Genomic DNA, 72,089 nt, shown 5'->3' on the forward strand with positions numbered 1-72,089 from the left:
GGAGGTGATAGTTTCTTACACAAGATACAAACTTTAACATGTGCGGAACACTTGCAAACATAATCATCGTTACTTATGTAAATATAAATTATTTGTTGTTAAAATATTTTAAAAAATTAAGGAAATGTTGTACTAAGTATAAGATATAATTAGAACTATATAAGAAAAATATCACATATATCAATTTAATTGATCGTGTATAATTCTTTTTTAAAATTTAGTTACTCAATATTACTTGCAAATTTTAGTAGCATCTATATCATATAATTTTTTGTACTAATTAACACAAGACTCACGTGCAACGCACATGTCTAGAGACTAATACAATAATATAGGTAACAACGGTCCAAACAAAGTATAGAAAAATGAAAAATTTCGTAAAACATTTCGAGAAACATCTTTATTTATCTCATTCTACCTACAGAATTATCGAGAAACATCTTTATTTATTTCATCCCGCCTACAGAATTATCCCTTTTTAGTTTACTTGTCCCAACAACGATACTAACAATACAATACTAACACAACCATCCAAACAACTACGGGTAATAACCATCCAAACAAGGTGTAAGACAGTGAAAAAACTCATAAAATATTTCGAGAAACATCCTTATTTATCTCGTTCCGCATACAAAATTATCTCTTGCCCCTATTTTTCCCCAAAATTTTCTTTCCTCCTCCAACCACCCCCTCTTCCAACCCCCCCTACCCCACCCCAAATGTGGGGACAGTACACTCAAAGCCAACCCTAACCCAGAAAACTCTCTCCTCATCTCTCTTCCAAATCTTTCAACTTTAACTCTTTTCAAAATTAATTTTTGTTGTACTTTAACTCTTTCTTGTTTCTTTTTCTTGAAAAACAGAGGAAAATTTGGGTTTTTTTTTAAAGGAAAAATGGAGGTGAAAAGTTTCAGCTCTGATGTAGCAGCTTTTGGGAAAATAGTGGTGAACTCTGTTCTTGAAGCTGTTGTTGCTGAGACCCTTTTGGTTACTCAGAGATCTGTTGCTTCTCTGCTCATGGTGGTATAAATAAAGCACTTTGCCCCTTTTGTTTTCATGTAAAGTTTTGATATTTATGTTGTGGGGTTTAGTTTTCTTGCTCTTTTTTTGCTTCTGTTGTGTGTGGTTTTGTATTTGAGTCCAACCCCACTGACCAAACTATGTTCTTGTTATTTGGGGTTAGTTTTTTTGGTTCTTTATTGCGTAATTGAGGTTATATAGTTGATAATTTAGCTGTTTCATTTGAATTTCTAGTTTTATGTGTTTGTTATTGTGTTCTTGAAGCTGTGTATATGGACTGTGTTCTTTTTTTAAGTAACTGTTTACTGGAGAATTCAGTTTGTTCTTCATTGTTAGTGTTTGATGTGCTACTGTGTTGTGTTATTCTTCATGGTTTTCAGCATGGATTCTTTGTTATGTATTTGCTTTACATGTCTTTTTCTGTTGATATATGTTTTACATGAGCGGAGGATCTATTACAAATATTGTCTCTACCTTCACGAGGTAGTAATGATTAGGTTATTACATTGTGGCTTTTCAGACCTTTACCTTTCGATTGTCTAGAGTTAGTTAATTAGTTTTAGAAAACTTTTACTTATACACTTAGTGTTGAGGGTCTATTGGAAGCCGTCTCTCTACTGTCAAGTTGCACGGTAAGGTCTTTGTACAGTTTACCCTTCCCAGACCTTACAATGTGGGATTACACTAGGTATGTTGTTGTTGTACTTAATCGTCAGATCTTGTAATCTGTTTGACTCAGTGTTGTGAAAGGCGGTCGCCAATGGCGAGAGGCGAGGCAACCCTTCATCGCCTATTAAGCTTTGTGGCACTGGCATCTTCAAAAGGCGCCAAAGGCGTGGTCTTCTGTATTTTCTTAAGAAAAGAAGGCGACCAATTTAGGATTTCTAAAGTTAAAAAGATAATTTTAGGGTTTTGTGACTCCAACCAAGTCCACTTGACTAGACTTCTTTGGTGACTCCATAGTCCAACCAGTACATATTTCTTCTTCAGATTTTTTCTTCCTTTGTTTCTTTTTCCTTCTTCAAACTTTTGAGTTATTTTTATCTCTGTTTTGACTTTTGTTATGCTTTTTTTCTCTCATTCAAGTTCTAGATTTTTAGCATCTACAATCTATTTTCAGTTGAATTGAAATATTGTTAATATGTTATTGCTATTGAGATTTTGATTATTTATATGTGTAGTTAAATATTTGAACTTTTTTGTTTACTTGGTGCTGGCCACACTTCAGAAAGGCGAGCCCTTGCAGCTCATCTCGCCTTGTGGCAAGGGCAGACCTTTTGTCGCCTTTTGCGTTCAAAACATTGGTCTGACACTGACTATCAAAAGACCAACTTGTAAAACCATAATTTATTTGAATACATGAATGTTGAAAGTTGAAACTGTTTCATTAACAAAGCTGTTACTTGTATTTCATCCAGTAGACTAATAAATGTTTCAAACATAAAGTAACCTATTTCTAAACCAGCATTGAATGTCAATGCCAAATTCAAGTAATTGTAACTTCTCTCCCCTCTTGTTATTGAATATTCTGTATTTAAGCTCCACTGGGAAATGTTCCTTCACTAGTTCTATTAGTGAAAATGGAGTCGAGATACGCCATGTCCCTCCACTTGTTATTCTCCTTCATGGTGACATGTATGGTCATGTCAGTACAAGGAGAGCTTACGAAAGTTCCATTAAGGCCTTATCTTAGAGGTAATCCAGGGCTATTACCACAAGCAATTGCACCTCGTCATGATAGTTCAGTGGTCCAAAGAGTAGAGCATTGTGAAGGACAGGTAAGTAAAAAGGGCTAATCCCATGTTGAATTCTGTGAACCTTGCTTATTGTGAGGCTGTTAATGTTAAGAAAATTTCTAACTTGCTGGCCTACAATGTTTGGAGATGGATATTTGAACGTGGGTTGTGTTTGATTTGTAATTGACTACTGCAAATGTTCAGTAGCGTCTCTTCCTGTCCCCCATCTGCCTAAACCTTAGTGGGAGTTACCTAGTGGGGAGGATGCAGGTAAATACGTCGAGGTGCAAGTAAGCTGCCCCAAACACTACAGTTATTTAAAAAAAAGAGATAGTCTAGTAGTGTCTCAAAGCTGATTTACATTGTTCACATCCTAACCACACAAAGGCCTCTTGAGATGAAATCATCTCCTTGTCAACGTAGTACATAGGTGTTTTGTGTTTCCTTTTCCCTATAATTCAGACACGTCTGTGTGGCATTCTCTAATAGATGTTCTCTGTTCTACATCCCTATAATTCATACACCACTGTTTGTTATGCTCAGATTTAAGGATTATAATTGTAGAAGTTGGTTGAAACAATGGTTTTAACCTACCTTATCAAAAAGAAAGTTGAAGAAACGAGAGTTCTCTAAAGCATACTATCATGAGTCATGAATTTTTGGAAGATTATGGAAGAAGTAGCATAGAGAATGTTTGTGCAAGTATTGTTGCTCGTATATTTGAAAATATGGACAGATCAGACTAATATTTTGAACATCGATATGTGCTGTCAAATATGGTTTAGTTCAATTTTCTGCTATATGTGACATATTTTACTGATTTTGTTGTTCTACTGGTCATAATTATTCTGGCTTTGTACTGTTTCTTTGAACAGAGCTTCATGTTTGATTGTGACGAGTCTTCTTTCCATGACATTTGTCACCGCTGTTAATGCTAATGCTAAAGAATTTTTATTTATGTAGGCATTTCGTATGTTTAGTGCCCTTCTTGAGACATATTTGTATCTCTGTATTTGTATTCACAAGCCTTGAAGATTTAATGTACTTCTGGCTTTTACCTTGAATTCCGGTCGTTCTGCCTCGTTTAACATAACTGCATTTGTTTCATTCAAGACTATGGAACTTCCTGTTCACTGCTACATGTCATTAAGCTTACGGTGCACTGCTTGGGGACTTGATGTTCCTCAAATTTTTGCCTAAATTTACGGGAGTTCTTTGGATTTCAGGTGGGATGTTTGCTGAAGGATGGTGCTCCATTGTCAGAGTTGGCAACCGTTGCTCCATCGTCAGAGTTTGTAAGCATTGCTCCATTGTCGGAGTTGATAAGCCCTGATAGAAGGTATTATTCGTCTCATGTGCATTCCTGGTATCACTGAACTCAAAGTTCCATGTTACAAGCTTCAACAAGTCTAATGATGTCAATTTTAGGTTTCCCTTTGAGGCGCTTAGTCAAAAGAACCAAGCTTGTACCGAGAACAAAGATGGCAGCGATACAGAGGATGATAATGACGACGATGATGGAGATGCTGAGGATCAGGATGACGATGATGATGCAAACGACGAAGACTTCTCAGGTGAAGAAGGGGGAGATGACGAAGAAGAAGAAGGAGATCCTGAGGAGGATCCTGCGGCTAATGGCAACGAAGGAAGTGATGACGAAGATGATGATGACGACGACGATGGTGATGAGGGGGCTGATGACGACGACGATGATGATTGTGATGAGGAAGAGGAAGAAGACGAGGAGGAAGACGAGGATCAACCACCTGCTAAAAAGAGAAAGTGAAGTGTTTGTTAGATGTTTATATTCTGCTTCTCTATCATGGTTGAGGAGAGTATGTAGTGGAAAGAGAAGGGGAGGTTTAGCTTTTCTGTCTCTTGACAGTGTAGGAAATTAAACATCCTTGTTCACAACAAATTAAGTGTTTTTTTATCATGTGGATTGTTACTTATGCTACATGTTACATTTAATTGGACTTTTATTCTGCATACTTGGTTGAATATCTGTCGATCTATCGAAAACCACCTCTCTTCCCTACATCTTACCTGCCCTAGACAGCACTTATGGGATTTATCGAAAGCAAACTTTCTATCTCACAAAGATAGGGATGAGATTTGCATGCATCCTACCTATTCTAGATCTCACTTGCGAGATTATATTAAGTATGTTGTTGGCGCCTTTTTTAGATCTCACTTGTGGAGTTACACCGAGTATGTTGTTATGTTGTTGTTGGTAAGGTATCTATCAATCTATGGGAAACAACCTCTCTACCTTATAAAGGTAGAGATGAGGTTTGAATATATGTTATCCTCTTTAGAATCTCATATGCGGAATACTTTTTTTAGATCTCACTTGTGAAATTACACTGGATATATTACTGTTGTTGGTAAAGTATCTATCGATCTATAGGAAACGTCCACTCTATCTCACTAAGATAGAGGTAAATTCTGTATATACCCTATCTAATCTCGGATTTTACTTGTGGTAGAATCAAGGAAGAGAAGTTTGATAGTAAACTTATAAATCTCTGAAAATTTGGAGGTGGAGTGGAAGGTACATGGTCCAAATGGAAACTCAATAATGAAAATAAATTATTTTTAAAATTGAAGTTAAAATTTTAAAAACAAAATAAATTTAAATAAATAAAATTTTAAAGGTTGAATCGATAAATATTAAAATATTGAGTAGTATTTAAATCAAAGTTTAACATGAACTTAGCTTAATCTAGCTCCACATTTTTTTATCCTCATGTATTATAAACTATAAGGCATTGATTTTAAACAAAAGGAAACTTTCTCTACAAGCTCAATTTTTGCAGCAAAACACAGAAAAAAACAGCTTTAAAATGGTCATTTCAAGTTCCAATATTCTACACTAGATTCAACATAATCGAGAGTCCATCAGAAACACTCTTTATACCGTAAAGGTAAAGGTAAGACCAGCATACATCCTACCCTCTTCAGACTCCACTCGTGGAATTACACTGCGTACAGATACAAAATGCCAAAAAGCAAAAAGAAGATCATAACATTTTCTGCAAATGTAGTGTTTTCTAATGAAGAACTATTGACAGAGATCCTCCTTCATCTCCCAGTAAAATCACTCGTTCGTTGCAAATGTGTATCGCGTAAATGGCTTTCTAGCCCTCAGTTTACGCGCCTCAGAGTCCCCTGTTCTCGCCCTGCTAGTGGCATTTTTCTGTACCATTCTTCATTCTTAACCAACCCTTACAAAAAGATTGTGTCATTTAGCCTGGAAAAAGTTCCCTTTTCTACAACATGATCATCACAATCCTAAAATCATGATATTGCAATCCTGCAATGGACTTCTGCTCTGTCATACAGTTCATAACCCGTTCACATTTGATGAAAACTACTACATATTCAACCCGACTACTCATCAATTCGTCACACTTCCCAGGCCATTATCAGGGGATGTTATCGGAATGAGTTTAGCCTTTGATCCATGGAAATCGCCACATTACAAAGTTATCTACCTCCAAATTTCTAAACTTGAACCTACAAATCACCAGATAGAGATTTACTCATCTGAACATAAGAAATGGAGAGTTTCTGGACAAACTTTTCCTAGACATTACGATATACGTTTCAAAAAAGGACTACTTTACTGTAATGGAGCTATTTATGTGTTCATGTATCAAACCTTTCAACATAGAACAAGAAAAATTTGAAGAAGTTGACATACCTGAAGTCCAGGATCACGAAGATGATGATTACAGGATCGTCTACTTTGGGGAGTCTTATGGCCATTTGCACCTTATACAAGTGAATCGCCAGAACTTAGCTTTGTACAACGTCTACGAGATGAAACATGATGGTGCAGGTTGGTTCTTGAAGTACGAGATGAATGTTGAAGATGTTGTGTTGGCATTCCCTCATATAATTCGAGATTTCCTCGAGACAACAGATTTTCATTACTATGGCATGGCTGTGCTAGATGTTGTAAGGGGAGATAAAGAAGATGATTCATTCTTGATTTTGCATATTCCTGGAATGGTTATACTACGTTACAACTTAGTGGATAAGTCATTCTACAAGCTCTGGGTTTTGACAATGGTGTTCATGATGCATTTGCTTGGTGTCTGCATTTTGATAGATCTAACACTTACCAGTACATTGAATCTACCTATTGTTGGTAAGTACACAAGCACCTCGCAACGTTATCGTTGCTTGCTTCTTCAACTTGGGGGAATACTAACAGCTTGTTTGGATACAATGTCTGGTTTGATTGTTACTTGATTTTATTGTATGTTACATCAATACCTTATTTTAAATCTTGTCAAAAATTCTCTAGTGTTATGATCGAAGTAACCAGAACTGACAAAGCTAACATTAAAAGATGAGAAATCAGACAACATACCCAATATAATCCCACAAGTGGGGTCTGGGGAGGGTAAAGTGTATGAAGACCTTGCCTCTACTGCATAGAGATAGAGAGGTTGCTTCTGATCGACCCTCGGCTTCAAATAAAGCATTTCCAAGCAGTTTGACAAAGAGACTGGTGAGAAACGTAAAGTTCAACATTGAGCTTAATACTCCATTTCCACAAATAGAAGATGTTGATGTTCTAAATAGAACTCCAAAAATACATAAGAAACTAATATTCGAGAGGTTTGATGAAACTCTTATCAGCAGGAGCTTATGTGATTAAGAAACCACAAAATATTATTTCATGCTTGTCAAGTCTCGTCCCAAACATACGCGAGATGGTAAGACTCAACTGCAAAATATTGAGGCAATGAACTTCGAGATATGGTACCATCTAGAAGGTAAACCTGCAGTGTAATAGAAATATAGCTGTTTAGTCACCTAAATTGACATCACCACAAGAAATCAAGTAATATGAATTGATGCCTGACATAATGTCGGGGTGTTCAGATTTCACTTTGTTCACGAAACATGGGAAAACACCAAAGAAAATGCAGGAAATCCAGTATGATTGGAGAAACTAAGCATGCTGAACGTTAAAATATCAGAACACTTGGTACAGCTGCGATTCCCAGAGGTTTTTGTAAAAACCATTGGCAATTGAGAAGTGCATCGCAATCATTTTACCATATTGCACAAACAAAACCTCCAAGAACTCAATCACTAGTAATCACAAGCACTCTATAATGTTCGCTCATTTATCAAAATTTGCCCTTGAACTAATCCAACTTGAGGCATTTTCGAGCCAAAGACATAACGGAGCGTAAAATTAACCTATTAAGAATAGTTCAGGAATGTTTTTGGCTCCTTTCCCTCTTTTCATTTCAATTCTGATATTGCCACTACAGTTACCCTTTTAATTAAGAGGGTATTAAACCAAATTATAGAATGAACTAGGGCTTAATCAACTCCGCAGTTTTTTAATCGTCATGTATTAAACTATTGCATTGACTTTTGAGTTGCATATCAAATTGCATTCGAGGAATCAAATAAAAATCCAACAACCAAAAAAGAGGGAACTTTCTTTACAAGATCTATATCATTTGCACAAAAAATAGAGCTTTAAAATGGCCATTTCAATTCCAAAATACTTAAAACAGACACATAATGCCAAAGAGCAAAAAGAAGATCACGACCTTTTCTGCAAATGCAGTGTTTTATATTGAAGAACGCCTGTAAAATCACTTAGCCAATGCAAATGTGCATTTAAAAAAAACGGTGTTCATTAATCTCTAATTCTCACTTCACGCGTGTCAGAATTCCCTATTTTATCCCCGCAAGTAGCATCCTTTTGTAACATTATTCATACTTAACCAACCCTTTTAGACTTTTTCAGCGCATTACACAACTGTAATGAAGCTTTCTATGTAAATACATTGCAGCAGTTTACTTCCTAACACTAATCATATACACACTTCAAAAATTTCATTCCATTCGCCAATTTATCAAGCATAACATCAGATCATGTGTATCCAAGATTACTTCACACAAATGCACAGATACACCATTCAAATACATGTAAATCACAACAGACACATAGAAAAGATGCAGCAAAATAGGATAATTAATCAAGTACTACAAGATTCACTTACTAAGGCAACTTTCCGGCCCGGAAAGTAGCAAACTTTGACACTTCTGAATAGCTGTAATCAATGTCATTGTCCTTCAAGAATGCCTCAATCATTGCTTTAACTTTCTCTGGCTCCAAGCTTTCACATTCAATCTCATAACAAGTCCCAAAGTCATACATAGTCTCATCTACCTCCAATTCCACACCACACCACTCAAACACATTCCTCACATTCTTAAACCCACCCAATCCAATAAACCCTTCTTCCCCAACATGAAATTCCTCTCTTGCCCTTTTCAAAACCCTAGAATCTACCTCCATCAGTTTTCTAGGGTTAGAAACACATTCATATCCAATTTTCGGATCTAATTCCTCTTCATCCTCTTCCACTCGACTAACACCGTCGATAATTACAGCTTTAGCCTTGAGACACACCATGCATTTCACGTTCTCCGAGTTCTCATAGAATCGAAGCCGGAGAACAGCCCGGCGCGAGCTCAACTCGCCGGCAGCGCCATCGAAGAAAGTGTTACGCTGGTGGTGTGTTTTTTTGTGGTGCGATGAGAAAAGTGATAGCACCTTCTGATGTGCTGATGAATCAGGCAACCTGAGCTTCACTTCAACCTCCATTAATTGAGGCCGATGCGGTTGTTTTTGGAGGAAGGATCGACTGTTGATCGGTCGAAGTGTTGGAGGAGAGAGGAAACACCGGCTGTAGCAGCTCCGCCACCGGCGGCGGTACTGGTGGAGGAAGAGGCGGCGATGAGGGCGGCGCGTTTGCGAGCTTCTTCGAGTTCTTCTTTGTCTTCGATTTTTACTTCGATTTTGCTGGGCTTTCTTCTCAGCATTTCTCTTTCGTAAATCTCAAGCAAAAGTTCACTCTTTTTTAATTATATAAAGAAAAGTGGAATTTTAATTTTCATAATGAGACCTTAGGTTATCTTATAATTGTGGAAATACTCCAAATTTTTCGTTCGGAGTGACTTTCGTGATGGAAAAGATTAGAGAATGAGGTTGAATTAGTTCAGACAAGTGAAGAAAAGATTCATTCATTGACTAAAATGGATGTTACGAGTCATAGGAGTATATCGAAGAACATATGTGAAGAGGTGATTAGATAGGATATAGTTCCTGTGTAGTTTACTAAAGACATCTTCTGAACACTACAAGATATGGAGATTGAATATAATATTTGCTTTGGACTGTAACTTAAATTTTATTGTTATCGTATTGTTTAAATTTATCATTAGGTAAATGAAAAAAATTATTTTATGTAACAATTGATTTGGTGTGATTACGTCATTATCTTAATATTTTCTTCTAGTTTTGTTTTTTATTTATTATTTAATAATTATATTTCAGGTTTTACAATACATTTTCATAGTAGCTCTATTGCATATGCTGCTTTTCTTTTAGATTTATGATTCAAATTATGCATGTAACGATGAAAAACGATTCAATATACTGAAACATTATATTCATCAAAACGATACAACACAACACAATACAATACAATATACTATGAAACGATACGTAAGAGTGAGGGATAGGGTAGAAGTTTCGTAAGCGTTTAATCTTGATTTTCACTAGAGTGATAAAATTGGCTTATGAAAACACGACTTACTAAATTTGCTTAAGTTAAGCCAGGTTATTCGTTTATTTATTTGTTCAATCAATTTTACTTGTTTGATTCATTCTGTTTAATTAAAAACTAAGTAAATATTTACTTCTTCCGTTTCGAAAAGACTGTTCCTATTTCCTTTTTAGTTTGTTTAAAAAAGAATGACTTATTTTCTTTTTTGGCAACACTTTAACTTTAACATTCCACCTGACATGTTTAAGACCACAAGATTAAAGGCATTTTGGTACATTTAACATAACTTTAATTTATAACCACAAGATTAAATTTTTTTTTCTTAGACACCTTTTCTAAGTCAAACTAAGTCGATCCTTTTTAAACAGAGGTAGTAATTCAAATTGACAAATGACAAATCTTTCAGATTATTATCAAAAAAATTTTTATTTAATTTTATATAATAGGAGTATATAGCCATAATAATTTCAAAAATGAACAAATAGAGAAATTTAAAGTTTAGTAAGAATTATATTGGACAATTTGTGTTATAACCCGGTTTTAGCCAATCAATTACAACCAATTACTGATTTATTAATTTCAAGAATCATTTCTTGATAATTTTTATTGCTTTGGATAATATTGTACTACCTCCATTTACTTATATTTATTCATAACATTATACTCCTTCCGTCTCATTTTATGTGGTATCATTTTTATTTTGATTAGTCCCAAAAAGAAAGTCAGATTTTTTTATATGATAAGTATTTAAAAGTATAATTTATTTTTTACCCTTGTTGTTCCCACTTAATTTTTTGGAAATATTACTCAAATACATTTATGAGGCGAGAAAAAAATGAGTCTACTTTTGAAGGGCAATTTGGTAAAAATTTCAAAGTCTTCATTCATTTCTTAAACTTTGTACTCAGTCAAATATTACTACGTAAAATGAAACGGAGGAAATAATAATTTTTATTTTTATTCCTCTATTGCAACATATTAAGAGAAAAATAATATTTTTTTTCTATTTTATTCTCACTATTAACTAATAATTTTCCAAGTTATATATCTCTTTTTTAAAAAAATTCTAATAGTCATGAAGATTAAAGTAAAATATTCACTTTATTTATTATTTTTAAAGTAAATGAAAAATTCATTGTAAATAAGTAAAAAATGATTATTTTTTTCCAGAATTTATTTTGTGTTTAATAAAATATAAAAACAATTTATTTATCATATTCTCGAAATTGTAACTTAAATTGTAGACCCACAATTAATACTAGTACTGAAACAGTTTTCATTAACAAGGCTGTTAATTTTTTTTTATTTCATTTATTAGTATATCTATTAAATACTTTACATACATGAACATTATACAGGTCACAAGTCCAAAATTCCAAGCAAATATAACTATAAAAATTCTAAAATTCCAAGCAAAAGTTTAATTTTTCATTGCTCTTGTTGTGTAGCAAAATGGTGAAAAAATTCTTCATTTCCCCCCTCATTTTCTTCATAATAACATGTGGAGCTATTTTAGTACAATCCGAAATTACTAGAATTCCGAAAAGACCTTATCTCAGAGGTAATCCTGGACTATTACCACTAGGTGTTGCATTTCATAAAGCTATTAGTCCGAGAGTTTCTGACAGTAATGTTGTTAGTCCTTCCGTTAGCAAGAATTCTGATACTAATTCAATAGTATCGAAGAGACCTTACCTTAGAGGTAATCCTAGACTGTTACCACGAGGTGTTGCATTTAATACACCTAGTAGCCCACGAGTTTCTGAAAATCACGTTGTTAGTCCTCCAGTTAGCAAGAATTTTAATACTAATACAATTGTACCGAAGAGACCTTACCTTAGAGGTAAACCTGGACTATTACCACGAGGTGTTACATTTCATAAAGCTATTAGCCCAAGAGTATCTGAAAATCATGTTGCTAGTCCTCCCGTTAGCAAGAATTCTAATACTAATTCGATTGTACCAAAGAGACCTTACCTTAGAGGTAAGCCTGGACTACTACCACGAGGTGTTATATTTCATAGAGCTATTAGCCCGAGAATTGCTGAAAACCGTATTGTTAGTTCTTCCGTTAGCAAGAATTCTAATACTAATTCAATAGTACCAAAGAGACCTTACCTTAGAGGTAAGCCTGGACTATTACCACGAGATGTTACATTTCATAGAGCTACTAGCCCAAGAGTTTCTGAAAATCATATAGTTAGTCCTATCACTACTAAAATTTATAATATTAATTCGATGGTACCAAAAAAAACTTATCTTAAAAGTAATTATGAAGTATTACCATAAAATGTTACATTTCATAAACCTATTAGCTCAAGACTTTCAGAAAATAACACTAATTTTATAGAACAATATGTATTGTGATAGAAAAATTTTAATTCAATAAAACATTACACTTGAATCTTAGTTCATCGTTTTCAAAGAAAAATTTATGTTCTCTTCTCTAAAATTTTTAGCAGGATGTTTTTAGTATTGTATTTAATTTTCATACTTGTTTATGATATGCATTATTTTAATCTCTGATTATAAACAGTCACTTTACATTCACAATGTATATATACATGGGCGGAGCTACTCTTGTCCGAGGGGTGTCAAGCGACACACACCCTTTCATTAGTAAAATTTATTTTGTTAATTTTTATGTGTATTTATTATTTTGTATTTTGACACCCCTCAATGTAAATTCTGACTTCGCCACTATTTATATATATATATATATATATATATATATAATAAGGCTTTTTATACACTATCGACCTCTACAAGCCTACTTGTAAAATTAAGTTATTGGTATGTTGATGTAGTTATTGTTAATAAAACAAAGCAAAAAAAATGTACATATTTTTTCATTTTGTTCTCTTTCAAACAACAAGAAGTAATCGCTATCATTTTAATTTTGAAGGCCAATTTTTCTTTTAAAAAAATTCAAAAAGCTTATAATAAATGAATAAATACCTAATATTGAAAAGCAATAGTATTGGTTGAGCTACTTCTAGATTTTAATTATCTTCTTTTTAAAAAATATTCTTTGTGTTTTAATTTGATTGTCCAAATTTTAACTTGACACATGAATTAATGAGCTATCAAAAAAATTAAAAAATTTAAAATAGACTAAAAAATAAAATAAATTAATTAAAATAGAAAAAGAATGTAATAATGGTCATAAATTTTTAATGTCAATATAACGAAAAATTTATATATTTTATATGTTGATCAAAGCTCAATAATTCGAATAATTTAAATCATAAAAAAGAAAATGCCACGTGAAAAAAGTAACTTATATTTAATGATAGTAAATTCATAGGAGTAAAATTCAATGTAATGTTAGTGTGAATGAGTTTATGGTCAAAGCTTACATAAATTTAAATCTTTTTTTTTAAAATAAGAAAAATTGCATAAATTATGATAGAAAAAAAAGCAATTTATATTGAATGATAATTCATGTAATTGAATGTAACGAAAGTGTTAATGAGTTCATTTTGACTATTTTTATTCCAAAATTTGACTAAAATTTGAAAACTATTATCATCAATTAAATGTATTAGTCACAATAATAATCATGTGTCTTGTAAAACTAATCACAACATAAATAATGTGACATGTAAAAACAATTTGACAGTCAATTTATGCTCACCCTTTTAGTACCTAAATTTCATAAATATAATTTATTAGATATTACACCTAAGTTTTATAAACTCCTATTTAAGGAGAATGTTAATCACAACTTCATAATCTACCCCTCTCTTTTCACTAAATTCAATTCACTAGACGATTTCCCTTACACACACAATAAAAAAAGATGGTTTCAATATTATCTTCATTTCCATGCCTAATTTTAACTCTGATATTATCTTTCTCGATATTAATCCAACCGGGGCTTCTATGGCATGCTCCATCTGGTGATTTGTCTGAATTTTACGCGATGCCACAATGTTGGATGGCCATGGAAGAAACAATGGTGTGTGGTTATAAGGTCTCCGCGATTCTTGGAGGTAACTTAGGGGATGGTTCTATAGACCTTGTTGCCCTTGGTAACAAGTGTTGCAAGGCTATCAATGATGTTTCAAGTAAATGTACCTTTGAGGGTGTTAATCCATTAAACGCGTTTATTCCTCAATTTGTTAAGGATATGTGCGTTGGAGATGATAAAGAGGGAATTTTTAAACCTAACTATCCCTTTTCATATGATCTATTTCGCGGATCCTTGAAAAACTCTTTGCTCAAGAACAACCATGTGTTACCTCGCAAGCTTCATCGTACCTTGTCTATCCGTCCCTAAATATTTATACTTGGTTTTACAATCAATTGTCTTAATAGTCTCTTGTGTTGTGGCTTCTTGGAGTTTATTTTTCTTTCATTTTCAATTGTGGGATTGAAATTGACTTATGGTATTGCAAAGAGTCATGGTTTATCCAGTCGATCTCAAAAAAATAATAATTATAATTTAGACTTAGATGATATTTGTTTATCTTCATAATATTTTTTCGCTTGGTTGTTGTGGGGTTTATATGAGGATATGTTGTTCCTTAGAATTGTTGAAGAAATACAGTATTCAAAGTTTCAAACCATGTCTGAATCAACAATGTGTATTGATAACCTTCTAGTATACTTTTTCGATCGAGCTTATTGTACGGTGGTAATCTAGTACGATTTGTCTTTTTTTAATGATTTATAGGCTATTATATTGAAGCGAGATTCATCATGTGTGTATGTAAAGAATAGCAGTCATGGATCTCTTATTCTAAAAATAAAAAAGATACAAAGTGTAAATGTAAAAACAACGTATATAATAAACTCTCTTTAATTACTATTAAATTAAATACACTGAACATATAGCAAGTTAATTTGAATGTACGTATATAAAAAATGTTTAATTACATTTAATATCATTATACAATTACATTAACTATATTATGAAATATTTTATCGATAAAAATCTCTTACGTCCACATATATAAATACCAAACATCCACATCCAAATATATACATTCCCTCGAAGCCCTATTTTAAGAATACTACTAACAAAAGTCAGTCCTCATACTTCTCTATATTACAATAATTAATTTTTAATTTTTAATTCATCCAAAAATTATATTCCTCCGCCATTAATTTGAGCCTTCAAAAACTTGTCATATTAGTTTGATGAATTTCAAATGATAATTTAAAATAATTGTAAAAGGCTGCTATATTTAACATGATTGTAAAGTGAATTGTTTTAATATATAATATTATTATCGATCTAAAACATTCTTACAATATATTTTATTAAGTGTGAATCCTCATAGAACTAACTAGATAAATTTTGTCCAACTTCTATGTCCCATCATATCAAAGTCACCACTATGATCAAGAGTGTGTCGAGGGATTGTGAATATACTGTCAATTTATGATTGTGCGCTATTCAATCCATATAATAGCGTTTGGGCATTATGATGATATCATGATCAAACACGTTGGATTCGATATCATCCTCAAAATTATTGAAAGATTGTGAATATAATCTCAATTCATGAACCACGTAAAATCAAGACAAGATCTGGATTCCTTATGCAACTTATTATTAGTTCTTTAATATAAAAATAGTACTTATTATTATTTTGAATTATTAAAATAACTTTTTTAAATATCGACATAAATTAAAAAAAATTACCAATATTATTATTATTATTATTATTATTATTATCTTTTAATTGAGGCATTTGGAGCGTTAGTACAACATCAACCCACAATGCTTTTCCTGAACGTATCTATTTTAATTAATAATGGGAACGATTAAAAATTGTTGAATGGATTATTTACTTTATATGAATACTAGCATATATGTGTGATATATATGAAATATTAAAAGGAAATGAAAAATTATATTGCCTAGATGTAAATGCATCATTTAGTGCAAAACAATAAATTTCAATTACGTATTCAAATTCCTATTTATTGGAATTAAACATTTGGATGCATAATAAAGTATTCATATTAATTAAACACTTCAATTCAAATTTTGGGGGAAAAAAATTGATATGTATTCTCAAGTGTTCATTACGTAAATAATCATTTAAAATATACCACGACATTCTTTAATCAATTACTCTCATTAGCCTTAATTAACGGTAAAAACATCATGTCTCTTTCGTTGAGGTTGATGTATATAATTAAAGGGGGTAAAATTTATCTGTAACGTGTGTTTACACCACGTGGCTTGGTGTAAACATCCGATGCGGACAAATTTTTTCCTTATTAAAGGAGATGAACGAGTGTGATTAGTTTTATATGAAGGAAGATGTTTCTAGAATAATGAATGAGTTTTTTTACTTATTTTCTTGTGTTAAGTATATGTATGTAAAAAATATTATATATTTTGAAATCATTTATATATAATCTAAATATATATTATGAGCGGTGAAAATTAGGTGGTTGGGATGGACGCTACCGGGATGGATGTAAAGATAGGGTGGGTTGGAGCCTCGGAGGGTAGGGAGGACACAATTAACTGTGAATGTCATTTGTAAATTTATTTTTTCTACTTTCATTACCATTTTTGATTATTCAAATAAATATATTTCACATTGATTGAAGTAACGGTAAAATGAACAAATTAAATATATGTATGGGTTGTTTCACTTGATTTTATTTATGAAAACAGTTGAAAATATTTGATGCAATTAGAACACTTAATTAAATATGTCATTAACTAGCTTAAATTAAACTGCAATCTTAAAAGCTAGGCAAATTAATGGAAAGCTAATTGTAACGTTATTTTCACCTAATAAAAAGAGAAATTAACCCAAGATAGCTAGAGGCAAAATAATCCCAAAAAAATGTCTCTAGTTTCTTTAATAAACATGAAAATAATATTCGTTTTGTGCTTATTAATCGCGATTGAACCTAGACTCTGGCATGTTGTTGGCATTCAAGGTTTCGGGCCGGGTTTCTTGGGTGGTTTGGGTGTCCAAGGTAACGGGCGGGCCTTCTCATTTGGTTCGGACGGCCAAGGTTCCGGGCGGGCCTTCTCGTTTGGTTCGGGTACCCCAGGTTCTGGGCCGGGCTTCTCATCTGGGCTGAATAATGGTGGGCCATTTTTTTGGAGTTTTAATGGGCCTGAGGCTGATAAGTGTTTAGCAACTTTTAAAAATACTCCAAATTGTGTCCAAGAAATATTTGGGTCATTGTTCAAAATACCATTTAACTTTATTGGGGCTCCATTTCACTCTATTGGGCCTCAATGTTGCAAAGTTGTTAGAGATATTGAAGATAATTGTTGGCCCAAGATTTTTCCGATAAGCCCGCTCTTTCCTCTCACTCTAAAAAATCTTTGTAACTCACAGGGTCAGGGTCAGGGTCAGGGACAGGCTCCGAGTGAACAACAACCACCATCTCCTCCGTCTCCACCTCAACCAGATGTGTATCCAACTCCATCAACTTCAACTTCATCGCCTCCTCCACCGCAACCATACTCATATTCATTTTCATTTGCAAATAAAGGAGATTAAGAATGGGCTTGTTGGAGAATAGGCCCAAATTTGAGGTTTGGGCCTATCGAACACGAGTCCTTGAAATAAGCTATTGGGCCTTTGATCCATGAAGAATTGAAGATTTCGACAAGGAAATGGTTTTCACCATTTTTTTTATGTAATTAACAAGAAAATAAAATCCTATTGTCGTTAAACAATTCTTCGAGATAATCGATTTTTGTTCCAATTTAGGGATTTTTTTTCATAGGACATCCAAAAAATAAAAAGAAAAAACAAACAATATTCTCTTTTTTCTCCTAAATATTTGATAATTTCCGTCACAATTAAGTGAATTTTGACTAACATTTCAACAATTTGCGTGTTAAACAAGTGTGCGAGCTCAAATGACATATTTATTAAGCCTTGGCATATGCAACAAAAAAAAAAGATATAGCATACATACATCAATATGATAAGATTACACTCTATATGAAATTCAATAACTTTAAAATCTCAAATTCGCTTACGATATAGAACCTTGGAATTACAGTACAGTTATATCCGTGTGACCTACGTATAGGCCAGAATTCGAATCGTAGAAGCAATCACTCATACTTGCATTATAGTAAACTGTTCGCATGTAATCCACACTGTGCAAACCTATTCTTCAAAACCCTACTTACATTATATGTTTTCTGCATTAAACTGTAACTATTTACCATACGAGTATCAGAAATCAAAGTCCTTTTATCTTGGAGATTTTTTTTATTTTTCATTTTTTTTTAAAAGGATGAATATGTAAGCAAAAGTTAAACAACAAGAAGGACAAAGTAGGTGCAACAAATAAAATAAAATACTATATAATAACAAATGCAAATTGACAATAAAGTCAATAAGCAACGTATCAAATAATATGCCTAATACACCAAAAAAAATAATTCATAATTGAAACACCCAATTTGTCTTTCCTAATGTTTTCTCTCTTGAAGCATTTAGAAAAGAGAGAAAAAAAACCATATTATGGAGACTTTCCACTTGCTCCTTAATTTATCACCATATTTAGCTTATATATATCGATAGTATAAAGAAATATATCATTACGTTATTTTTTTCTAATACAAATATAGTATATAGAAATCTTTTTGAATAACTTGACAAATTTCTTTTTTTTTAAATTATCGGTATATATAAGTTAAACACGTTGTGATACAATTAGTAAACTTCTTTCTTCCAATTATAACAGACAAAAATTTGCATGCACACGCAAACATATATGGAGATAAACAAATAAGAATAAAGTTAATGATATAAGTACAATATTGACCAAAAAAGATGAAGTCATGGCATCCCCTCAATATTTCCATCTAATCCATTTGAGTTAATTATTTTAAAAGTTGTTATTTCGAAATTAAAATCGTATTTTTTATTGAAGAAAATTAAAATAAAAAAATAATTTTCAAAAATTATAATAAATTTATAACTATCAATTGAGTGATCATATCGATCTTTGCGAAATCAACCCTTTCTTTCCTATGAAGAAAATCATTATTTTTTAATTAAAGTTTCCCACTAAAAAGTGTTTAGTAGTTGTTAATTGTCGGTGATATTTTGATTGAATAAGTGAGAGAAAAAGAGATAAGACATAAGTGCGTCGTAGACTAAATTAAGAATCTATTACCCTATCAGCTCTTTTTCTTTTATAATTTTATATACATTTTGGTTTACATGACACACTCTGTGACTCCACATAGTTAAGACATGTAAAAGATATTTAAATGTCACATAAGTCAAAAGGGTATATAAATTACCAAAAAAATGAGTTCAAATGAATAATAAAACATCATTATTGGTTATATTTTTAAATCAAAGAAAGGATAAGAGGATAACAAGATTATATTTTAAGTTACTTCAGAAAAAAAATTAATGAGACATGTGACATTGGTCAAAAACACAGGCAATTTTCAATGATATTAATTTGACCTAATAAAGTATAGTATATATATAAAAATAAATATATTGTGGTCCTCAAGGAGTAAAGAACAATGGATTTGGTTTTTAGTAGTTATTTTTTGGTGAGAATTCAACTACTTTATTATAAATATCAAGATAGGGTTGTTAAGTTTGCTAAAGAAAAAAAAAAGCAGAAAAAATTAAATTAGAATATTGTCCCTTGAGAGAAAGATATTAATCATAGTTTTATATTCTTATATCATACTCAAATCATATATTGAGTAAACTTAAGTGTGAAACATCATCACCTTAGCCAACTTTTCTCCGATTATTATTCGCTTCGTTTACTTTTATTTGTCACAGTTTACTTTTTCAAATTTAAATTATGGGAATTTTGATCATATTTTAAAATGTATTTTGTCAGATTAATATGAAAAGGATCGTGGATTATAATATTTTTCATATAATTTTCAAATTTTTAAAATTTTATAAATTCAATTGAGTTTGAAAATCAGTCAAGTTAACTCATATAAAACGAAACATGACTAGCAAAAATCAACAAACGAATGAGTAATAATTTTTTTTACTACTCCTATTTCTCAAAGGAAAGTTTTGAAACAACAATTAATTATCGTAATGTAACTTATAAGTGGTTCAAATCATAAAAATAATTATTAGAGTATTTACGTTAAGATAGACTATCTACATTAGACTCCTTAAAATACAATCCTTCTTTAAATACTGCGTAAACACGAAATACTTGTAAACTAAGCTATTTTACTTCTCCTATTTAACTTTTTCTTTAATTTAAGCACAACAAAATTAGATAATTAAAAGGCAAAAAAAAAAGCACATAAATGAGATTTGCATACAAAACTAATTCAAACTGACTTTTAAGTTGCATGCATTAACAATGTAAAAAAAAATAAAAAAAAAATCCCATCAGGTCACTTAAAAGTAATTTTTTTTATCTCAAATGTCTCAATTTATCTAACAATTTTTTATTTATAAATTTATCCACAAAAGAATAATATATTTAAAATAATTTAGATTTATATATATCCTTTTTATCTTATCCTCGATAAAATCATTACTAGGCACATCAATTTTTAGGCTTATTTTAGACCATAAATATCATTTTTTCCAATAAGTTTGTGTATGAACAAACTACGTCACATAAATTATAACAAAGAGTTGATCATATAATTTTATTTTAAATTACAAATTTCAAAAAAAAAAAGTTTTTTCTTATTTTCCTTTCTAATTTCATATTCAATCAAATGTTGTCATGCATATGTATATATAGAGTAAAATTTGAAACTAATCAAATGCAAAGAAACAAATTTGACTTTCCAATTAAGTAAATAAAAATAACCAAACATGGGAATCAGTGAGAAACAGCAATTAAATAGGATCAGAAGTTCACAAAATTTCAAAAAAATATATATTAGGTTAATTTCCCAGCTACTACTATTTGAATTTTTTCAAAAAAATAATCTTGTTAGGTAAAGGAATCATAAATGCATAGACCTAACTAAGAAGTGGTCTTAACAAAAACAAAAAAAAATTATATCAAAATAACATAATACATAAATATATCTTTTATTTTAGTATTTTTTGATATTTTTATATTTTCAACTTTGCATATGCGTCAAAAGAACACTTAAATTTGTATAAAGTTGAATAAATAGACGCACAATTAGTCTTCTGTGACATAATATATTATACATAGAATGATATGTAGTCGTAAACGTCAAGTAAGACGCACTAAAACAAAAAAAAGATTTAGCGGCAATAAATAGTGCTAAAACTTTTACTGACATTAGTTAATTGTCATCAGATTTAATGTCACAATAGACTTTAGCTAGGGACATTTATGAATATTGCTAATTGTCATTAAAAATACTTAATTTAGCAATAATTAAGTTATTACCGTTAATTAATTTCCACTAAAAATCATTTTTAATGTAGTAACATGTGTCTATACTTATTTAACGTAAATCAATATGAATTTATATGTATACCCAAAATCAAAGAACATAAATATCAACTAAAGACAAATTAAAAATAACATTTATGTATTTATGCCTCTTAGGGGTGGGCATTCGGTAATTCAGTTCGGTTTCGATTTTTTTTTCGGTCTTCGGTTCTTGTACAACGTGTACCCAACACCGAACCAAAATAATTCGATTCGGTTTATTTTTTTTATTTCGGTTCTGTTTATATTATTTCGGTTCGATTTTGTTATTTTGATTTTTTAATGGGCCTGCTTAGTTAGGCTTTTTAAAATTTAAAAATTAAAAAAAAATTGTTTGATTTTTCAGCTTAATGGGCTAAAAATAGTTATGTGTCTTTTACTTTTTAATTTTTCATTTTAAATTATAATATTTATTATTTAACATTAATAATTAATATAATATAAATATATATTATAATATAATATATTTCGTTAAACCAAAATATCGAATAACACAAAATTACATACCGAAAACCGAATAAAAATACCAAATAATAGAAAAATATATATCAAATACCAAAAAACCAAAACTAAAATATCAAATAAATTCAATTCAATACGATATTTTGATTTTTCAGTGTTTATGCCTAATCCTAATGCCTCTCAAAACTAACACTGCTTTAAAAATTCAAGATAAATAATGATAATATGACAGAGAAATTGAATTAGATAAAATATTAATTATAAGTTATTTAAATGGTTAAATAAATGTCACATTAACTTTAAGATATGTAGTTTGTTATACCTATTATTACCTGTCTGAATATGACCTTTTTGACCTTCACCAGAAAAATATCACCAACTTTTTTTTTTCTTTTACTAAATAATCACATAATTTCTGCATTTTGCAAGATTTTTATAATCTAAGATTTTTTTCTCTTTGGTCTAGCCAGGCTTTATTCAGTTCAAAATCAAATGATCACCAAAACCCTCCACCATTTCCCTTCTTCCCTAGTAGAATTTGAATCTTGCTTGCTTCGTTATTACGTCAAAAATGATTTTTAACGATGATTAATTAATGACAATAATTTAATTATCATCAAATATGTGTATTTAGATTCAGTTGACAATCTTTGTAAATATTTCTAAAGTCTATTATAATATTGGATACAATATTAATTAACTAATCTCGATAAAGACTTTAACATTTTTTATTAATGTATGTAACCTATTGCCGCTAAAAGTTATTTTTCTTATATACATGAAGAGTTTTTATCGGAGGATTCAACATCTACTGTAGTGTGTTTGAGAGAGTTTTTTGACAAACTTTTTTTTGAGTGATATTCATCTTGTTCTTTAATCATTTGATATTTTTATTGATAATTATAGATCTGATTAATTCAGATTCACATTGTATAGACAGTTACACATCTAAAACATAATCTACATGTTCAATGAAATTTAGTAGCTTTTACTTAAATTTTACAAAAGTACTAAAAAATTTACTGAATTCTTATAAATATTTCATAATTGCGAGTTCAATAATTATTATTTATCAAAATTATTATAATAATCTAATAAATTTTTAAATTTCAAATTTGCTTGGTTAATATAAGTTCATCATGAATCTATCACAAGTACTACAAAGTTACTAATCATAGTCATACAATTTTTTAAACATCACATATGTCCAACTCTAAATCTAGTCATATACCAATTTCTCAAACATCTCATGATGTGTGCCTAGAAAAAAGGTTGAATAAATTCATTCATAACTCATTTATCATTTAAATCGAGTTATTCGATATTCATGTTAATATATAAATACAAATAAAATAATCAAGTTATTTTAAAAAAACACACAATTAGAATGTAATCTTCACTATCTTCTAATTCTATAGAATCAATACTTTACCACTTTCATAATCATTCTCATTTTATAAAAAAAATATATATATATATGCTACACAACCCTTCCACCTTTCATACAATAACAATAATTACACTTTAATTCTAAACATATTGAAATTGACTATATATTTGTACTCACTTTATTTTTAAAATAAATGGTGTTTCAGATAATTAAAAATTAATGATTTTTTTTTTAATTTTAGCCTTATTTAAATAAAGAGAATTTTACAGTTACTAAAGAGCTATATTTTTATAAGAATATTTATTAAGAATAATTTAGTAAAAATACAACTTATTTTGTAGAAATAAGAAGTTTGCTTATTAATAAATTTAAGCTAAAAACATCACTTATTTTAAAATGGCCAGACTCATAAAGAGATTCTTAAACTTGTAAGGGATTTTTTCGTCAGATATCTTAACTACGTCATTTTCCAATCGAATCATTGAACTACCCATAATTTGTTCCTTTTAAACACAGTTGACTGATTTTGATAGACTTTTCTATTGTAAACACCTTCAATTGTGTTCGTATTCTAGTGATTTTGATTAAAGGAATGAAGACAAACGGTGTATTAGTCTCATTTGTTTTCTAATGTGTTCAAGTGACTTGAAGTAAAACACAACTATTCTCGAACATTTTTATTATTCAATTGAACTAATGAGTTTTGGAACAACATATGTATCCTCTCTATCAATATCCTCACAAAATTTGATTCTACATCAACCAACGGTGTTTAAAAGAAAAAAATTATGGATGGTTCAATGATTTAATAAGAAAATAACATAATTAAAGTACCTGAAGAGAAAAAACCAACAAGTTTAGAGGTGTGTTTATATATTTGGCCTTTTAAAATACAGCAAAAGTACTATGAAACTTTATCATATATTAACTTGTTTTAGGCAGACTATCAATCTACCGTAACTCCAATTTTTTTGTAAATTTGAGATCGATAACGTGAACAAGCTCATCCACCACCTTCCCACTAATTTTTCCTTTTATCATAAAAAGAAACCTATCTCACAAAAGTTTTAAAGTACACTTTCTCCATAACAAGAAATTACATTACTTATTTTTTAATACAACTATAGTATTATTTTCACCCAATAGAGACATTGGTTTGAGAGCAATGGTCCCACAAGACATTACTTATCTTTTTCCTTTGTAGTTGAGCAATCTTTTTTTTTTCTTCTTTTTTTTTCACTTTCATCAAGCAAAGAATCCCAAAAAAATGGCCCATTGACAACTTGATGTATACATTATTCTCTTATCCATATTTATTTATACAATGATTTCTTTTATGTTTCCTAAATACTACAACATTACACACAAAAATATTATTATCTTTTATGATATAGTTTAAAATTATTTTTATTATATATATTGAACTCTTTCTGATTTTTTTCTTTTTAATGGTTTCTTTTCGTACTTTGAACTTCATATAAATTATCATAAGAACCTTCAGTTTTCAAATATTATTTTTCACTTAAAGTATTAAATTATTGCGAGAAAATTTTAATTTACTTTAAATTATTGCGAGAAAACTTTAATTTTCACTTTGACAACATAAATTACTTTTTCAAATGCTCACTATTTTGAGGGCCAAACGCCTTTTTACTATCCTTACCGAATTGACAACTTGATGTTTACATTATTCTCTTATCCATATTTATTTATACAATGAGTTCTTTTATGTTTCCTAAATACTACAACATTACACACAAAAATATTATTATCTTTTAAGATATAGTTAAAATTACTTTTATTATATATGTTGAACTCCTGGTTTTTTTTCTTTTTAATGATTTCTTTTCATACTTTGAACTTCATATAAATTATCGTAATAATTTTCAATTTTCAAATATTATTTTTCACTTAAAATATTAATTATTGCGAGAAAACTTCAATTTTCACTTTGACAAATGCCTCTTTACTATCCTTACCGAATGTATATCAGAAATAGCTCTCTAATAGTAGTCGAGACATAAATTTTACGAAAAAATTTGAAATATGAAAAAGTAAACATAAGAAGAAACTAAATGAGATTTGATATCTAGTATATATACATAAAAAAATTTAATCATATATAACTGAAGTTTAGATAAACAGCTCGATTCTACCTCACTCTGTTACTATTTCTTGAAATAAGATCTGCGTATATATATAACAGTTTTAAACTTCAGTAGTGCGATTATGGGTATGTTGTTCCAAAATATAACATTACACACCAAATCTTTAAATTTCTTTTTCAAACTTTACATAAAAAAATCATTTCTTGATCCAATCTTGAACCATAATGGCTGATTATGAATAAAGCTTACTTTTTTGTCCTGTCACCCTTACTCTTACCTTTATAAACTCTCGTGAACAGCCTCCAATGGGGAGTTCTACAGCAACCCATTTCATATTTTTTTGCAAATTTTGAGCTGCTAGCTATGTTAGAGAAACATAGATCTTGATATTTGTATAGCTAAAGTTTTTATCTTTTTTCAATTTTGATAAAAATGGGTTCTTTATTTTTGCAAAAGGGAGTGTTGGTGTGGCTTTTTTTGTTTAGTTTGAGATTTATTTGTGGAACAACAGCTCAAGGTACTGTGTTTATAGATGGGAAAATTGCTATTGGAAGAATAGACAGGCATTTTATTTGTGCTACTTTGGATTGGTGGCCACCTGAGAAGTGTGATTATGGAACTTGTGCTTGGGACTATTCTTCATTCTTGAATCTGGTAAACTAATTTTCTTGAATGCATGTTAGCTGTTGTTTTTTTTGCAGTTTTATTGTGTAGAAATGAAGTTGTGGTGTATGTATTTGCCTTTTCTGTTAGCTTGTTTTGAGTTTTATTGTGTAGAAATGAACTTATGTTGTTAGTTTTCTTGAATGTATTTGCCTTTTCTGTTAGCTTTTTTTTGAGTTCTATTGTGTAGAAATGAACTTATAGTGTTAGTTTGTTTGAATGTATTTGCCTTTTCTGCTTGCTTTTGTTTTTTTGAGTTTATTGTGTAGAAATGGACTTATGGTGTAGTTTTGTTGAATGTAGTTTCCCTTTTCTGCTAGTTTTGTTTACTCTTTTTTGAGTCGAGGGTCTATCGGAAACAAGCTACATCTTACCCTTTCCCAGACCCCATGGGGTATATTGTTGTTGAATTGTGTAAAAATGCACTTATGGTATAGATTTCTTGAATGGATTTTCCTTTTATACTAGTTTTTTCTTCTTCTCTTTTTCCATTTTATTGGGTAGATATATTCTTATTGTGTAAGTTCTGTTAAATTATGATACTAGGGGTTGTTAAATGTCGATATATTTGCTAGAGACGGAGCTATGTTTTGAGTTTATGGGTTCTGGATTCTAGAAAAGACAGCTTAATGTGGTCTGGATAAGTTATTTTTACATACTAAGTGAATTTTCAAACACACAAATGCAAATTTTGTTACTAGGTTCTACCCGAACCCGCAGACAGGCTAGTAGCTCCACCCCTGCTTTGCCACACATGAATATATGAATATGAATTTCCCTTTTCATTTCTTCTTGAATTTGAATTAGAGAGAGTATAGCAGCAAAAGTTTGCATATAGTTCTGGGATTTTAGCACTTTGGGTAAATAGAGGTAACTTTGGAGTACTTCGTATTTTTGTTTTATGTAATAATGAGTGAAATGAGTTTAAATGGAATGACATGATCCATGAAGATTCATATAACTGATTTGTACATGCCCGGGATTGAGGCATAGTTGGTATTATTGTTTGCTATTTTCAGCTTTTTCTTGTGAAAAATTGACTTAGTATGTTGAGATCTAAGAGATTCCCCTACCCACCCCACTCAAAGATAAGAAAAGTTGGCTGATAGTTGTTGGAGTTAGTTTGTTCTGCTTTCTACTTTTCTACTCTTGTTGTTTGTTTGGTATGATTTCATTTATTAAGAAAAAGAACCAACTCCCAGAAAGAGCCAAAACAGAAAGGAAAAAGAAAACAAGAATGACTTGATTCATTGTGGACAACAAGATGTCAAATGAAACACAGAAACAAAAAGGTTGTTAATTTGGTTTTTGCATTTGACATTACTCAAAGTAGTTCTCTTGATTCACAGTGAACATAACTTGAGAACTTGAACTACTCTCCATTTCACATTATTTCGTTGTTGTTACTGCTCTAAATTTTGTATACCCTTTTTCAAACTACTTGGAAATGCTGTATTTTAAGCCGAGGGTCTATTTGAAACAACCTCTCTGTCTCTACGAGGTAGGGTTAAGGTTTGCGTACACTCTACCCTCCCTAGACCCCACTTGTGAGACTACGCTGGGTATGTTGTTGTTGTTGTTGGTGAAGTGCCTATCAGTTGGCTTGAATCTGATAAACTATCATACGAGAAAGATCTTGTTATGTGTTACTTGACCCAAGGTCAGAAGCAACCTCTCTATTTCCACGAGGTAGGTGTAAGGTCCGTATACACTCTATCCTTCCCAGAGCCCACTTGTGGGTTGTACTGGGTATGTTGTTGTTGTTTGTTATCGTGATGCATTACTAAGTTGTGTCCATCTAATCATCTCTTCTATTTGCAGGATCTTAACAACATTATTTTTCTCAATGCAATAAAAGGTATGGTGATATAGCTTAGCTCCTATAACTTAAGAGCTTTCACATAGTTGTATGTTTCTGTAACAAACTAGAGTCCCTTAGTGTTCTTCATTTTAATATGTTGCAGCATTCTCACCATTAAAGATTCGTTTGGGCGGAACTTTGCAAGACAAAGTCATATACCAAACTGAAGATCATAAACAGCCCTGTGCCTCATTTGTTAGAAACACAACAGAGATGTTTGGTTTTACTCCAGGGTGCCTTCCCTTGTCTAGATGGGATGAACTCAATGCATTCTTTAATAAATCTGGGTAAAAATCGCGTCTTTTATTTCCTTTTGTTTGGACTTCTGTCATTTTCTTTTTAAGACTGAAAAAAGTTGATCAACAACTTGTGTTTCATTCAGGGCTAGTATTATTTTTGGATTAAATGCTCTATATGGAAGATCGGTACACCCTGATAGTTTATCTGTCGGAGCGTGGGATCCAAGCAATGCTGAATCACTTATACGTTATACTGTTAAAAAGGGATATGATATCCATGGTTGGGAACTCGGTAAGGACTAAAGTATGAGTTTCATTCAAAAACATGTCTATAAAACCACGCTACTCCCTATATCCCAATTTATGTGACATTCTTCTTTTTTAGTTAGTCCCAATAGACCCCAAGTTTCAATAGTCTTCCTTTTTATACTCCGTGCCCGTCAAACATCCTCACATAAATTGGGACAGAGGGAGTATAACATATTGTTAAAGCTTAAGCAGAACTATCCAACATATATTGTCGATTTGCTTTCTAGGGAACGAATTGAGTGGTAGCGGAGTTGGAACCAGAGTAGCAGCAGATCAATATGCATCTGATACTATTGCCTTGCACAAAATAGTGAAAGATGCTTACGAGAATTCTGAAACTAAACCGTTGGTCCTGGCACCGGGAGGTTTCTTTGATGAAGGCTGGTTCAGGGAATTAGTAAATAAAGCTGGGGCATCATTTGATGTGGCAACTCACCACATATATAATCTCGGTCCAGGTATGTAATCGCAAAACCTGAATATGATCTGGTTCTTAGTCTTAACATCATCTCAGAGACGTTAAATGGGATTTTGCTTTTGATTCTTAGGAAGAGATGAACACCTTCTTGAAAAAATCCTCGATCCATCTTATCTCGACGGAGAAGCTGATACATTTAGCAAACTTCAGAATATCCTCAAGACATCTGGTAGTTCAGTGGTTGCATGGGTTGGTGAGGCTGGAGGAGCTTACAACAGCGGCCGCAACCATGTCACAAATGCCTTTGCTTTTAGCTTCTGGTAATAAAACTCAACTATAATGTTCAACTCTGTTGGTTGTTTGCACATAATCCTGAGTTGTGTTGAGTTTGGAATCTGGAAATAATTATAGGTATTTGGACCAGCTTGGTATGTCAGCTGCCTATGATACCAAGACATACTGTCGACAGACATTGATTGGTGGAAACTACGGTTTACTCAATACGACTACCTTTGTACCAAATCCAGATTACTACAGGTAAATCAGTACTCCTCGAGTTTCATTTTATATGTCAGCGTTTCACTAGACACAAAGTTTTAAAAAAGAAAAGACTTTTGACACGTACTGAAACTACCCTTAGATTTGTCTTCTTAAACGCGCAATGACATTTTATATGGTTATGAGAGCATGCCATTATAGGTAAAATAGAAAGTCTAAAGTTAAAGTGTTCCAACTAAAGAAAGGTGTCTTTGTCTTGGAACTCCTGATAGATAAGAGAAAATCGAAAAACCTCTTACCTCATACTACTTTCTCCATACAAATCTAATGTTTTGAAGAAGAAAACAACAATTTACCCCTCACTGTAAAGGGGAAAATATCATATAAAATGGAACAGATGGAGTAATTCTTATTGTAACATGGCATTAGCAGATAAGACTATCTTTTGTCATCTTTATTCATCGTCATTAAACAACGTTCCTTGCTGCAGTGCTCTTCTTTGGCACCGATTGATGGGAAGGAACGTTTTGGCAACGAGTTTCTCAGGGACAAAGAAAATACGTGCATACGCTCATTGTGCAAAGCAATCTGTAAGTTGATATTTGCATAGTGTCACACTAGCTACATATATATTGTACATTTGACCTGAAAAGAACAAAACCATTTGCAGCAAGGTATCTCATTACTGTTGATCAACCTTGATGGCAACACCACCATTCATTCCAGAGTTGATTTTAACGGTACCATGTTACATCAACAAAAACACAGACATCATCATAACCACAGAAAGAGTTCAATCAAACTGCCTAGAAGTAACAAAATAGCATCAAACACAAGAGAAGAATACCATTTAACAGCAAAAGATGGAAATTTACAAAGCCAGACAATGCTACTAAATGGAAAGGCACTAATTGTAGATTCATCTGGAAATATACCTACATTTGAGCCTATATATGTCAATTCAACAGAGGCGATAACCATCGCGCCACTCTCTATTGTATTTGTACACATACCATATGTACTTTTGCCTGCTTGTAGCTGAGTTTGTATTATGTATTAAGTGATGTATGGAGCCAAAAGGGGTTCCATTTGATTATTGAACCAATAAGTTACACAGAGAATTATGTAAAGAGAATACATGTATTATTTTTTTCTCTAAGAGAAAATATAAGCATTTATTCTTGCTATAGACCATGTATTACTTGCATATCTATTCTGCTTCAACTTCTTCTAAACAGTAAATCTTAAACAAATAGAAGAACAGAATTACAATGTATGTAATTCATTGCATTAATATGTATGTGTATGGACAAAACCACAAGTATTAATGATCTTCAATATACATCTGCTAAGTATATCATAACTACAATCTGAAAAAGTTACATTATGTAACTTATCAAACAAAAAATACATTACATAATGTAGGGAACTCCTCACTAAAGTTGCAAAAGTCCTATCAGTCCTGATTATTATACATACCAAAAACAAGAAGAAACTTTGGGTTAGAACACAAAATGTTGTGTTGAAAACTGTTAGTATATATGAATGCTAGCTGATTGACTCGACGCTGAATAATAAGGTCAGTCAATCTCCCTCTGAGAAGCTCTGTGGCTTACTGCTCGCGAATGCCAGCCACACGATGGTTCCAGTGAGGTAGAAGAAAATCGATGGTGCAAACAAAGAAATCTGCACAAGAACAAGTTGTAAGAGTTAGTTATGAACTGATCTTCAGGTGCACGAGGCGTGTAAGGGCATTATGGAGGAAAGTGAGGTAGCTTACACTCCATGAGTGAGTTGAATCAAGAAGATAACCAGTTAGAGCAACGCCTACAATTCCAGGAACTGCACCAACAGTGTTGGTAATGCCCTGCATGTACAGTTTCTCAAAGCGGGAACCAACATAATCTAGACTTGAATTTGAACGAAAGACATCAGAATAATAGTCATCACTCGGATTATCAGTCTACGTCTCATGGAAACTAGCTAAGCAACACCTTACTAACAAACTCCAAGTTTCGACACACAGAATATTAAGAGATAGATACTTAGCACTTAGCAGCATAGAACTTTTCATGTTTTGTCTTTGTAATTGTGTTGCATCGAGAAACATGAACACCGATGTGTAAAACAAATGCAGGCCTTCTATCATACATACCAGAAGAATGCTTGCATATTCAGGTGAGATGTCTTGATGGGTGCAATATAGGCCTGCAAAAATGGAAAAAATGAAGAGATTATTTGATAGCAGCAGATTGGGGAAGAAGTGCATCTTTAATAATTAGTTGAAAACTATTGAGACAGAAAGCAATTTAACAAGAATACCTGATAAAGCAAAACTTGAAAGGGCTAAACCACCGGTGAGGATTGTTACTACTTCCCACGGAGGCAAACCAAAGTCCAACGAAGAAAGAATCATACAGGTAGCCGGCGATAAAAAGGCTATTGTTTGACAAATTTTCCTCACCTGTTAGTTCAGATGAGTAACAAAGAGTGAGTATCCTTTTTGTCAAGTTATTTCAATCTTCATTGTGATCTTAGTAAATTCCAAGTGATAAGAAACAATAACAAGCGAAAGGTGATAAAAAGAATTGAACTTTGAAAGGAGACCAATCTAACATATTAAGGTGATACCATCCATAAAAAGGATAGCCCAATGCACATAGTATCCCGTGCTCACGCAGGGGAAGGGCCACACACCAAGGGGATGTAATGTGGCAGCCTACCCTGATGCAAATATTGGTGGCTGATTCCACAGCTCAAGCCTTTGACCTATAGCTCACATGGAACAACTTTACCGTTGCTCCAAGGCTCACAGCCAATATACCCTCCATTTAAAATATTGTTATACCATTTGACTTTTGAAGAGTCCTCATGAAAGTTATCATTACTACGAGCACTAAGAAAAAATTGTTGTTTTCATCCTAAGGCATGCAGCTTCCTTGAAACAAAAATTTAGAAAAACTACAACAACAAACCCAGTGCAATCCCAAAAGTGGGTCTGGGAGGGTGGAGCATCCGAGCAACATAAAGAGTGTGACTTCCAATTACAAGGAACGCATTTTGTTCTCGTACAATCAAAAAGATCTCACGTGTTTCAAGCATGTCGAACATTATCTACTCTTGTTGGAAGGATTATTAAAAATGTAGAGAAGGTATGATCCAAACATGTTCTCTAATCCTCATGTTTTATATTATGAACGATATTAAGAGACATGAAAAAATAAGGTTAGACCAGAAAATAACATTCCGGGAATAGAGGAAATAAGAAGTCCAAGTACCAGTGAGGTGTCAACCCCTTTGGAGATCAAGCTATCAGCAAATTGTGATGCAACACTGGTAACAAGAATTGAAGCTAATGGAGGGCCAACTGAGACCTGAAATGTAAGTTAAACAATTGTAAGGATATCGTTAGTTGCATAAACGGTCATGATAAATCAAGTCTAACATTGATTAGATTTGGCAGGAACTTGCTAAAAGTAAATGGTTATCTCTGTAGGAAATTACATAAGATAGCTGTTTCATGTTAAATTTTCGCCTTCTTGATGAAGTAAGTTGTTTCAGTAAAAGGGCATCAAAAAGACGTTAAGTTAGCCGAGGCATTGTTACAGGAAACAAAATGACAAAAGAGAGTAGATAGACAGACACGTGAATACGAGGAGAGCAACTACACATGGGAAGCAAAGATACAGTAGACATACCCATGCCGCTTCTGTCAGATTAAGGTTCAGCTCCTCACTGCAGGGGATGCAAATGGGAAATTCAAGCTTTACAAAACACAAAATATTTCCTTTAAAATAAAAATGTAAATGCAGCCGATATATGTCTCACAATAGGAGACGAGTTAAAGTAATTTAACAATTACAAGTAGGATGTGACACTACCACGGGTCCATGGCTGTGCAGTGGTGAATGGAGCATGTAAACAACGGGTTCGACCAAACCCACTATTTTCGACAGATATGGATATACACGTAAAAATTACTAAGATTTCAAGAAAATATTACATGTTGAAGGTTTACTTCCCTTACTTTCAATTTTTCTCTTTCAGCTTTGTTCTCTGTAAGCTTTCTAAGTAGGTAATGTTAACTGGACTTCGAAGCTGATACGCAGACCGGTTAAACTGACATCTGCAACATCCAATTTATAGCATCTATTGTACAGTTATTGTCGTACCTTGTCTTTTATCATTTTCACTCAAACCACACAGTCTCAATATTTGTCATTTATGAACCATGGCATTTACGTCACAACAAGAAAACTGAAACATTACCAAGAAAAACTTGTAAGACTAAGCTCAATTATGGCAACATTTACCTGAAATAGGTAGGAAGCCAAGATAAGCAAGTATAGTGGCCCCAACTCCCACAGAAATGTGTATATATCATCGCCCATACAGCCTTGCTTCTAAAAAATGCCTTCCATGGCACATCCTACAATTAAGGCTCAATTGGTAAAAGCGTCAATATTAATGCCCTATAAACCAAAAATAAGTTTTTTTTTCTGGACAAAATGAAGTCATTGCAAAAATTAGAGCCTGACATTGTTACACCATTGAACACTGAAAAAAATAGCACCACCAAGAGCTTGCGGGGACTCCAGAGTTTCAAAGATTATTCCAGTTCTACTTAATGTTACATTTAGTATAACCTCTCTATTATAATTTGTGTTCTGACAGCCAAAAGAAATCTAATCAACTCTGTACACATACCTTTAGAGAGGTGCCCAACTCTCCCAATGATTTATTTCTGGAAAAAGACGGTGGCCCTGTAAATGTGCAAAACATATTTCTTGCGCAATTAGAAACACAGTTCAAAGCAATACAAAAGCAGAAAAAGTCTAAGTTAAATAGTTAATACTGTCAGTACTCGACTAGATCAGATTTTACCACAATGTCAACAAGGCGGTGGAAACAAGAAACTCTACTCACACGACATGGGTTCTGTGAAAGACCAGGGCCGATCTTCTTTAACCAATTGAAATCCCGAAAACCTGAAATATGCAAAGATAGCCACATCAAGTTAGTATTGGTTTATATGTGCTAATGTGTAAATAACTAAGTTAGGGATAATGCAACTCAAAAGGTAATTTCTTCTCAAAATGAAAACCAACAACATAGACAGTGTAATCCCACAAGGTGGGGGTCTGGGTGGATAGAATGTACGCAGACCTTACTTGTGGAGGTAGAGAGCTATTTCCAAAAGACCCTCGGCTCAAATAACGCATAGCAAAAGAATTTTAAAAGATGAAATAAGAAGTAAATTAGGCATGAAACTAATATAGAAATCATTACAAAGCATACACAAAAGTGGAACAGTAACAACAACAGAATAATGCTCCAGATGGAAACCAGAAACCAAAAAAATCAAAGCATACTAAAAGGAAGGAAAATTATCTTCAACATCTTTGGAGCTTTGGATTAACAAAAAGAGGAAAGGAAAACTTCAACTAAAAGTAGCAACATTCTGTAAGTGGTGTCTCAAAAAGACGGGGATGACAACAACAAATAGGTAGCACATAAAAATAGGTTGTCAAAGATTTAGGGAAGGAGGAAGAAGGGAGGCCAACTTACCAAGCTATGCCTAGAAAGCCAAACAAGTAAAACACAGACTCCCAGCCATAGTTCTGGATCAGCGGAGGAGCCAATAGAAGTCTGCAAATTCAGAAAACTTTAGACCATCACCAATCTACTTCAATAGAAGAATCTTAACCATGCTTAAGTATATCTGGTATTGAAGTAAAAATGGGTTTAACATAAACATGACGTTGAATTTCTACTGAAAATTTGTTAGATATAGTGCAGGTTTTCTTACAAACTTCAGAATCTAAACCATTGGCCACTTATTTGCTTTAGCACCTTTTCCTTGATATGTTTTGCACTTTCTGCAGTTATTAAGAACATAAAAAGTAAAAGCAAGACGCCTACCTGCTTAAATAGGGAAATGTTTTACAGCTCATGTGATAATTGAAGCATATAATACATATATTAAACCCTAAACTTGGCTTCAAATTTTAACTTTGACCTCCAATTATCATAATGCACAAACAGACACTTTAACTATCCAACTTTTACATAAATAAACACATGAGTTCAACAGCACAATACACGTAAGACATAAAATAATATGTAGGACATGTGTGTCTATTTGTTCAACTTTATACAAGTTTAAGCGTCTACTTGTGCACACCCAAAGTTGAAGGGCATAAATGTGATTCGAAGCCAAGTTAAAGGGCATATTTATGTATTATGCCCATAATTTATTGCTGCTGAAATCCTCAGAGATAATTAGGTATAGTGTCACATCTCTAATTAGAAGTTAAGCCCTTAGGAGAAACTAATAGAGATCAAGTCAAACAGAAGGCAATGATTTTCCCTAAAATAATACAATAGAGGTATGACGTCTTGCAGCTGACTGTCATATTGATCACTGATACTGATTAAATCTCACAAATTGGAAGTAAATACCACCTAGATTGGAGAATTGTCTGACATGATAAACCTAGGTTGTCTGTGATGTCCTGGCCCGGAGGAAAAATGTAAGTCTTTCTCTACTAAGCTGAACATTTTACTGGCCTAAAACGAAAATGTGAAAACGAAAGTGAGTAGATGATACAACTGTGTGTCTGAAGTTAGGTTATCAACCCAGACTGTTTTGAGATATTATGTTCCATCTTCAATATCTATGGAGTTTCTTAACAACAACAACAACAACAACAATGCCTCAATCTCAAACAAGTTGGGGTCTCTATATGAATCCACGCTGACCATGTTTATTTGAATTCATCTCAGCTAACAGTGTACAAAATAAAAAAGTAATAGAAGTTTTTTATATTTTCTATTGACATAGAAATCAACATGACCCATAATAATCGTTGTCAATCAAAAGAATCTCAAGTATGACTGATAGTGTTTAAAAATTCCTAGAAAGTATAGGACCTAAAATTAACGTACTAACATGGCTAGAACATATTCCCTACTAATTGGTATCGCCTACGTGAATTTCTTCCATTATGTCCCATCTTTCACAGAACAAAAAGAGTTGAGCATAGCCGTCTAAGTTAATGAAGAAAGTAAAGGAAAAATCTACACATGGACATACCAATGGCAATGAGATAGAGGTTTTAAGTTCTAAAACAAAGGTAGACAAGGAGCTAAGGAAGGTTGCTAGTAAGCATGTCTACATTGATGAAAGGCATCAACTCTTTGGTATGTGTTTGACAAGCTGAAGTCTAGAAACTAAGTTCCGCACCTGAAGTCTAATGTTAATCTTACACGGAACGACATATGCACTTAACAGATAGAAATAAATATAAGATCTTTAAATATATTGGTGATCATAACCAATAATTAACTTTAAAATGAAATATACCCAGTAACACTTCCAAAACTCAAGCCACCAAAAACAAATGATACTGCCCGAGAACGTTCCTCCAATGGTATTGTCCTGTAAACAATATTTAGTGACAAAATAAACATGATAAATGAAATCTATACACTAAAGAATAAATGATGCAAGAAAAGATGATGTTAATAACATAATTGGATACATTCTTAGATAATACAAAACAAAACATGGTAAATGAAATATATGATAAAAGATATTGAAGTTGTACGAGAAGACATGTTAACGACTAAAAACATAACTGGATAAGCATTAGAGTATTGCCTTTAAAATTTCAGACTCTGAGCCATCTGAGACACAATCTATAATTTGTATCTCAAAATTTTCTTCACATTCTAAATATACTATTGTGTAATATATAGCGCTTTACGAAAATGAATTGACATTTGACTATCATTGTCTCAGCTACCCCAACTAGTTGAACCCACTGACATACAAACTGATCATGTTTCAGAGTACGATTCAGAGGCACAATATATTTTAAGAAAATAACATTTAATACCTTATATTTGACAAAAAGATACAACAAGAAACATAGAGAAACTTTTTTGACGCATTAGCTGAAAGATAACCAGTTTTCCTTAGTAAAGGGGTGACTTGGTGCATGCCAAAGCAGGTGTAAGATAATAAACCATCATCCAGATTGATGTGTCTGAGTAATTATTCAGTTCAGGCATACCTGGCAATCAGATCAGTGGCAGCTGATGGTGAAACTCCTTCTCCTATCCCAACCTACACTTGGGAAAACAATAAATATGAAATGATAAGTCTAGGAAGAAGAATGCATTAGTAATTCCGAGGTAGCATCAGTTTTTGGGACACACAGAGCAAGGCAAAACAACCAACAATACTTCTTTGGTGAACATAGATACAAATACAGTGTTTAAGTTCGTAAATATCCTAGGAAAAGTCAAAGACCGAATTACCAAGATCCTTGAAAAGATGAGTGCAGGCATAAACCCTGCAAGATAGGGAACTAACATTGTTGCCAGAGACCAGACTAGTACTCCAACTTCAAGAACTCGACTGCAAACAAAATAAAAATCAAATAAGCATGATGAATGATGAAGTGATGCTTGGCATGCTCTATCTCCCCTGTTGTTTTGGAAGATCTTTTGTAAAGTTGATGGCTTCTAATGAACAAAGTTTCATTTGCTGAATCACGGGATTGTTTCTTCACAAAAAATTGTTTGGTCAGAAATGATGAATTTCAAGATTGAACAGTTAGGATAAGGATTGCACTCCATATAAACAATCCAATCTATTCAGGATACCATAAACAAAGAGAGGGATCCAGCATTTTAAAGCTAAAAGAAATATAGTGACTCTATGAACTATAGCACCAGTTGTAAAAAGGATATATACAATATAGATACATGACTTCTATCCAACAATCAGAAACTAGGATGATTCTTATCTACCGCACAACACCAGAAACATGACAATCCTAAAACTTACCTCCCACCAAATATCTTCGAAAGCCATCCGCCTGGCAATTGACTTAATGCATAACCCCAAAAGAAAGATGACTGGACCAATCCAGCTACTGATGAATTCCACCCGAATTGATGCGACATTGGAATGATGGCAACACTCAAATTGACCTATCAGTAAAATAAACATCAGCACAAATGAAATTATCAAACTTCAATTAATGTAAAAAAGAAAACTTTAAAAGAAACAAAAAAAAGTAATGCTTGTTATGTCAATTTGCATGATTACATTCTACGCCCTGGTCCATAAGAAGTTCCTCTAGAGCCTACAAGAGAGATGCTAAAAGCAACCTCTAACCTTGAATGAAACCTTTTTTTTCCTGTTATGTTGTATTTAATTCCAGATACATGGAAGAAGCTAACCAGTACCAATAAAAAACAAGAGCACCAAAAAAGAAGCATGTGTTGTTCCAGAATTTCCATATTGCATTTTCTAATGCACATTGAATTAATGTTGTTACATTAGTGAGATGTATTATACTCTGCATTCTACCACCAATGGGAGATGTAAGAAGTGCATGGGGCCACCAAATATGCAAAGGAAGGAAGAATTCACCATCTAGGGAAATATAGATAGTGATAACTCAAGTACCAATGTCACGGTAATCTGCCCTATTTGCTACTTACATCCCTATAATCTGTACTAACTTTACGAGAGCTTTAGTCAAAGATCAGAAGTGATAACTTTGACGTTGCTATTTCGCATGCCATACATATGTCATGATACTTCAAGGTTGCACCACAACTTGAGCTACCCAAAAGTTGACTAACAAACTTTCAGGCCTCAGGAGATACCCGAAAGAAACATGTGTCCATATCCATGCACTCCCCATATGTAAGGTCTAGGCAAGAATTTTTGTAATTCAGTTTAGCAGAAGATCCCTTTCTCAATTAATAATCCCAACTGTCAATTAGAAGTCGATTTAAATACCAATTTTCTAGCTCTTACGATGAAGTTAAACGAAATTAACTTTTGCACTGACAACATAATGGAAAGCTCTCAGCAAGAGCAAATTCTGAAATCAACTTACCAAAAACCCATCAGTCCATCAATTATGAGTTATAAGTTGATAATACTAATAAAAGCTGCATAACTACTACCTGAATAAAATAATACATGAATTCCCTCGCAAATTTCTGTATTACTAATACATACTTAACTCTGACCAGCTATCAAACGACCCCTAAAACCTCGCAATATGTTACATGAAAATAACTCAATTACCTTATCCATGTTACATACAACAAAGGCAAGAGAAGTAGTTCCAATAAGCTTATATCTCTGAGGTAAATTCTTCCATGGTGGCCAACCCCATTCAAAACCAACTTCTTTATCCTCATTTTCAGCTTCACCCAACTCATCCTCAGAAGTTGATATCAATCCCCCATTCTTCCCCACCTCACCATTCAACTTCAACCCTTTAACTATTCTCTGCTTTTCTGCAGCTTCTTCTTTTTGCCTCTCTGTGATGCTACAAGAAATTCTCAACTTCAAAATATGCTTCTGGGCTAAAAGATTCAACCTTTGGGGTCTTAAAGAACTACTAAAGATTGAAACTTTATGGTTCCCATAGTGAGGAAAATGGTAGAAACTACTGTCTTCTGCTCTTACTGTGAGTTTAGCCATTGTTGGGTCCTTCAAGAAATTCCAAAGATTATAGCTTTATTGCTTTAACACTGTAACATTTCTGAAATATAGATCAATCAAGAAAGAGGGATTTTCTCAATTTCCAATTTAATTGGTGAATTTTGCTTCTACCAATTTTTTATTTATTTTTTTTCAATTTTTTTTTTCAACTTTTCCATTTTTCTATTTGAGTGAGGACTTGAAATTGCCACGGAGTTGAATAATTAGAGGCCCCAAATTAATGAGGAAATCTCATTTGTTGGATCTTCTCAATGCCACGTGGAATATTCTGATTAGATGAATAATTTGCATAAATTTAACCTATGGTTCAGTTTTTGGAATATTCCCCTTTTAAAAAAATTATTTTTTCATTCGTTATCATAGATTTGATAATTAGACTTGTTGCACAAAGATAAGATAATATGGTCACGTTATTCTCAATCAGAGGTCTCAAATTCCGATAACTAAACTTAAAAATTAAAATTCTATTCTTTTCATAACAAGTTCCTTGTTTGTTATAACTATACTTTGCATAGTTTTATATCAAGATTATAACATTACTATCTTGGAAACTTAGAGAACATCAACCTGGGACAGCTTCCTGTATGAATCAATCAATCAATCGCGCCTCAATGCCAACCAATCGGAATTTTACTATATGAATTCTCGGTATCCATTCCGCTCCATCAAGGTCAAAATGGTCATTTCAAAACTTATCCATCCATATTAGTAGTCATAGAACAAGATTCAACATTACATGAAGCCTAACTATAGCACCAAAACAAGAAACATCAAATGTAGTAAGGAACAACCAATAGTTTCTGCCTGCACTGCAACTACGTATTTCTTCACAGCAATCAGGGAATCATACCGAGATGGCCAAGGACAGCTTGACAGTGCTTGAGCTCAGACCCTCTAATGTAAATATGGATGGCAATCTCCCTACTTGACAGTGCTTGAGCTCAGTCCCTCTAATGTGAATAATCTCCCTACAAATCCTGTCAACATTGTAATTACTTCTTGAAACCTGATTCTGTTTCTGTCCCTCCAAATAGTGGCTACAAGCATAGGAAAGATGCAGCTCAGAATAGCACCAGTTCCATCCATCTTTTTAGCCCAATTGCCTATCCACTGCACCACTTCAGCTCAGCCACCAGTAGCTCTATGAACACCTACTCATGCCTAATCTTTGCCAAAATGGTGCAGTGACAGAGCAGGAGAAAAAGAGATGGTCCAGTGTCTCATCAGCCATGTCACAATACACACAAGAAGCGGGCACCTGCATAGCAAAGTTCAGCAACCTAACAACAGTAGCAAGCCTCCTTTGCTCTGCCAGACACACAAGGAACAGTGTTTCTGCTATAACCCACAAATGTTTCAGGATTGCAGCTATGTTCCAAGAGATCAGATGTCTGACCTTTAGCCCCCTGCTGCTTTGGGAAGACAGATTTTCTGGAACACAAGGGCTCTTTTAGATACCACAACATCACTAGTCCATACGAAGGTTCTACATATACCATGATCAGCTTCATGATCCTCTTAGGTAGTACGAAAACCTGGGCCCAACAAGTCTGAACTCCAAAGACTCTGTAAGTTGAAGTCTGCCTGCATATGAAAGAAGTTTTGCAGACCAACATCTCAGTCTCTCAGTGACCTTTTCAACAAGGGGCACACATTGGGCAACAGTCAGTTTAGGGAGCTAGAAGTAGTATTGCTCCTACAGTTTCTTGTCCTTTGATTTCAGTTACTATATGTTGTCTCTTGTACTTCGATTATCATATTATCTTGTTGTAGTTACAAAAAATTCCCTCAAGACAAGGTATACCATTTTTTTTCCTTGTTCTTTTCTGTGTGATTTAAGAATTAAGGAAACAAAACAAAAAAACATACCTGCACATGCATTTTGGAGTGACAGTGTTCTGGTAAAGATTCCAATCTGGAACATGTGCCAGTTCAAAGTCACATGCAACAGATGCAACATTTTCTTGCATATTCACTATTATATACATAACTTTACCTGATGTAAACATAATACATTTAGTGAAGTCAAATGAGAGTATCCATTAAGTAATGACATCTAATGGTATCCCTAATTGCTACTCGCCAATTTTTCAGGAAAAATGAGATTTGGACTCTGTATGAAATGTGAGATGAACAACATTAAGTTCTCTATAGCTGACAAAACAAATATTGACATATCAACTCAGGAACTATAACTAAATGCCTAAAGATAAAGCTTAGATCATTGACAAGTATCATAAGATTGCCTCTAACAATTATCATTGATAAGTATCATAGGCTATGTTATTGTAAATGAAGAAATAGATCTCAGTATCATCTACTAGATCATTGACAAGTGTTATACAATTGCCTCCAACAATTTGAAGAAGATAAAAGGTAATCTCGAAGCTTAAAAAGGAAATGAACAGGTATATGTTACGACAAAACGATAGACAACTATTTCATTAAATCACCTTTTGATCTTTTTTGTTGAGAAACCAACAAATGAAGAAATAAAGCATCATGCAGCAACTACCAGAAGCATGCTATCTCATTATTTGCTGCCAATATGAATCTAGAAAGCTTTTAGTTTTAGCATTATTTTTTCAGTTGAGAAAGAGTAAACACCTGGTTCAAGAGTAGATCAGCTTTTCCACTCTGCTCTCATTAGGAAAGAAAGCATCTATTAACTATATGAGATGCTTGCTGCAATGTTTTATTTTCAGATATAAATATTTTAGGAACAAATCAACAAACTTTAGTCAAGAGAGATGTCACATGGAGAATGCATGGAATGATTGAAATTCTGTGTGTTATTTGGATATCATATTTAAAGGAATGCAGGAGTGTTTGTATTTGATAAGTATAAATTAGTTGTGGCAGTTGTATGCATCAAGTTTTTTTAATGATAGTGATGTCTAAAACAGCTTGCACACAGCTCGACTGTTCCCAAGGATTAGGTAGACGGAAAGAAATAACTAATCCGCAGGAATTTGAGCCTGAACTTCATTTGTAAGCATCAAATTATGAAGATATTGATACATCTTCTCTTCTCTTTGCTCCCCCAAAGACTAAATCATTTTACTAGCAAAGAAAAAGGATGCAAAACCAGAACTCCTTTTTCTTTTCCCTCAATGAGCTTGGACACTAATCACCATAACAATGGTTCATCATTGTTAACTATTTAGTCCAACATTCTCTTACATCCACAAGGATGTCGAATTGCCAAATAGTGCTCCAGACTTGTGTATGCATAATGTTGACTAGTATGTGCAGAAAACAATGCCATATGGAAACTCATTCGATATAAGAGAACATCATGGTAATCAAGTATTGTACATCAAATGTATATGACTAACAGAAAAACTTCATGCTTAAAGCATAAGATTTCATGTTCACATATTATGTCTAAGCAATATAACTCTCTTCAGAAGAAATAAGCTAACACATAACTCACCTCTTGAAACATAAATACATGAGATACAGAATAGCTTATCCAGCAACAAATAGATAACTGTTAACTGAATTTCCATCCTAAACTACATTCTTCAACATCTGAAATGTAATCACATCAAAAGTCACTCTCCTACCACAAAAGTTGCTAAAATATCAAAAGGACGAAGTTACAGGTCAAAATATAGTTCTTTTGATGATCTTACAACTCAACACCTAACCCCAACTCCAAGGTTGAACTAGTGCTTCTCTTTAATCTTCTCATTAACAGCAGGATAAACAACAGAATGAGCATGTCCTTGTAGCATAGTTACATTGCTATTATTGAATTGCCACATTAAATATCGTGTTAATAATACATCCTTTGTATCCCAAAGCTAGAGGTCACCAACAAAAAATGCAGACATACCAAGATTCAGAATTCCCTCAGTTGTTCTCAGGTTTAACAGCATCCGATGAAGGGGCTGGCAGCGCATAGCCATTCCTGGGCAACTTGGATAAGACACGCCTCTGTCCTGCTTCCTCCGCCTTCCCAAACAATTGCTTCCTCAACAAATCATGTAAATGCCCGAATAACTCCTTCTTCAAAGCCTCAAAAGCCAAGTCAAGTCTTTCCAACTCCTCCATAGCATTTTTATTGTACATAAACAGCCCATAATACAAGTCAAAGCTATCACTAGCAGTATTATCCACCAGATTCAACAAAGTCTCATACCCTTTAGTATTAATAGGAGTTGACTCCAAACCCAACTTCTCCAACACCCTCCCCATTGTATGTGTAATGAACTGTGAACCTGCAGCATGCTTATCATGCTCAGCACATGTCATTGGCACCATCCTACACCCTTCTTTCTCAAATATATCAAGAAACTTGTCAACCCTTGCTGTTCTTGATCTCCCTTCACCAATTCGAACTTTGTCAAACATAAAGATCAAATCTTTCCAACTATCCTTACCACTTTCAGGTCCAAACATGGGGTGAGTACAAAGAATATCAAAATGGGTTGGCAAAACTTGAAGAAAAATATTTTTTGGAAATTCTTTGACTGATAAAACATCAACAAACAATGTGTTCCTCTTCAGCCTTTGAATTGGTAATGACCTAAGAACAGTCTCAGTTGAAATAATCGAAGTACAAAGTACAATAACATCAGGGTGTTGCTCACAAAGATCATGTGGATCTTGAAAAAAAGAAACCCCTAAAGAATTAGCAATTTGGGAATAATCTGTTCTTGAATGAGCCAACACAAAATGACCTTTACTAACAAAGGATTTTGCAAGAAACTGACCAAAATTACCAAACCCCACTATAGCAATTTTTAGCCTACCTGACTGAGCATATTGATTTGACACCAATGCTTCATAATCATAAGGCTGTGCAGCATCAATAGCTTTGATACTCAGACGACGGCATCCATGGTGGTGACTGACTTGTGACGGAGAAGAGACAGAGAAATGTCGGCGGCGGCTGGTACTGCTAGTGGGGTTGGTGAGATTAGAGAAACGATTTGAATTGGAAGTTGGGGTTGGCTTGGATTGAAGTGGGGTGAAAGACAACATGGTATATACAATACAATGTTGTCTATACAGAAAGATTCTTGATTTTTGATCTTTGATTCTTGAAAATGTGGAAAAAAAACTCAAGATTTGAGAGGAATTGGACAATGGAAGAAGGGGGTAAAGGTGAGGTATTTATAGTGGAAGGAAAATGGAAGAAGGTGAAGAGCAATTGAACAAGTAGAGGACTTTTTCCACGAAGCACAGAGAGAGAGAGACTGAAATTTGAAAGGCGTAAAACTTGGAAAAAGAAATTGAAAATGAGGTTAGGGTTTGGGGGTAGGTGGTTCAAGAATCAAACTTTGTGTGAATCGGGTTTGATTCTGAAGTTTATCGATTATCTGTTTGCAGACATGTTGAATCGTTATGTAGAATAGTTAAGATATTGATTTATCAGTTTAGGTTTTGATTTAACTATTGAGATTGGACACAAAAAGAAACACTTAGAATACGAGGTGACAAACCAGATGGTACTATGTACAAGAGTTGACAGATTGCATCTTGCTGAAAAGAAAACAGTGTTGTGTTGTAGAATAATCGAATGTTTGACACAACTTGAAATAGAAGTATGAAATTAATTTCTAAATGAGGGATTGTATATACCAAATTATATAATATAATTATTTAATCTACTAGTGAGTTATTGATAAATCTGATAAGAAAAAACTTCAATCATTAAGAATCGATAATTAAAAAAGAATAAAAAAAAATTATTCAAATTATCCTTTCATTTTGAACAACCCTAGTTCTTAAACTCATTGAAAGACATCTAAAATTATTGATAAAAGATCTTTTAAGCTAATTCGTCAAAAGATGTTTGAATACTTGTACTCGATTAAACATAGAGAAAGTATGCTACGTTTAACGTTTGAATGCGAAATTTTTTTGTTACTATCTTAGTTTATATCTTCATTTTTAATCTCATATGCGAGCACATCCACACATTTATTTGAGCATCCCATTTTTATTACTTTTAATCTTTGAATATGAAATTACTTTACTGGTCAATATTACTTTTAACTTTAATAATTTGAGCATAGTTTGATGTTCGAATAAAATTTACTCCTAATTCCAGAGACATTCAAATATTTAATTTTTTTTCAATATCATCTTATATTTAGTAAGTTCATTAAGGTTTAATTAAATTTAAATTTATTGCAACAACAAAAGTTAGTATTGAGTAGATATTAATAGAAATGATTTTTATATTTAAGATTCAAATTTATATATTCTTGGTTCTAAAATAAGTATCAACTTAGAAGATTTAAAGCAAAAATTAATACATATTTTCAAATGTATCTATTTACTTTGATTATTCAGTTTTCAAAATACGCTTATCAAGTAGCGATAATTGAGTAAAATAACATATTATATTTATTAATTTTTTTAATAAACGTGATGTTTACTAAAATAAAAGTATTTTGAATTGAAAAAAAATATTATTTAAATTTTGATGCATAGAATTATCAGACGGTCAAAAATAATATATAACAGTGAAATTAATAGTGTGTTGATTATGCTTTAGAAAGAAAAAAAAAAGACAAATTAAACGAATATTACGTTAAATTGTGAGATGAAATTTGATTCCTAAATAGAAAATATATTAAGATACACTCTACTAAAGATAAAAGATTTTATAATTTTATTTATTTAGATAAATAAATTTTAAAAATAAAATAAGATAAAACTATGCACGTTTAAAAAGTGACAATGTATAATACCTAACTCTCAAATTATTTAATTAGAAGATTAAAACAAAAGAAAATTTAATGGAAGGATCCTATCAACAACTTTTATTATCACACAAGTATAATATGTTTTCTAAGTTCTTTATTTGTCCATTATTATAAAAATAAATTTTCATTTTTACTTTAACATTATTATTTATAACATATAAGAAAAGATTATTATTATTTTTTAATATTAATTACTAATGTATTAAATTATTTTACAAAATGTAATATTAAGAATTAATTATTATGGGTATTATAATGAGATACTCATAAGTCATAACAATCGTTAATCCTTTAAAGAAGATAACAAAAAAAAATTCAAAACAAATAGAAAAAATATTTAAGATTTAGAGAAAAAAATTTAAACGTCTTTTTTTCATATTTAATAAAAATACATGTAAAATTAGTTTTTAGCTCTCTAATACCATGTGAAATTAGGTTTTAGGCGTAACTCACACTCAAAAGTTAGGTCAAAAGGAGAAAAATTGTCTAAGTCTTATAAGGAGTCCACTCATCTCATTAACCATCGATGTGCAACTTTTGTCATTCTTTAATAATACACTTTTCGTATTTAATTAAAATGCATCTTATAAATTGAGGTAGAAGAAGACAAAAAGTAATAATTAAGTTTTATATTATGTCTAATTTCTCGTGCTTATGTAATTAATTAGTATTAATCATAGGGGACTTAAAGTATAGTATTTCTTCTTTCTTAGGAGTAATTTTTAATCTTCCAAAAGTTTTTTATAAAGTTATTTAAAGAAAAATATTTTGACTAGATCTTCTATTATATTTTGCATTTCTTGTTTGAACCCTCATTTGAAGGTCTACAAATATTTATTTTTTTAATATTAATCAAACTTCTAAAAAGTTTAAAATTGCTTCTTCTTTTTTTCTTACTAAAAAATTACCTTTTTCGTTTTAATTTAAGAGATATCTTTTAGAATTTCAATATTTCAATCAAGTTTTTTTAATCATATATTTTTATATTTTATTTATATTTTGTATTGTCAATTATTGAGATATATACTCCTGAAGCACTATATAAACATTTTATTTCAAATAAGTTTTTTTTTCTAATTTACAAATATTAAATAATTATTTTTAAAAAAATTAAAAGTCCAAGTCAAAATTTTAGTGAGTTAAAGATACTTGATCAAACTCCTAAAGCACTATTTAGAATCTTAGTCAAGCGGAAACTATTGTTTTATCATTTAAAAATGTATTTTTAAAACGACTTAGTTAAATACAAATTGCTATACTTAAAAAAATATTTTTTCGAAAACACATTAAGCTAGGGGTAGATATTTGATTTTTCGATTGGATCTTGATAAAAAAAAAATGACATCCTCAACTTTTAAATCGTAAAAGATTCGTAAGTAAGTTGTCGAATATCACACAGAGCATTAATGAAACTCTAAGTCCATGACAGTAGGCTTTAGTTGTTCAGTACATTATCTCCAACCTTACCCTCTATTTTACTCTCCAAAATCAGCTCATTAACCCGATATTCAAACATTTTGAAGTTAAAAATTATCAAATAAACATACACGAATAAGAAAATAATCTTATGATATATATTGTAGGAGTAATTAAATATAAAAAAATTTGGTTAATTATGTGATAATCAAGTTGCAAATAGTTTATATGTTCATATATAATAGGTTACAAAGTTGCTTTTTTTGCTAATATAAAAGTGTGTAAAACGTTATTTTGTACTATAGTCTACTGTATAATTAAAATTTTTACGAGCGGTACGAGTTCAATTGATCTTAATAACCTTAATCAAAATTTTATATTTATTCTTAAAAATTAAAAAAAAATTGTTAATAGTCCTATAGGTACTGAAATCATTAAAAGAACCCCAATAATTTTATATCTATTGAATAGGTATAATTATTATTATTATGTATAATTTTTCTTTTACATTATACCAAACATTTTTTTAAAAAAATTATAAGAAATTTTCCTTCCTGCCGTTCACACACATGCCAAACTTTAGAGAAATATTAATTTTCAAACTTTATTAATTACAAAATCTTGTAGTTTTAAGCTTGTTTAGTGCACGTGTTAGCATTTAATTAGATTATCTTTAGTGGGTTGATCAAATTTTGACTTTATATAAGTATGAAATGAAAAATTAAAAATTGAAGAAAGAAATATATAGTTTGAAAAGGTCAATATTAGTTGGTGGTGATACTCCTTTCGTCCAGAATTAGTTGTCATGTTGCGCTTATCGAAAGTCAATTTGATTAATTTTTAAAGGTAAATTAGATCACATTAATTCGATATATTAAACAAAAAAAATTAGATATTCTAAAATTATATAAAAAATACTATAAATTACAATTTTTTGCATATTAATATGATGAAAAAATGCATCTTAAAATATTAGTCAAAATTTTTATAATTTAACTCTAAAAATAGAAATAATGACAAACAATACCGGACGGAGGGAGTATTAAATTTCATTATGAAATTTTTTGTCTTTATGATATGAATGTAGGCATGATATCATAATCAGTTTGGTGATAAAGAAACAATACCGGACGGAGAAAGTATTAAATTTCATAATGAAATTTTTTGTCTTTATGATATGAATGTAGGCATGATATCATAATCAGTTTGGTGATAAAGAAACAATACCGGACGGAGAAAGTATTAAATTTCATAATGAAATTTTTTGTCTTTATGATATGAATGTAGGCATGATATCATAATCAGTTTGGTGATAAAGAAACAATACCGGACGGAGAAAGTATTAAATTTCATAATGAAATTTTTTGTCTTTATGATATGAATGTAGGCATGATATCATAACTAGTTTGGTGATAGACTTTCTTTTTTTAAAAAAAAATAAAATATTCTCATTCAGTATTAAATACGTGGATTAAGTCAAATTAATTTATATTTACGGATTATGAGATTCATTTTTGAAAGTTATGCTTTCAAGAAAACAAAATTTCATTTTCAAAATAAATTCGAAATATTTAATAAAAGATAGAAAAATCTCAATAATGTTATTATAATCTATGTTGATATGGACTAAAAAGAAGATTAAAATGAATTTAAGTTATGTGCATTGATCAAGTCACATATATAGTCTTAGTTAATTACAAGAAATTTGTTTAGTAAATATAGATTGATATATTTAATATTTTTTTTTTAAAAAAAAAAGTAACTAATCTATTATCACAAAATGATATTTGCAAATAATTTAGTTTTTTCTATTATTTGTTATGACTAGTTCATATGTCATTTTTATTATTGTATTCTCGTCTCAAATTGTTGTGTTATGTGTTTTAAAATAGAGATCTTTTAAAAATAATTTTTTTATTTTAATAATACAATGATAAAATTTGTAAATATTTTATTTTTTTAAAACCCCAATATGAAAAATATTAGGTATGTTATGGTTCATTGTTGTAATATTTACTGATATAATTTATTTTTAAAAACAAAAAAAACTGCATTATTAATGTATAATTTATGTGTAATTTAATTAAGAGGAAATAGGGTAGGCTATAATGTTATGTCAAAAATCAAAGAGATGATAAACGTGTTTTTACTATAAATTTTTTGTTTTCAATTTTAGAGAAAAACTTTTATTGGTATTCTCTAGCATCTATTAGGTAATTAAGTTAATCACACAAAATATATGTGAGATTTTACGATTTATTGAGGTCAATATATATAATTAAAAGAAGTGAGATATTTAAGTGATTAAAGTATACGTATAATAGGCACGACATAACACACACAAAAGTTCTTACAAAAATTGAGCCGAAAATGTCCAATAAAGACACTTATTCACGTGTTTAACTAAGGAAAAATTACATGAATAAATACATTTTTAAAAATAATTACTGATTTTAGCGATATTTTTTGTTTATTATCATTTATAGCGACACTGTGATAAATCTGTAATATGTATTAAAAGTAAATTATGTATCAATATATTTGAGTTATAATTGTTTTTGAAATATCTTATGTTTGTTTGGTAAAAAATTGTCATATTGTATTATAAGTGTATTAAAATGTGTGATAAATGCATTATTCATCATTAAAACTTGTATTATATGTGAATAATAAATTGTTCTTTGTAATATGTATTAAACTTGCAATATAAATGAACTAAAAGTGATCAAGTGAAAAAAAAATGTTATTGCTATAAATGGTAAATATTTTTTTATTATAGTATATTCGTGTAAGTTTCCGTATAACTAAAACAAGTCAAACTTTGAGTGCCTAAATGAAATTCACCTTCAATTATAAATGGTAAAAAAAATGTTGTGATCAACTTAGTCTCTAACTTCTTAATCACATTTCTCGAGTTTGAATCCTAAATAATATAAAAAAATCATATTTGTACCACCGTATATAAAAATAGACCATGCAATACATAATCCGAGTAATTAAGCTCTAAAGAAGATACCTTTAAAATACAAAAAAGTAATTAAAGCTCTAATACAAACACCGAACAACGATTGAAAAATCAATTTAAATAATAAAAAAAACTACAATTACTCCCCCACACTACACATGTTCCTTCTAGTCAAGTCCATTAAAAAAGTAATTCCCAAAATTATAATTTGTTTCCAATTGGGCTGGACAAAGTGGATTACCACTTTTTGTTAAGTTGATCTCTATTTTTTCAGTCTTGTTTACATAAATAAAAGGATTTTTTTTTCAATTGAGCAAAATGAATTAAAAACAATGGAGAACATGTTTGTATTTAAATATGAACTAGAATCACTTTTATCATATATCAAAATCTGAACTTTGCTTAAACGAACAATACAAATCAGTATTTTTAATTATAATTTCGAAAGATAAAAGAGGAACATAGATCAGTTAATGGCATTCTTGAATTTAGAATGAAAAGAGGAGTAATGTTTTTTTAGAACGACGAAAAAAAATAAAACCAACTTATTATGCCATAATAGCATTTCACATAAACTTTTACTAGAAATTTATGTTAGTTGTATGTATGGAGAAAGAAAAGAGAAATGCACATGAAGTCTTCAAAAATTGAATACCCAAAAAAGGCAATGAAAAGAAGGTATTAAGAGGAGAGAAAAAACTGATACAATTAACTCTAGGAAAGAACATTTGATGTTTCTTCTGAACTCTGCAAAATCACTTCACCCTTACCATCATCACAACGTGAATAATCTCCCTCCACAGCCTAACAACACCATATGCTAATCCCAACATTCTAGCTACTAAAAACACGAAAAATGATTGAAACGAAGTTTGAATGTGAAGAGAAAAGAGGAATAATAGAGATTTCATCATACAGTCATGTGACAGACATAGGAGTTGGTTTAAAATAACTTGAAGAGAAGACCACCGTGAGTGGCAAAGAAGGGAGCAAACACGAGGGACTCGACAGCCATCAGCTTGATAAGAATGTTCAATGATGGTCCAGATGTGTCCTTGAGAGGGTCACCAACAGTGTCACCAATTACAGCAGCTTTGTGTGCATCAGATCCCTTGGGGCCAAGAGTCCTAGCATGTTCTGAGGCTCCAGCCTAACCAACACATACTATTAGAGTCGAAACGGGATTCTTATACGACAGCAATCTAACTGAAAGGTCCAAAAGAAATACTTTACCTCGATGTACTTCTTAGCGTTGTCCCAGGCACCACCAGTGTTGGATGCAGAAATGGCAATCTACGGAAACAAAGTTCATCCAGGATTACAGATTCATACCATTTAAAGTTATTTAAAAACACATTCACAATCTTCTATATGTTTTTCTACCTGTACACCAGAGACGAGAGATCCTGCAAGAACACCAGAAAGTGTTTCGACGCCAAACAAGATACCAACAATCAATGGAGTGAGCATGACGAGGGCACCAGGTGGAATCATCTCCTTGATTGATGCATCTGTGGAGATCTTGACACAGGTGGCATAGTCAGGCTTGGCAGTTCCTTCCATGAGACCAGGGATGGTGTTGAATTGCCTGCGCACTTCCTCAACCATCTTAAGAGCAGCACTTCCAACACTCTTCATTGTCATGGCGGAGAACCAATAAGGAAGCATTGCACCGACTAGCAGACCAATAAAGACTTTAGGAGTCAAGACATCTACAGTGGAAATTGCTGCCCGGCTGACAAACGCCCCAAAGAGGGCAAGAGACACAAGTGCAGCAGAACCAATAGCAAATCCCTGTCATCGTTATAGGTACAAAAGAAGTTTGTCATCATAAGGTAATATAGTGACTTCCAACTAAACCTCTCATTGCTTAGTGTAGTGTAGAAGCGAACTTAATTTACCTTTCCAATAGCAGCAGTGGTGTTTCCTGCAGCATCAAGTGCATCAGTTCTCTCTCTGATTCTGTGGCTCATTCCAGCCATCTCAGCAATGCCTCCTGCATTATCACTAATGGGACCATATGCATCAATTGCCAAACCAGTGGCTATAGTGCTCAGCATTCCAAGGGCAGCAACTGCAATGCCGTACATTGCAGCAAAGCTGAAGCTAACAAATATACTGATTGCAATGGCAAAAATGGGAATGATGACGGATTTGTAACCCAAGGCAAGGCCAAAGATGACATTGGTGGCAGCACCAGTGCGGCATGAATCAGCAACATCTTGGACGGGGCTGGCAACAGGAAAAAAGTAGAACAAAACTTAAATTTCTGATATACAAGAGCCAAAAAGCCAAAGAAATGACTACAAAAAATAGATGCCCACCTGTAGGCATTGCTGGTATAGTACTCAGTGACAAACCCAATAATGAGTCCAGCCCACAAACCAACTCCAACACACAAGAACAATTGCCTGCAGTTTAAATCAGATTCAGAAACCTGTTAGCCTCAGTATTAGATATTTTAAAGACAGGGAAAGGAAGGTCAAAATTGCAGCTTTGTCATCCATTCAAGTGGAAAACGCATTTGTCCAATCTATTCTTACATTTTCAACTGCACTTCATGTGAAATCGCAAATAATGCAACCAATATATAAAGAGTGCAGAAGTGCCACAAGACCAAGTTATAAAAGTAAATACCAGTTCTTTACTTCTTTCTGAACTCCGAAATTGAATATTGTGAAGGTCGATGGAAGGGCAATCCAACTAACAAAAGCAATCCCAATAGTCATGAGAATAGTTGAGATAATGAGTTGCTTCTTCAATGCTGGCTCAATTTCCTTAACAGCCTTGACTTCAAAGAAATCAGTTGCAAATAAGGTGGTAAGCAAACAGACAAGGATGCCGACAGAGCTGACGAGAAGGGGATATAGCATAGCAGTAAGCTCGTGATTGACACCGAAGGAGGAGATTGAAGCAACAACAAGAGCTGCACAGGATGACTCTGCATAAGATCCAAAAAGATCTGATCCCATACCAGCAATATCTCCGACATTGTCTCCAACATTGTCAGCAATCACCTGAGGGACTATTTACACTTGAGAACCAACTAGAAAAGAAGTTTCTTAACAAGGTTAACGAGAAAATAAATTTTACGTAGATCTCAACATACTAATAGATAAGTAATCATACCGCTGGGTTTCTAGGATCATCTTCAGGAATGTTCCTCTCCACCTTGCCCACAAGATCAGCTCCAACATCTGCTGCTTTGGTATAAATACCTCCACCAACTCTACCAAAGAGGGCCATTGAAGATCCACCAAGACCATAACCAGTTATAGCCTCAAATAGACCTTCCCAGTCATCACCGTAGTACATCTTAAATAGAAGTATGGTTATAAATAAAACCAAAAGACCATTTGCAGCAAGAAGGAAACCCATCACAGCACCAGATCTAAATGCAACAATAAAAGCCTTCCCAACACCTTTTCTAGCCTCCAAGGTAGTTCTTGCATTTGCATATGTGGCAATTTTCATTCCAAGGAACCCGGATACCACAGAGGTAACAGCACCAAGCAGAAATGATACAGTGCTGAAGACAGCAGTTGCAAGAGCTGGCTTGCAAGTTTTGGTGCTGTCATATGTGCACGGCTGGTTCTTTGTGCTGAATCCCTCAACAGAGCCGAGGAAAACGAAGATCAAAATTGCGAAAGCAACCATGAAAACACCAACATACTGGTACATCGTAAAGAGAAATGAGGTTGCTCCTGTTGTACAAAAAGATAATGAGAATCCATTGCAAAAGTTAATAGTCCGGCAAGTGTTCCTGGTCTATGCTAACTGACCAGGAAGAAATAACTAACCAGAAGTAGCTAGCTTTGCAATATAGTCCAAATAAAAGGTCAGAAAAAACAAATCAAAAAAGTTGAAAGCAAATGTAACTTAATCAAAATCGGTAATTGAAACAAGTAACCAACTTTGTACATACTACAATTTTTATGCAATTCTTGATTTGTCATCCATGTAAAGTAGACTGCATTCTTTTTTCTATTTCCACGTCAATGAAGGGTTATCCACATAAATGAGTCGGCGAAACAGATGCAGACTCATTGACAGAGTGTAAAATATTTAGATATCCACAGAAATAAGTCGACGGAAAAAATGCAGTCTTGTTGACAGAGTGTAAAATGTTCAGATCTCCCTGATTCAATACAGTAAACCCTATCTAGTTCCTTTTCTTAATTGATTCAACATTCTGGAATGGCCATCTAGGATGCTCAACGTCATTACAACATTAACACTGTAGCAAATCAGACTTAACTAAATATTTACCCTTTTTTCTATAAAATTATTAGACAATGTTCAGATCTAATACTTAAATCCATAACATAATTTTTTTTATAAAAAAACAGTTCTTTTTAATCTAAATCATTAATTGGCCAAAAGATACTTCATATAAGTATCTCAAATCGGCAGATATGACACCTATACTGCTCGAACTCTTCAAAAATGTACATGACAAATCCTTCAAAAGTAGTGCATTTTTAGGATCCGACACAGCGTAACACGGACAAGTGATAGTGATGATAGCTAATTACCAACCTAACACGGCATCTTAGATCTGTAACTTTTATGTATGAAAGGTTGATTTGAAAAAGTAAACTAATCTGCAATTGATTATTCGCAATAACTAAAGGCTAAAATTAAAGTCCAAGTCTACAAAAAAAACGTGTCAGAAAAGCAAGAAAGAATTACATAATTTAATAATGATAACAACACGAATGCATATAGAAGCTAGATCTTAATCTACAATCAACTAATATACAACATAAACCAGCATATTCCATCAGAAATTAACACAGTAAACACAACTAGATTATGAAATCAACAAAAATTATACCTAAAAAAACCTGCAATAGCACAAAAATAGTGCTTAGATTTACTCATACGAGTAATGGACTCAAAGGAAAAATATACAGAAAAATCCACATAAATGAGTTGAATAACAGTAAGAGCAAAGGTCGATTTTGATACCTTCAGAAATAGCGTTTTGAATTTCAGCGCATTTTTGAACAACGTTATGGTCATTGATGCCTTCTTCTTCCTCAATGAGAGATTCGGCATATCCATTCTTATCGTCGCCGGAGGAATGAGACTTATCAGTACCGACCGTAACTTTGGCGACGAGATACCACTGGAAGAGCGAGAAAGCTATGCCGACAACGGCACATACCGGAATCAAAATCTCCATTCCGAGATCTGTTAAAATAGTCACTCCCATCTTTGCCGACAAAAATAAACTCCGACCGGCAGACTACCGGAGCTCCGGCCAATAAAAATAAAGAAAAAAAATAGAGAGAAAGATAAATGAAAAAATTGTGAGGTTTCACAGTGATGAAGATAGATATGTTTTCTATATTTATAGTGAAAAACTGCACCAGTCAGATATTAAAGATAAATTACTTTCCTTTTTTTTTAATAAAAAAAATTAATAATATTTATTTTTGTTAGATTTTGAAAAATCAAAACTATGTATATTTTTTACTTTTTTGATTTATTTTTTTTGGTTCTATATTTACTACTCTAATTTATTGTTAAGGAAAATTAGGTGGGGAAATTTTTTTATTATTATTTTAAGGGGGGCATCGGTGATTCAGATTGGATATGAAAATTTAAAATTAGTACGTTTTTGAATTAATAAAATTTAGATTCAATTTTTTAGGTTTTTGGATTTATCCGTTTGGATATTTTATGATTTTGACTTCTGAGCGTTTAAGATAGGTTATAACGATTAACTACCTTAATTACCCGATAGTTTGTTCTTCATAAGGTATTAAGTTTTTGCAATTAATTAGAATTAAGGTCACTTATGAGCATTTGACAAATATGATTAGTGTATGGGTGGATATAAGGTAAAGTTTCAGATATTCATTATTAAATTGATAAATTTCAAAAACAGTATTCAAAATTCAAACCAGATAGAAGTTCGAATTTCGAGTTTGCTCAATCTATAATGTTTTTAGAAATTTCAAATTATTAATTTTACAAAGTTGATTTTTTAAAAAATAAAAAATAATTGAATTGATGAAATTAATAACTAATATATAGTCTTACCTACTTAATTGATTGTTGAGAATATGGTTACTATATACTTAGATTCAAGATAGCTAAGGATCTAATTTGATAGAGATGAACTATAGACTATAGAGGATTAATTTCTTATGAAATTTTTTTTATCAAATATTTATTTGTTTTTTCCATGAAAAAAGAAGTCTAAGAAAAGTAAATAAGTGAACAATTGATAGTTTTATTAATCTTATGAGCATAATATTTTTTTCTACAATAACTTTATTTCATATTTTAATTAATGTTTTAGGTCATTTTTAGTTAAATCTTGTGTGCATAAAAGGGGAAAAAAAGAAAAGGAGAGGTTGAAAAAAGATATTCCCCAAATTTATCTTATAAATTGTACTTATTGTTTAAATAATTAAGGATTTTTTTCTTAATTTATATTTTCTTAAATATTCTATTACCTTGTTTGGCCAAGCATTTAAGAAGTTAAAAAATTCTTTTAATAAAAAAATATATATTATTTTAGATGATTATAATATTTAATTGAATTTGATTCCTTTATAAATATTCGATAAAACGATATATTAGACAATTTTTTTTAAAAAAATATATATATTTAAATAGTAGTGGACATTACTTTTCTAAACTGAAAAATGTAGTTAGTTTAGATGAATTAATAAAGCACAAATCATCACAAAATGAATTGGCTAAACATAATCGAAAATCCATTGATTTTGACTCTCAAAAAGTCAAACATAAATAATAAAAAGAAACGACTACAATAAAGAATTTACGTCTTGTTGAGAATAGAATATAAAAAAAATTATATTATTCAATCAATAAAAAAATTTACTAATTCAGTTCGTTGGTTACTCAAACTTTCACCTTCGTATTGATATTTAATTTCTCATCCTATAATTTCTCTTCTCAAATCGCAAAAATATTATTTTTATTTTTCTAAATCTAAACAATTAATTTTATTTTTTATTTTTTGTTTTAAGTAAGATGAAAGATACCTAAAAAAAAGGTAAGAAAATTAATTGTTAGTGTAAATAAAACGCAAAGTAATAGATGAGGCATCCACGTCAGAGCTGAGAAAGATAAACAGATTAGCTTCAATTTATATAAATACATAAAACGTCTTAACCACTCAATCAAAATATATAATTATTAGAAATTATGTGTATTTTATATATTTAATTAATAAATATGATTATTATTAACTGATTAATTAAATATATAATTTATCTGAAATAATTTATGTTTGCATATAAAAATATTTTTCATCAGATCACTTCTCACTACTAATAAATATCAAAAGATATGTCTGTCGATTTTAGGATAAATGAGAGAAAATATCAACTATTATTAGAGCCGTCAATATAGACTATGTCTATTGGACTGGCCTGGGATAACCCGGAACTTAATAGGGTTTGGGATGTGATTTTTAGAGACCATTTGAGAATAGAGTTTTTTAGTCCGGCCTGAATAAGTCTGTTGATTTGTGGGGCTTGAGAAATATCGATAGGGCCGGCCCGTGGGTCAATAAAAATTAATTAAAAAATATAATATAATTTTAAAATTTAAAACTAAAGAGACTCCAAACTCAAAACAATTAAGTTAATATTTCTATTAGATATTTATATTTTTATTTGAAAAAAAAACTTAATAAGTATTATAAAAATAATTTTATTTGTTGATTTGATTAAAAAGTAGTAACATTAACATCATGTAGTATTGTTTTGTCGATATTGTGATAATATTTTTAAATTGTAATTTATAATTTAATTTAATAATTCTAAAAATAATATTCCCTCTGTCCCTTTTTACTTGTCCACTTTTGAATTGACACACCTATTAAGAAAATAATTAATGACGTAGTGAGTTTACCATTTTACCCCTATTAATTATGAAGTGGATGAAAAGTTCTACATTTTTCAAAGTAATTAGTCATTTAATTGTGGGTATAATAGGTAAAAAAATTGTCTTTTCTTGATTTATCAAAATGGACAAGTAATTAGGGACAACTGTAAAAGGAAAAGTGGACAAGTAATTAAGGACAGGGGTAGTATAATTTTTAAAAAAGTGGGCTAGCACGGCAAGCTTCTAGCCCACGTACTTGTAGGTTGGGCCGACCGTTTCCTAGCCCACATCAAAAATGGGCTAGCCCGGCCTAGCCTGTAAAATGTCAAAACTTGTATAGGTTAACTCGGATGGAATAGGCTAACCCGTATTGACAACTCTAACTATCATTACTATCTTCGGCTCTGAAATTTAAATTCAAAATCTTGTAATTATCAACTCAAAACATTGACCCGTAGATCGTATTATATAACTTGTCTGATATAAAATGAGTAGATATACTTGATATACACTTTTAATATTTTTAAAAAATCTGAACAAACATGAATTATACGAGTGACATTAATGCGACAAAATTGGAGTATTTACTACTTATTATAAATAAAGAAAAAGAAACAATTTTTTTCCTTCTAACAGAATTTGAATCCTTTTATACTACTTTTTCCTGTTCTCTTTTTCCCTTTTATTATTCTCTTTTTTGCTTTTTTTAAGGATATGAATTCAATTAATACTTTTGGAGGGAATTAAAAAAAAAAAAAGATAAATTCTGGGATCTGGTTCTTATTCTCATATAACTTTATATATTTATAATAAGTTAGAAAAAGCATAAAATATTGAAAAGTATTTGATAAATGTGAGATAATGAGATATATCAAGCAAATTTTTATTTTATCTTTCCTCAAAAAGGATTATGAAATAATGTTTGCGTTAATAGAGATCTGATTTTATAGTCGATTATAAATATTAGTTCAACAATGTAACTTTTAACTAAGAGATTTAAAAACAAACATAAATGAAATCTGTAGAATTATGTAGCGATTGACAGTGTTCATGAAGCAAGTTAATAAGAATAAATCTAATAAAAAGTTATATTTTTCTTTACATTATCAAGCTTTATATGAAAAATAAATACACATAACATTTTAGGTCGATTCAATACAAGCTAACACAATATTTATATTTTTAAATTTATTATCCAATAAAGTGATATAATCAAAGGATATTAGTCTTATTTGGGCAATGTATATCTCATATTTTCTTACTAAAATAGCACAAAAAAATGTGGCCATGAGGCCTATAGATAATAAAGTCAATAAATAATTTTTCTTGCCAAATATAAAAAGTCTAGTGAATAGAGTTGTTTTGACATTTATATATTATTAGAATTAGAAAATAAAAGGTACCTAGTAGATTGGTCAATGTACACATAAATTAATTTAAATATCACCATCATAAAAAATAAAAATATGAACATGATTCGTTGTGTAATTATTATTTGAATTGTGAAATTGAGAAAAAAATTTAACAAAATTACATATTTGTTAGATTAAAATCTCATCATATCAATAAATCAAATCTTTCTCTAAATTATTAAGGCTGTTTATCCCTTTAAAATTTCTGCCTCATAATTGTCTTTTTTATTTTTATTTTTTATTGCATTGACGGATTCAGAATATCTAAAATATAAGTGCATTATCGAAAGAAATGAATTTTATTATTAAGTGGTAATTGATTCTTATTTCTATAAAAAGAAAAAATCATATAGTGAATTTTGAATAAATTATTTTTAATGAGTCAAAGCAATAAGATTTTGACGAATTCCCTTACTAACAAATAATATTGGATTAAGTTTGAAATATATATATATAAAAAAAAAACTTAATTTTAATATAAATTATAAATTTCATAATTTTCCCACTAAAATGTGTCCCTGGTTGGTGGAACTGTCATTATTGTTATATTGCATAATCTTAAAGTTTAACTAATTCACGTAATTAGGGTTTGGCCAAAATATATAATTAGTTTGTTGTGAGGGAAACATCATTTTATTTTAATTTTTAATGAAAAATTTAATATATAAAGTTTGCTTCTTGAATGTGCTAATCATAGTTTGGTTATCCATAATTTTCACTTCATATTCAATATAAATTAAAGATTTGAATTAAATATAATATATATTAAGGGATATATATATAATCAGACAAATTTATACATTATATTTATCAAATATATATATAGTGGAATGCTAAAAAAGATGCCAAACATATATAATCCTTCGATTCTATTTGTATATTGCAAAAAATATACTTAAAATTGTGTTATTTTTTGTTTAATCATATTTTTTTTATATTTGTCTGATTTATTTTTACCCTTTCTAAAATTACGAAATCAGTTAATCTCTTACACGTACACAACGAGACATCCATGTGTCTCGTAATCTTCACATACGGAAATTTTTAATCTTATTTACTTTGTCTTGTTATTTATCAATGTTACTCTTATCTTATTTCGAAGATATTAATCTAAAAAAATATAATTATAACACGTAAATACTTCAAAAATAGGAGAAAAAAATAATGAAAATGGAGCACGTGCTATGAATAATATGCACAACCACTATGATTATGCATGGTTTGATAAATTTGATGTATTTTTGATAGTTTTATTTTTAATTATATTATTTATGTACTAATAATATTGCATTGTTGTTATTGTATATTTGTTATATACCATGTAATACTCAACAGAATGTATAATTAATATAATATATTAATTATTAAAAACATTTTAAAATATCAAGGAAAGTATTAAAAAATATCGTAGCTAATTCATATATTATTTTTTTGACCTAGATAATATTTCTTTTAGAAATATAAATTAAGTTGTGTTTGATTATACATTTTACGAAGAAGAAATCAAAGAAGAGAGCATTTTTATTTAAAATTTATAGAGAAAAAATTGAAAATAGATTCGAAGTATTTTCCCGACTTTGAAATTCAGTTTTAAGTTAAATTTTAAAATTTTATAATCAAATCGTAATGTTTAAATAAAACAAAAATTATTATAAAAATAAATAAATTATTCTCACGGCTAAATGACTATTTATATTTTTTATTTATTTAAAAAAGTATTTAATTTCATAAAATTATGTTATCTATTTTGAGATAGGATAAGTAAATTTAATGAGAATACTGTTAGTGGTGATATATTTAATGAAATATTGTGCGGTTCGAGAGATATTAGCCAAATGAATATGTGATCTGAATATAAGATAAAATATTTTTATATTAAATATTTTTTATTTATATTTCAAAAATATTTATGATCTGTATTTATAAGTGTTTATCACGTAAATAAGTTAATTATATAAAATAAGTTTTTTTTTTTTGTGATTGTGTCCATTATATTCAATTTTAATATGTATGAGATTTTATGACTTATTAAGATTAATGTATGTGATTACATGAGGTGACATATTTTTTAAGTGATTAACTCAAATATGCAGTGAGCATTTGAAAATGCAAATTAAAAGAATTATACGTTTTAAAACGAACAAGAAGCGGTGAAAGATGAAGGTATGTATTTAGCGAAAATCCGCACTCTAGCGAGACGTTAAAGGGCTCTTACTTAGCCTTTATTTAAAGGACCGATGTAAAAATATCCTTAATTTACAACAGAAAGCGAAATATTCATGATGTATACATGCGATTAACTTTTTTTTGATTGTATTGAAACTCGACTGATCTAATGAATTGATATTTTTTTATTAATTCAGTTCATTTCAAGCGATTCAACGTAAATATTATGACGTATAAGATTGATTTTTACTGAAATTTGCAACTAATCAATGGATCTCTTTACTAAAACATTATAGAAAAGCATAATTCACATAGATCATCCAATTTAATTGTGAACAAAAGATAATTTAATCCACTTAATTGATGGATATTATTCTTGTGTTCCCATTTACATACCAATTTTATATATTATATATTTTTCTTGATTATTCATTATAAATTAGTCGATTTTCTATCCCCAAATGAAGGACTAATTAATTAGTGTCAATATTAATTAATTATGCACTTTGACTTTTGGATAAACGTGTCACCAAAGACCAAGTCAAGTCTCATTTTTACATATATATTACTCCATTTTATGTAGGTTAATTTATATTTTTTTATATCTATATTTGACTTTGAGTAAAAAAAAAAAAAAAAAAACTTTCATTTTCTTTTGGTAACAAATACTTTTCCATATGGCTAATGTATGAACATAAGTTTTCACATTAATTCTTCCTTTTTCTCACTTTTAATTATACTTAATTTGACGGAAAGCTAAGTTCCATATGATTTATCACCTTATGAATTATAATACACATAATATTTGAATATTTATAATTGTTAAATATAATTAGCTCTCTATATTGTATATGTGTCTTTAAAACTATGAACAAATAAAACTCTGCGAGAAAATGAGCAAATCCACTAAAATAGGCCCCATGTGATGACTCTACATCTCCATGCTCTTCGCATCGAATAATCAATTCTAATATTGTGTGTTAGACTAATATAATTCAAATATACTCTTAATATGATATGATATTTATTTCTTTAGATGAATTTTTTATTGTGTATTTCCCAAAAGGCTTCATGATATTAAAAATAGCTTTACCCTATTACAATCTATATATAGTTTATCTTTTCGTCGAATCAAATTGGTCAGAGGTGTGCATTTGTGAGCCTATGCTAAAGTTTCAGGTATCAATATAAGATTTTATTCGTATTTAAAATATAAAATCTAAAATGCCTTTATAAAAAAAAATCATTTTCAAGACTCAAACTTGAAAATTGAAACTTATAATTAAATATCAGAGAATATCAACTATCCCATCACGTCCATCCATTAGTCCATTCACTATACTAAAAAATTACTATATTCTCATTGAATTTTTCACCTAAAAATGCTCCGTGACTACTTTTATGAACAGTTTAATTGAATCAATGAGAAAAAAATATATGTAATAACTATTTTCAATATTTTAACGAGAATCTATTTTTCACACGTATACTCTTATTCTATTATTTCGCAAAGAAAATACTTTTATTTCTAATCGCGATCATTCATTATTTTAATTTTGACATGTAAATTCTTTTAATTTTAGTGGCCTGTAAATTGGTATCCTATGTACTTGTAGCAAAAAACAAATATGTTTAAATGCACAAGTACTGCCAGCAGGTGACAACTATTTTAGGAATCAAGCATATTCTTCATTTATTTACAAAATTATTATTTATTTATTTACTCTCTTTTTTTTTTCATATCTTTAAAGATTCTCACTTTTTTATTAGTGAAAACATTTTTGTAAGTAATTTGATGAAAAAATGTTCTTTTTTCTATTTTGACAATTATTTAATTATAATTTCACGTGACATATTTAAAATTAAAATACTAAGGGACATTTTAGTATATGATATTAATTTAAAATAAAAATGCTTCTTATTTTATAAAATTTCATATAAAATCAAGGGATAATGCAGATGTAGGGGTCTACATAGGTCGATTCTGTTTGATTTTTTATTTTAAAAAATCTATACCAATTATGTCGATTTATCAAATCTAAAAAACAAATCAAATCATATAATGTTGATTTTTTCGATTTCGATTTTAGTCGGTTCTTTCGGGTTTTTTCGGTTTTTACAACTATATCGTATTTGAAGAAGCAATAAACATCTTTTCACTTACCCGTGTGATAAAAAATACTTAAATTATGTTAAGTGAATAGAAATTTTCGAAAGACTGTCAAATTCATATGAGTACAAAATATTTTTTTTTGAAATATCAATGTTCATTATGCTAAACTATTAAAGTTAAAGGCTAGATGCAAATCGAATACAAAAAATATTTACAAAGTAAAGTGTTAACTTCGAATTTGAAAAACTATAACAATATAATTATAACTTTGGATATTAACACAAAATAAAATATTTACAATTTTACAAGTCCAAATTTAAAATAAAATAGATAAACATTGAAAACTATAAACAAACTTAAAATATATTTACAAAGTAGATTATAAATAATATTTTTTAGTTATAAATAAAATAAAATTATATATATTTAATATTTATAAAATTTTACAAGCCCAAATTTGAAATAAGATTTTAAAGTTGAAAACTATAAACTAACTAAAAATATATCAANATATATACACAAAATTCTACAAGCCCAAATTTAAAATAAGATATTTAAAATTGAAAACTATAAGCTAACTAAAAATATATCAACAAAGTAGATTATATGTAAATAATCTTATCTATAAATAAAATAAATTATATATATATATAGACATACACATTGAAAACTATAAACTAACTAGAAATATATTAGCAAAGTACATTATAAATAATATTTTTTAGCTACAAAATAAATAAATTATATATGTGTCGGTTTGGGTTGAGTTCGATTTGATTCCTTTTTTTTTTCTAATACCAAACCAAACCAAGAGTGGTCGATTTATTTTTTTTTGCAATTGCCAAACTAATCAAACCAAACCACAAATCTATTTTTTTTTTCCGATTTGATTTGGTTCATCGGTTCGGTTTGACTTAATGATTTGGTTTGTACACCCCTATGCACAGGTACCCTCTCAACCTATGTCGAAATCTCAGAGACACACTTATACTATACTAAGGTCCTATTAACCCCTGAACTTATTTTATTAATAATAATCTACCCCTTTTCGGCTTACGTGACACTATCTTGTGGGCGCAACACTGATCGGCTTTTTTTTTCAAGCTAGTGCCATGTAAGTAGAAAAAGAGTAGAAAATTAGTTATAAAATAAGTTCAGGGGGTAATAGAACCTTAATATAATATAAGTATGTCTCTGAAATTTCGAACATAAATTAAGGGAGTTCTTACCCATTTTTATTAAAATCAAAACAAGATAAATAAATTAAAACAGACGGAGTACAAAGTTCACTACAAACAAAACAAAAGAAGACTTTCAATAAATATGAAAAGACTAATTTTTAGGGGGAAAAAATGTCAAAGAGATAAATTGTTAATTTTGAGAGGCTGCTGACATTTGATGAATCCAACTGGAGGTGTGCAAACCTCCTAACTGGATAATAGTTTTATTAAAAAAATGAGTAGTTTCTTTTATAACATTAGGATCGTATCGGCTTACATGTATCTTGATAATTTCATTTGATGTATGCGTTTTTATCGACACAATTATAGTAATAACAGAATTAAAATTTTTATTAAAAGAGTTTAGAATATAAAAAGCAAAAATACGAAAAAGTCAAAGGTAATTCAACATCTATTATATATATACATAAAAAAGATAATTTTAACCATATATAAAAAGTGTAATAATTTTCATCGACAGGATTCATACAAACCTCTTAAACCTTATCTAACTCCGCTCTCGAGTCATAGCAACAAAACCATAAATCTCACTAACATTTGAACCTAATTATTCTCACACATCGTTGGTTGTTTCTCCCCCAATTTTATTTTTCATGCACTCAAAGATGTTAACTAGCGGCCTTATGATCAATGCAATGGATTGAGATTCATGAAATCGCACGTTCAAGATCAGTGGCGGAGCTAGAATTTGGTTTAAGGGGTATCAAAATATAAAGAAATAAAATCGTGTAGAAGCCAAGGAGTGTCAGTATGTAATATAGATATACACAAAAAAATATTTTAAATATAACTACACAACATAATTTTCCGACGAAGGGGTGTCGTTCGACCCCCCTTCACTGCATGTGGCTCCGCCACTGTTCAAGACCTACCAAAGCCCAACAAAGGCGATTTTTCAACTATCTAAGCCTTAATGAACAGAGTTTCTCAATACTTACACTGATAAAAAATAATAAATATTTTAACTAATTAATCGAAATACACACTAACATTAACCGAACACCTTAATGATATATCTAGTAATTTCTTTCTCATCACTTAAATTTCTAAATTTGTATAAGAATTTTGTATGTCATAGTGTGGTTTTGTTGTCACATTCATATATTGTAAAGAAAGGACATTAGACTAGTTGGTTTGGCATGTGGTCATCAATTTGCTGGTCACTAGTCATAGTAGTAGCTAATTGCTAGGGTCCCAATATGCCCATCTGTTCATGATCTGGATATTTTTGTTTAAACTTTTTTTTTTTAAAAAAAAATCCCATGTTTGAAATTTATAATAAGCTTAAATAAATTTAATTTTTTATATAAAAATATTATATTTAAAATAAATCGCCTCTTAATAAAGATAATTACATATTCAGAATTGCAATGAAGTGTTAAAAATGAAAAAATATTTAACAGTTCACTGTAGGGCTGTGTATCAGCCGGTTCGGTTCGATTTTGAAGTTTATCGGGTTGACTTATTGGTTATCGATTTGTAGAGATGCTAAATCGTTATAGAACCATTAAAATATTGGTTTATCGATTTTTGATCAATATCGATTCGGTTATCGGTTTAACCGTTAAGATTTGACACAAAAGAAACAACATTGAAAATCACTTAGAAACAAGGTGACTAACCAAATAAACCATGCACTTGAGTTCACAAGTTATATCTTGCTCAAAAGCAAACACTTTTACATTGCAGAATAATCAAGTATTTGAGACAACCAAAAATAAAAGTAGGAAATTAAACTCTAAGTCGAGGACTTTATATACAAAATGGTATAAATATTATTATTTAATTTACTATCGGGTTATCGGTTAACCCGTTAAGAAAAAACTTTAAACCGTTAAGAACCGATAACCTGATAACAAAAAAAATCAAAACCGTCATCAAAACCACTAAACCAATAATATAAACCAATAATTTTTTTATCGATTCAGCTTATCGATTTGATTTGGGTTCGATTTTAAACCGCCTTAGTTCACTGCAATTTTTGATTGATTCATAATTCTTATCTACTTTATTTTTAGATCTCACTCACCAATTTAATTTTGCTATTGTTATATGATTGGTAAGACAAGGGGACAAGACTTTTTTTTTTAGATTTGCCCATTTTGGTGGTCTGTATATTTTTATTTTTAATAAATTGGAGATTTGGGTTTGGTGAATGTCTTAGTGGTTGTTGTGTTTTTTTTTTTAAGATCTCTTTTATATATATATATTATGATGATATTTTAAAATTTTCAATGATACTATAACAAATATTTGGGAAGAAAAATTGTGTGCGCGCACACACATATTATTACTCCTTCTGTCTTATTTGATATGTCACATTTTTACTTTTTATTTGTGTTAAAAAATGGTGTAACTTTATCCTTCTATCTTTATTTAATTTTTTTTGAAGCTTGAGCTTTCAATTAATGAATATGAATTAATTTATTTTGATTAGTTAATTTAACAAATGAACATGAATCATTTACTTAACTTTTCTAAGTTGGTCAAATATATATATTATCAAAACTAATAACTTATAACGGTAAAAAAAGAAAGAATATACTCTCTTCAATTTGAAAAAGAATGACTCTATTTCCTTTTTAGTCTGTTTTAAAAAGAATTACACATTTCCTTTTCTGGCAACACTTTAATTTTAACTTTAACTTTCCACGTGATATGTTTAAGACCATAAGATTAAAGAGCATTTTAGTACATTCGACATGACTTTAATTTAGATTCACAAGCTTAAAAGATCTTCTTTCTTTTCTTAAACTCTGTTCCAAGTCAAACTAGGTCATCCTTTTTGAAATGGAGGGAGTATAATTTATGCATTGATTTTATGAAATGACAAGTAATATGAACCAACTATTTATAAAAAATAATGACATATAAAATTAAACAAAGTGAGTATATAATTATTATTAGGCTTAAGTCATCGATAGCCACTTAAAGTTGTCCGCAAATTTCACTTAGACACCTCTTCTTAGGCTTGTTCCAATTGAACACTTAGACAACAAAACTTTTTACCTATTAAACCCTTTTTGCTGACATGGCAAAGCGTTTGTAGTACACACAAAGAAAGAAGCGTGAAAACATAACTTTTCAGTTAAAAAAAAGATTTTATATCTTCTTCTTCTTTGAGAAAGCTCATCACCATTTTTCCATGGCAAGCTGCAACCATCACCGCTCATAATTCTGCAACCATCACCACTCATAATTCTTTCTCCTTCTTTTTCGATTTACAGTCATTCTCTTTCTCCAATACACCAGCTTATTAAATCGGTTGCTATCATCCACAAGTCTACCATTGTCAAACAACCTTAGCCTTTCAAACAACCAACTACACATTCAAATTTGCCACCGTAAGTTTTTCAGCCGTAAAAAATGTTATCTCTGCTGCCATCAAAAGTATCTAACCTTGTTCATCTATTTTGTCAAATTAAACCCAAACATAAATTAAATAAAAATCTTAAAACAAAAGAAAAACAAAAAAAGGAAGAAGATGAAACAGAGATTCCTTTCCTTTGAAATGGGATGTTAAGCAAATTTCATTAAATAAAGATTGAAAAAAATTAAAATAACAAGCAATTAGTGATCAATCATCTTTTTACTTTACTTAAGTGTTCATTATTTCCGGCAAATTCCATTTTTTCGGGCAAGAATAATATGAATTTGAAATTATTCTTTGAAATTGTTAATTTATTTAAATTTTAAAGAACTGACAACACAAGAAGAAAAAAGAACATCAATAAATCTAAATGAAGTTTGAGGATAAGAGTAAGATTCAAAAATGGTAGTCTATGGTGTATCTGGGGAAGGTTATGGAGAAAGAGGAGAAGGATAATGATGATTTTCTTTTTCTTTTATTTCTAAAAAAATATATAATTTTTCCTTATTATTTTTTTAGTTATTCTAGGTCCAATACCACGTGTCTTCTTTTAATTAGTTACTATGCCACATCACCAGCAAGTGTATAGCACACACTCTCTTATTTCAGCTGATTGTCTATAAAGTGTTTGATAGGTAAATTTTTTTATTAGTACGGGGGTTCAATTGGAACAAGCCTAAGAAGAGGTGTTTAAGTGAAATTTGCGGACAACTTTAAGTGGCTATCGATGACTTAAGCCTTATTATTATATATAGTAATGAGCTATGTATGGATAATTATTTAATTTTTGTATCAAATAAATATATTTTCCCTTTAAAGGGTTATTCACTCGAATCGAATAAGCATGTAATTCTCATTAACGTATTTAAAAATGTGACACATTAAGTTTCTACCCCTTGTTTTTGGATTTTCAAGTCATTATCAATGTGTTCACATAAAATCTAGGTTTATGTGGTTATATATTGTTATATACCATTTACATTTATGTCAACTTAATTTATATTCCATCAATTGTGTCATTTATCAGGTAGGGATACTAGAAGGTCAGAATTATGTTTCGTCATTAAAAGTATGACGCAGGAAGCAATAAAATAAGTTAAAGAATTTTAAGATTTAAAATTTTAATTTGAGTAGAATAGAAGATATTTTTTCGTGATCTTTTAAAATCTTTGTACATATAGTTATTTGAATCATGTGTCGGTGGGACTCATAGGAGGCTTTAAAAAAATTCATCAGATTAATTGAGTGCTAAAACTGATAACATCGCAATTTAAAAAGAATAAATAAAAATTTACTTTTTGTTGTGAAATGGTGGACCTTTCATGTCGATTGAAAAAATAATTGATTCATACTACAATTTTTTAAAAATATTTTATTTAATATTTGATATTCAAATTAAAATTTTTTAGTTAAATTTAAATTTATATATTCAAATTTATTTTTAGAAATAATGCTTCCAACATATTATCCGTTAGAAAAAATCAAACCTAAGATTTTTCAGATTCAAAATTATTCTACCATAATTCACGTTCAAACATAAAATTAGTTTTGTTGACATATTAGTATGTATTAATTTTGGATAGACTTGTAATCTATCTTTTTTCTAGAAAACTCATTTCATGTTCAAATACCTTGAATCATAGTAATATATATTATATTACCATGTGCTACCTTATAAAACAATATTCGAAAATTTTCAAATCATCTAGAAGATGAAATTAGATAAACCAAGTGGAAAATGATGTGATTAGAGAAAAAAATTTGATATAAGCATTAATTAAAAATAAATTAAATATTATAATTTGTTTTTCTATCATTATTAAACTACACTGATAGCAAACAAAATAGATATAATATACAAATGAGTTTTTTTAACTTGATTTCTTTTTACATTTAAGTTCTTCAATTTTGGGTGTACAAGTGACACTTAAATTTATATAAAATTGAACGAATATACACATGAATTTACGTGCATAATACATGTAGAAAATCACGTAGGACGCAGATTAACATATATAATGCCACATGAGACACTAATTTCTCATTATCTTTACCTTTCTTTGTTTGATTCCCAAGTTAAATATTGATAACTATGTTAAAGTTTGACTGAATTTGATTTAGCACATTACAAGGTTTATATCTGGGGGTTTGGGGTAGCGAATTCCAATAATTTTTTTTTATTCTGAAGGTTCAAACTGAAGAATTCTAGTTCAGAGTGAAAAATCTCAATCATCCCACAATAATTTATATTAATTTTATTTTCTTATCCAAATTAGAGAGGGCGAAATAAAATCTTGACAAGAATAAATATTTCATGTCAATAAATATAATCACTATGTGAAAAGTGGAAAAAAGAGAGTAAAATTTAGAGCAATTATTTAATTTATGATAAAATAATAATTTTATCACATATTGTTATGCGGAATTCGAGATAATACGAGAAAATATAAACGCGAAAAACAAGACAACAGATTTACGTGGTTCACCAATAAATTGGCTACGTCCACGGGAAGAGGGAGAGCAGTTTTTATTAAGGAGAGGCAAGAACAGAATTACAGAATAGGGTTTGCCAT

At 30.7% G+C, this 72,089-nt stretch overlaps 7 protein-coding genes across 10 annotated transcripts; 3 read left to right on the forward strand and 4 right to left on the reverse strand.

Annotated features, from left to right (window-relative positions):
* The first annotated feature begins 585 nt into the window (after positions 1-585).
* LOC107026498 (nucleolin-like) lies at positions 586-4,757 on the forward strand. Of its 2 annotated transcripts, none has more exons than XM_015227478.1 (3): positions 586-1,023; positions 3,983-4,095; positions 4,185-4,757. In XM_015227478.1, exons 1-3 carry the CDS (start codon positions 895-897, stop codon positions 4,540-4,542), a joined length of 600 nt encoding a protein of 199 aa, XP_015082964.1. In that variant the 5' UTR covers positions 586-894; the 3' UTR covers positions 4,543-4,757. The 2 variants fall into 2 exon arrangements, with proteins under 2 accessions (XP_015082964.1, XP_015082965.1); XM_015227479.2 differs by having other exon boundaries at positions 727-1,020.
* A 2,352-nt stretch (positions 4,758-7,109) lies between these two features.
* On the reverse strand, positions 7,110-9,815 carry LOC107026488 (triphosphate tunel metalloenzyme 3). Of its 2 annotated transcripts, XM_015227467.2 has the most exons (2): positions 8,798-9,815; positions 7,110-7,552 (listed from the first exon to the last, which is right to left on the reverse strand). In XM_015227467.2, coding segments are annotated over exons 1-2 (609 nt in total). In that variant the 5' UTR covers positions 9,406-9,815; the 3' UTR covers positions 7,110-7,551. The 2 variants fall into 2 exon arrangements, with proteins under 2 accessions (XP_015082953.1, XP_015082954.1); XM_015227468.2 differs by lacking the exon at positions 7,110-7,552 and having other exon boundaries at positions 8,615-9,815.
* Positions 9,816-17,187: 7,372 nt separating this feature from the next.
* Positions 17,188-17,963, forward strand: LOC114077885. The gene has a single exon (XM_027918254.1). It carries the CDS (start codon positions 17,188-17,190, stop codon positions 17,857-17,859), a length of 672 nt encoding a protein of 223 aa, XP_027774055.1. The 3' UTR covers positions 17,860-17,963.
* A 7,857-nt stretch (positions 17,964-25,820) lies between these two features.
* Positions 25,821-30,885, forward strand: LOC107025866 (heparanase-like protein 3). Of its 2 annotated transcripts, none has more exons than XM_015226639.2 (9): positions 25,821-26,362; positions 28,193-28,229; positions 28,336-28,519; positions 28,615-28,763; positions 29,008-29,238; positions 29,329-29,518; positions 29,610-29,735; positions 30,187-30,286; positions 30,367-30,885. In XM_015226639.2, the coding sequence occupies exons 1-9, from the start codon at positions 26,141-26,143 to the stop codon at positions 30,736-30,738; spliced, it is 1,611 nt and encodes a 536-aa protein (XP_015082125.1). In that variant the 5' UTR covers positions 25,821-26,140; the 3' UTR covers positions 30,739-30,885. The 2 variants fall into 2 exon arrangements, with proteins under 2 accessions (XP_015082125.1, XP_015082126.1); XM_015226640.2 differs by lacking the exon at positions 25,821-26,362 and adding an exon at positions 26,425-28,071.
* An 89-nt stretch (positions 30,886-30,974) lies between these two features.
* On the reverse strand, positions 30,975-40,415 carry LOC107025867 (probable anion transporter 6, chloroplastic). Its single transcript, XM_015226641.2, has 15 exons — positions 39,814-40,415; positions 38,554-38,699; positions 38,022-38,121; positions 37,775-37,827; positions 37,063-37,137; positions 35,265-35,345; positions 34,623-34,684; positions 34,404-34,459; positions 34,010-34,125; positions 33,395-33,431; positions 32,975-33,070; positions 32,019-32,160; positions 31,852-31,904; positions 31,477-31,563; positions 30,975-31,382 (listed from the first exon to the last, which is right to left on the reverse strand). Exons 1-15 carry the CDS (start codon positions 40,213-40,215, stop codon positions 31,281-31,283), a joined length of 1,608 nt encoding a protein of 535 aa, XP_015082127.1. The 5' UTR covers positions 40,216-40,415; the 3' UTR covers positions 30,975-31,280.
* A 3,679-nt stretch (positions 40,416-44,094) lies between these two features.
* Positions 44,095-45,228, reverse strand: LOC107026479 (arogenate dehydrogenase 2, chloroplastic-like). The gene has a single exon (NM_001323448.1). The coding sequence runs from the start codon at positions 45,226-45,228 to the stop codon at positions 44,095-44,097; it is 1,134 nt and encodes a 377-aa protein (NP_001310377.1).
* A 6,748-nt stretch (positions 45,229-51,976) lies between these two features.
* On the reverse strand, positions 51,977-56,689 carry LOC107025768 (pyrophosphate-energized vacuolar membrane proton pump). The gene is made up of 8 exons (XM_015226510.2): positions 56,314-56,689; positions 54,472-55,046; positions 53,980-54,359; positions 53,667-53,753; positions 53,244-53,574; positions 52,726-53,136; positions 52,576-52,635; positions 51,977-52,492 (listed from the first exon to the last, which is right to left on the reverse strand). Exons 1-8 carry the CDS (start codon positions 56,558-56,560, stop codon positions 52,286-52,288), a joined length of 2,298 nt encoding a protein of 765 aa, XP_015081996.1. The 5' UTR covers positions 56,561-56,689; the 3' UTR covers positions 51,977-52,285.
* Positions 56,690-72,089: the final 15,400 nt, after the last annotated feature.

The sequence above is a fragment of the Solanum pennellii genome, chromosome 7 (genome assembly GCF_001406875.1).
Source record: "Solanum pennellii chromosome 7, SPENNV200".
Classification (NCBI taxonomy): Eukaryota; Viridiplantae; Streptophyta; class Magnoliopsida; order Solanales; family Solanaceae; genus Solanum; species Solanum pennellii.

Excerpts from the sequence above, each read along its gene's own strand:
- LOC107026498 (XM_015227478.1), top strand. The coding sequence starts at position 895 with ATGGAGGTGAAAAGTTTCAGCTCTGATGTAGCAGCTTTTGGGAAAATA. Across the intron at positions 1,024-3,982 it reads TTGCTTCTCTGCTCATGGTG|GTGGGATGTTTGCTGAAGGA; the intron begins GTATAAATAAAG and ends TTTGGATTTCAG. Across the intron at positions 4,096-4,184 it reads TTGATAAGCCCTGATAGAAG|GTTTCCCTTTGAGGCGCTTA; the intron begins GTATTATTCGTC and ends TGTCAATTTTAG.
- LOC107026488 (XM_015227467.2), bottom strand. The coding sequence starts at position 9,405 with ATGGAGGTTGAAGTGAAGCTCAGGTTGCCTGATTCATCAGCACATCAG.
- LOC114077885 (XM_027918254.1), top strand. The coding sequence starts at position 17,188 with ATGTCTCTAGTTTCTTTAATAAACATGAAAATAATATTCGTTTTGTGC.
- LOC107025866 (XM_015226639.2), top strand. The coding sequence starts at position 26,141 with ATGGGTTCTTTATTTTTGCAAAAGGGAGTGTTGGTGTGGCTTTTTTTG. Across the intron at positions 26,363-28,192 it reads ATTCTTCATTCTTGAATCTG|GATCTTAACAACATTATTTT; the intron begins GTAAACTAATTT and ends TTCTATTTGCAG. Across the intron at positions 30,287-30,366 it reads CTCATTGTGCAAAGCAATCT|CAAGGTATCTCATTACTGTT; the intron begins GTAAGTTGATAT and ends AACCATTTGCAG.
- LOC107025867 (XM_015226641.2), bottom strand. The coding sequence starts at position 40,215 with ATGGCTAAACTCACAGTAAGAGCAGAAGACAGTAGTTTCTACCATTTT. Across the intron at positions 37,138-37,774 it reads GCCACTGATCTGATTGCCAG|GACAATACCATTGGAGGAAC; the intron begins GTATGCCTGAAC and ends TATTGTTTACAG. Across the intron at positions 33,432-34,009 it reads TGGCTTCCTACCTATTTCAG|TGAGGAGCTGAACCTTAATC; the intron begins GTAAATGTTGCC and ends CATCCCCTGCAG.
- LOC107026479 (NM_001323448.1), bottom strand. The coding sequence starts at position 45,228 with ATGTTGTCTTTCACCCCACTTCAATCCAAGCCAACCCCAACTTCCAAT.
- LOC107025768 (XM_015226510.2), bottom strand. The coding sequence starts at position 56,560 with ATGGGAGTGACTATTTTAACAGATCTCGGAATGGAGATTTTGATTCCG. Across the intron at positions 53,137-53,243 it reads CCACTGCTGCTATTGGAAAG|GGATTTGCTATTGGTTCTGC; the intron begins GTAAATTAAGTT and ends TAACGATGACAG. Across the intron at positions 52,636-52,725 it reads CTCTCGTCTCTGGTGTACAG|ATTGCCATTTCTGCATCCAA; the intron begins GTAGAAAAACAT and ends TTGTTTCCGTAG.